At 39.8% G+C, this 72,089-nt stretch overlaps 1 protein-coding gene across 9 annotated transcripts; it reads left to right on the top strand.

Annotated features, from left to right (window-relative positions):
• Positions 1-12,356: 12,356 nt before the first annotated feature.
• On the top strand, positions 12,357-67,904 carry CEP78 (centrosomal protein 78). 9 transcript variants are annotated; one of them, XM_033237032.1, is made up of 17 exons: positions 12,357-12,920; positions 16,299-16,471; positions 16,568-16,640; positions 17,987-18,090; positions 20,012-20,186; positions 23,177-23,290; positions 25,128-25,192; positions 25,599-25,710; positions 28,750-28,888; positions 30,061-30,106; positions 31,732-31,860; positions 40,369-40,446; positions 41,618-41,784; positions 43,159-43,330; positions 43,637-43,684; positions 44,540-44,801; positions 67,761-67,904. In XM_033237032.1, exons 1-17 carry the CDS (start codon positions 12,668-12,670, stop codon positions 67,781-67,783), a joined length of 2,133 nt encoding a protein of 710 aa, XP_033092923.1. In that variant the 5' UTR covers positions 12,357-12,667; the 3' UTR covers positions 67,784-67,904. The 9 variants fall into 9 exon arrangements, with proteins under 9 accessions (XP_033092923.1, XP_033092924.1, XP_033092921.1 ...); XM_033237033.1 differs by lacking the exon at positions 67,761-67,904 and adding an exon at positions 50,240-51,084; XM_033237026.1 differs by lacking the exon at positions 67,761-67,904 and having other exon boundaries at positions 12,358-12,920; positions 28,753-28,888; positions 44,540-45,271.
• The last annotated feature ends 4,185 nt before the right edge of the window (positions 67,905-72,089 follow it).

Here is a 72,089-nt window from a genome sequence, read left to right as displayed (position 1 = left end):
TATCTGAAGACTAAGAGAACATCAGCATAAGGAAGCTAGCCATGGGTCACTGGATGGTGAGAGGTCGCAAGAGGAGTTGCCAGTGACCAGCTAGAAGAGACATCATTTGCCCACATCAAAGAAATGGAAAGAGAAGCATCCCCCAACAATGGCAGCTTTCATGAGAACCCAGAAAAAATGCACATAAGAGAAAAAAATAGCCTCACACTCCAACAAGTAGAAGCCATCCACTGACAACATCAATCAAATAAGAACTTTCTTGCCCTTTTCACTTCCTTTCCCACCCTCCCAGTTCCAGCCTGAGGAAGCCAAGACAGCCTTGATGGGCAGATGGAGGGAAAGTGTTGTGGGTAGGACAGAGCCAAGTCGACCATGTCCTGAAACAGTACCACAGTGGGAAAAGCAGGGTGATTTACCTTTGAATGAAGATTAAAGTTTTGATCATCGCCTGGGTCCATAGGAGTTTTCAGTCAGGAGAGAGGAAGAACGAAAGAGTTAAGGAGACACTGGGAAATAAGAAATTGTTTTACAATTACATCACATCAGTTGTCTTTATTCCACATAGTGGTTACACAAAAGAGGGCTTTTCAAATGCCCGTATCCTTTGACTCAGTCATTTCACCGCAGAGAAAGTGTCCTGCTATAGCTTTGTAGTCAAAAGCAGCTTTTTGTTTGTTTGTTTATTTGTTTTCAGGATAGATGTTCATCTTTGCTCTTGGAATGTTACTCTGAGGTTTTCTTGGTTAGACAAATCTAAAGAAGGAATGAAGACTCCATTGTCTGGTAATTAAGATATACTAAGACTTTTATCTCCAAAGGAAAATGGAGCAATACTCTCCCCATGCCAGCCTACCTTTACGAATTAAAGAGGTCCATGAGGCTGGGTTGAGAGCCAGTAGGAGGCTAGCCAATAGAGTCATTGAAATAAATTAACCTTGGTACATCTGGAGAAGTGGTTATCCCTATAAACCCAAAGCACTGAAGCCTGGGACTCAGGCCTATTCCAGCCCATGAGAGTATAATACAGTGGGGTTGCCTTCTCTTGCAAGAGTGCCGAGGTTACAGAAGGGCTCTGGTTCAGCCCAACGGGAGCTGCAGCAGCTTCAGAGACAACTGTGTAGCAGTTTTTACCCTCACGAGGCCCGGACTTTCAGGTGGGAGAAACTTAATGGAGGGCCTTGGGACTTCCACCTTAGTGACTCAACCAAGTCCCAGTGCCATCTTACCCAGCACTTATTTCAGTTCCAAGGGACAGTAGTACCACAGCCTTACTGTGGTTCCATCCCCCGACCTGGGGCCAGGGTGCCTTAGATGCTTTACAGGTGGCCAGATGAGCAGCTTAAAGGGCCTTCAGAAGGGTATCGTGGGTGCCTTATCTCTGAACACAACCTTCTAAGACACTTTCTCAGCACCACAGCTGCTCCATGAGTGTGGGCCTTCACTGCAACTTCTACACTTTCCACCCAAAGCTAGTGTGTAGCGGGCAATGGCTCTGCTGCAGGGTCAGCACACCAAGGCCCTCAGAGTCCCACGGTGAGACGACGCCTTCTCAAGGCATCTGCAAGACTAGTTCTCACAGAGCTAAGGTGAGAACCTCTGCTTAATAACCCTCTTCAAGTGTATGAGCCTGCTATTTTACTTTAAATACAGAATTACTTCCCTGTCTTACACAAGTGTAACATTTCAATCTCCTGGCTACCCTTTTATGGCTTGATGGGCATTTAAGATGACCTCTCTGTGGTTCAGCTTGGCCCAGAATTGTTTACTTGCATCATTGATGAAGATGAATTTTGTTTACAGCTTCTAGGCTTCATTCAGGCAGACCCTGTTTCCAAACGATCCTTTTACAGAGCTAACCGGAAGGCACCGCGGCAAAAGTTTGTCCCTCATAACAGTATGAGGGAACTCATAGTGTTGCAGGGGATTATTTCTTGTGGAAAGTTAAAAAAAAAAAAAAAAAAGCTCCTTGTGCTGAGAAGTGTTGGGAAGGACAAGGAGTAGGCCAATTGGGAGGGCTCAAAATGAGCCTGTTCTCCTCTCACTTTTGTGGAAGACCTAGGCTTTTCAGTAAACCACTTGAGATTACTAAGGCTAGTGCTTAACCTGGGGTTCATGAGGTTTGTAGGCTCTAGGCAATTCTGAATTTCAGTTCTTTCACTGAAGGGTGAGAGTACTGAGTTTATATGAGTGCCTTCTGGGAAAAGACTTGATTCTCAAGGAGATTCATGATCCCACAGCTTCAGACTCTTGCTATTTGAAAGTGTGATCTGAGAATTATCTGTACTGAAAACACCATAAGTATTTGTTAAAATGTAGGTACCAGGCCCACTGATTCAGAACTTTTTGTGATAATTAACAAATACTTTTTTTAGTAGCAGTAGGTTGCAAATTATTGCATGGATCATACTTATACTAAAAAATGTATTCATTGTTTATCTGCAATTCAAATTTAACTAGCTGTCCTGTATTTTGATTTACTAAATCTGGTAACCCTAACTGATAATGGGATGGAAGAAACTCCTTTTTTAAAAAAGAATCTCAATGCAAGGGCTGTTTTTTCATAAATAAAATTAATACTATACCACTGATCATTGGACATTGAGATTATATCACTTGTTCACTAAGGCCTGGAATAGACTTCTAGTCCCAGCCTAGAGAGGATTTTTGCAGTCATTGGAAGCAATCATGTGCTTTATATCATAGAGTTTTGCAATGTACAGTGACCAGGGGAATAAGTTTTCGTTTGTGTACTCCAGGCTTGGAATTTCTGACGTTACTGATGTCTCTTTGTGGTCTTAAACTAAGAAGTCTGGTTAAAAAGTTGCTAAGGAGAGGTCAAGAAGGCAGCATTTTCCTTTCTGTTTTAGAGCAGACGCTGATAACCACCCTTTTGGTAAAGGAACATTGCCACCTAGCAACAGAATCGAGTATTTTCCTCCCGGCTCCAGACAAGGATTGACTCCAACGGCACATTTACAAGTGCACAGATTTGTGAATTTGGGTTTTGGTTGCCTTCCACTTAGCATTCAGCATCCGTAAGCTTTCCACAGAATGCAGGGAGAAAAAGCCATTTGTCAGTAGAGCCTCAGTTTGTAAGAGGCAAGTGGGAAGGGTCTTTGAAAAAGGCCAGCAATATCAGTAAGAATGGCTTCTCCTCAGTATATACTTGCAAATAGGAAAATGAAATAAGCAAAACTGAGTGGACTTTGCTGAAAGAAACTTCTTTCTTTCAAAAACTGTGTGGATGGCATTGCTATTTATGTTGCAATTTGTAAAATGACTGAATTTTTGATGCATGCACAAAGCTGAAAAAAATTACTAGTAAATAGTACATAGAATCTCATATATAAAAATAACATTATTCAGAAGCATTAAATTTGGCCCCCACTTGAGATCCAAGGATCAACTAAGTGCTCCCTAAGTCCAGTTAATTCTGTAATCTTCAAACCCATTCCGTGGATTCACAGTCTCCTGGTCTCACGTGTGTTTCTAGTATAAGGGATAAATCTTGCCATCACAAAAAAGAAACTATTTAGTTAGAAATTCCCAAGTGTTTGGTGTAGGCCTTTTTTTTTTCTTTGTCTTCTTTTGCTTAGTAAGGGGACTATCGCTATTCAAAGAAAATTCTTTTCAACTTACAAATTTAATAGTCACTCTTGGCTTAGTGCCACCTGTTTTAATAAATAGGCCCTTGTGAGCTGTGGCAACAAGGATTATGTTGCTGTTATAAATATTTACTGTCCCTTACTTGATGCTGAAAAGTCCAGATTCCAGAGTGGCGTAGTCTTACAGTTGGTTACTAAGTATGGATATGTTTTACAAGTTTATACAACCTCCATCAATGAGGTTATTTTACATATTAAGAGGAAAATTTTTTGAACATTTTAACTTTCAATTAGAACAGTCACCTATTACTTCTTGAACACTTAAAATAAGCCAGACATTGAGCTACAAGCTTACATAAATGAGATGGTTATCATTATGCCAATTTTACGGATGGAAAATAAAGTTTGGAGAATTTAAGGAATTTGGCTCAGATCACACAACTAGTAAGTGTCAGAGTTACGCTTCTGTGCCACTGGTTGGTCCTCCAGAGGCTGGGAGAGCTACCTCACCAGCAAAAGAAGTAGTTAAATTTTATCAGTACTTAGCTACATCTTTACTTAAGCCAGGCTGAAGCTGGTAACACCTACGTATCTAGCCAAACTGCTTCATACTATGTCCAGAGAGAAGGACGGTTGAACTCAAAAGAAACCCACAGCAAGATCCCCAGGTCGTGATCGCATGACAAAAGGTGACCCTACCACAGGGGATTCCAAAGGTCTCATGTAGGGCGGTGGACATTGGGTAATGTTCCAGTAATTGAATGTTACATAACAAACCACTCTAAAATTTAGTGGATTAAAAGAGCAACTACATATATTTTGCTCACGAATCCGCATTTTTGGGCAGGGGTGAGTGGGGGTGGTTCTTCTCTGCTCTACTCAGCTTCAGCTGGCACAGCTCAAAGGCTGGGGTTGGAATCATCTGAAGGCCCGTTCCCTTAAATGTCTAGCTGTGGGCTGGGGCCTCCGCTGGGGCTGTCAGTTGGATCTTTTACATGTGGCCTCTTCATATGTTCTAGGCTTCCCCATAAAATAGTAGCTGGGTTCCAATGGTGATCATCTATTGGGAGAGAGATTCAGGCAGAAGAGGGATTTTCTTTTATGACCTAACCTTGGAAATCTCACCCCTGGCGGTGACCTTATTTGGAAATCACATTTTTGCAGATACAATCAAGTTAAAATGAAGTCATACTGCATTAGAATGGGCCTTAATCCAATGACTGGTGTCCTTATAAGAAGAGGAAAATTGGACACAGGATATAGGTGGGGGATAGTTCATCATGTGGCAGTAGAGGCAGAGATTGGAATGATGATCTACAAGCCAAGGAATGCCAAGGATTACTGGCAACCAGCAGAAGAGAGGAGAGAGGCATGGAAAAGATTCTCCCTCAGAGGCTCCAGGGAAAGCTGGGAACCAGCTCCGCCGACACCTTGATTTCTGACTGCTGGCCTCTTGAACTCTGAGAAAATAAATTTCTGTTGTTCTAAGCAGCTTCAGAAGGAACCAACCCTGCTGACATCTGGATTTCAGATGTCTAACCTCAGAAACTGTAAGAGAATCCATTTCTGTTTTTTTTTTTTTTTTTTCTAAGCTATCCAATCTATGGCACTTTGTTGCAGGAGCTCTAGGAAATGAATGCACTCATGTCTGCTGCATTCTAGTCACTGAGACAGCGATGGATTCCACCCAACTCTAAAGGAAAGGTAATACGTCTTCAACATTTGGTGGAGGGTAGCAAAGTTCTGGAAGACAATGAGGGACTAGAAATAGTGCTATGGTTATTTTTAGAAAATACAAACTGTATCCTGGGACATAAAACATGGTTGTGTACATGTATACATGCTTAACAATGGGGATAGGATCTAAGAAATGCATCATTAAGCGAGTTCATCATTGTTTGAACATCACAGAGTGCACTTACATGAACTAGATGGTAAAACCTACTATACACCTAGGCTATCTGGTACAGCCTATTGCTCCTAGACCAAAAACCTGTACAGCATGTTACTGTACTGAATCCTATAGGCAGTTGTAACACAGTGGTATTTGTGTATCTAACATAGAAGAGTGACAGTAAAAAGATGGCATAAAAGATTAAAAATGGTACATCTACATAGGGCACTGACCGTAAATGGAGCTTACAGGACTAGAAGTTGCTCTGGGTGAGTCAGTGAGTGAGTGCTGAGTGAATGAGGAGGCCTAGGACATTACTGTACACTATTGTAGACTTTATAAACACTGTACACATAGGCTATGCTAAATTTGTTAATTTTTAAAATGCCTTCAATAATAAATTAACCTTAGCTTACTTTAACTTTTTTACTTTATAAACTTTTAATTTTTTTTTTAACTTTTTGGATTTTTTGCTTAAAACACTAAGCTTAAAACATAAAGGGCCGGCCAGGCGCGGTGGCTCACGCCTATAATCCCAGCACTTTGGGAGGCCGAGGTGGGTGGATCATGAGGTCAGGAGATTGAGACCATTCTGGCTAACATGGTGAAACCCTGCCTCTACTAAAAATACAAAAATGAATTGGCTGGATGTGGTGGCGGGTGCCTGCAGTCCCAGCTACTGGGGAGGCTGAGGCAGGAGAAAGGCGTGAACCTGGAAGGCGGAGCTTGCAGTGAGCTGAGATCACACCACTGCACTCTAGCCTGGGCGACAGAGCGAGACTGTCTCAAAAAAAAAAAAAAAAAAAACCACAAAGGGCTGGGCATGGTGGCTCACACCTGTAATCCCAGCACTTTGGGAAGCCAAGGCAGGCAGGCCACCTGAGGTCTTTGAGACCAGCCTGGCCAACACGGCAAAACCCCATCTCTACTAAAAATACAAAAATTAGCGGGGAGTGGTGGCACATGCCTTTAATCCCAGCTACTTGGGAGGCTGAGGCAGGGAGGATTGCTTGAACCCGGGAGATGGAGGTTGCAGTGAGCCAAAATTAAGCCACTGTTCTCTAGCCTGGGTGACAGAGTGAGACTTTGTCTCAAAACCAAACAAACAAAAAAACACCACAAATACTTTGAATATTTTCTTCTTTTTATCTTTATTCTACAAACTTCTTCTATTACATTTTTTAAATTAAAAAAATTTTTTGTTAAAAACAAATACATGAACACACACGTTAGTCTAGGCCTACACAGGGTCAGGATCATCAATATCACTGTCTTCTACCTCTACATCTTGTCCCAACGGAAGGTCTTCAGGGTCAATAACATGCATGGAGCTGTCATCTCCTATGATAACAATGCTTTCTTCTGGATACTTTCTGAAGGACCTGCCTGAGGCTGTTTTACAGTTAACTTAAAAAAATAGGAGTATACTATAAAATAACAATAAAAACCATAGTATAGTTAATACATGAACTAGTAACATGTCATTTACTATCATTATCAAGTATTATATACTATATGGAATTGTATGTGTCATACATTCATAGGTAGGAGAGTAGGGTTTTTTTTAATATCAGCATCACCACAGACACGTGAGGTGTACAGTGTTTATAAAGTCTACAGTAGTGTACAGTAATGTCATAGACACAATCATAACACATGATTGTACACTTTTTCAATTCCATTATAATCATCATATTTGCCATTCATTGTTGGCTGAAAAGTCATAATGCAGCATGTGACTGTCTAAGTTTTAGCATATTCTTAACCACATGTTGAAAGGTACTGGAGTTAGAATTCCTTTCTGCCCAGACTAAGTGCTAGGGTTAGTTTCATAGGAAGGAGTTTATTCTGGGAATGCATATATCCAAAGGCAACAAGAGCTGCAAATGTTTTTCATGCGTGTTTGTTGCTAGAAAGAGAGCTTTCAATGGACTTCAGTGATATGGTTTGACATAAAACTAGTGACAATCTAGAACAATCATCCACTTGCTTATGCCATGTTAAAGAAATCTGTGGTCCATGAAGCTGGGCTGTGAGGAAGCTGGGCTATGAGGATGCTGAGGGCTCTTCTTCCCTCCGAAGGTGCCCGCCGACTCACGCACTAGTTGCCCTGACATTAGTGTGAGATGTGAGGTTTGGTGGTATAGAACTGCAGGGAGTCCCATTCCCGTGTGTTCAATGTCAGTGACACCTGCTGAGGTGCAGCTTTTGTGCTCTCTGTACAACCCTGGCAAACTGAATGATAGCGCCTGGTTGAATACCTCCGTGAGCCCTGGGTTTGTGCACAAAGCATTTACAAGTTTCCCTAGTAAAAAGGTCGTCTCCTCACCATTATTCAGCTGGTTAGCTTTTCTGCCTTTACGTTTTCCCATGTGGACAGGCACTGGGGAAGGCGAGAGAGCACAGTGCTGAAGCCCCTCTCTGGACACATGCTCATCTCCACTGAGGACAGGTCTCATATTAGCTCTCTGAGCATAAAAATCCTGTCTGATTGCTTCATCTGCTATGTGTCTATGGGGACCCACAGAGATGCGGGATCCGGTTAGTCTCTTGCGAATCAATCGTTGCCTTGGCCGGACGGGGACGTGTTGCCTTCTGCGCCCCCTCTTCGTGCGCTCTTTCATTTCCCCTCTTAGTGCTTGCCTTTCATTTCCTGCAGCGCGCCAGCAGGATGGCCCACAGCAGATCTATCACCCGGAAAAGTACTTCGAGGAGCACTACAAGTACCAGCATGTTATGTTACCCAGAGAACTTTCCAAACAAGTACCTAAAACTCATCTGATGTCTGAAGAGGGGTGGAGGAGACTTGTGTCCAACAGCGTCTAGGCTGGGTTCATTACATGATTCATGAGCCAGAACCACATATTCTTCTCTTCAGAGGAGGTGGTGGCGGCTGCAGTGTGGAGCATGGATTGGAAGGCAGCTAAAGTCAGGAGAAAGAAGACAAGAAAGTTTACATTTGGAACTTGTTTCCCTGGTGAAGTAAGAGGTGTCCTGTTCAGGTGACAGAGCAGGGATGTAGATGAAGTGTCATGGTGTGTTAATCTGTTCTCAAGCTGCTAATAAAGACATAACTGAGACTGGATAATTTATGAAGGAAAGAGATTTAATGGACTCACAGCTCCACATGGCTGGGGAGGCCTCACAATCATGGCAGAAGGCAAAGGAGAAGCAAAGGCATATCTCACATGGCGCCAGGCAAGAGAGCTTGTGCAGGGGAACTCCAGTTTATAAAACCATCAGGTCTCGTGAGACTTATTCACTATCACAAGGACAATATGGGGGAAACCACCCCCATACTTCAATTATTTCCACCTGGCTTTGCCTTTGACATGTGGGGATTATTACAATTCAAGGTGAAATTTGTGTGGGGACACAGCCAAACCATATCAAGTGGCAACACGAAAAGAATGAAGGAGAAGGAATTGGAACAGCCATTGTGAGTAGCCATAAGGAAGGTAATGGGAAAAAGAAATGGGGACCACATGTCCGCTAAAATAAGACAGCTTATGTTTCTGACCAGGTTGACATTGCTCTGTGCCTGGATCCATCAAACCTCACTGCTCTGGAGGCAAGCACAAAGAGGATGAATGTTAGAGATGAGCAGACGAACTTGCAGTTTTATGGAAAGGTAAGTGAGCTAGGAAGTCTGGGTATAACGTTGTCTGGATTGACTGGGAGTAGAGCACAGCGAATAAGAGCTTAAATGATACCATTTAGCTATATTCTACTCAAACACTCACCAGATCCCCTGAAGGAGGAGAGCTCATCTCTTATACCAGTAGAATGTCCCTCCCAAGTCATGCACCTGCAAGGAAACCAAGGCATTTTGTCTTGGGCCAGGTGTGAGCCTGGTTTGTCAGAGAATCCCAGAGGTGCTGCAGAGAGGCAGTTTTCATTTGGTGTCCAAGGAAGCGTGTGGGTGAACCCACCAGATGCTGAAAGGAGAACTGAAGCCACTTTTTTTTTTGAAGCAACTATGAAGTGGCAATTTAACTGAGGCAGAGAACTCTGAGATTATCAGGCAAGTCCTTGAAGGAAATCTTGCCATCCTAAAAATAAGTAAGCACAGGAAACATAAATTTTAAATGAATATGTTAAATGATTACTACTGTGAGGAAGTCTTCTCTGAGCTGCATTCATAGGCAGTGGCCACAGGGTGCTGACAACAGCTTGTGGGGATAATAGGGAAAAATGTTCCTACAGTTAGTCATTATTCAGCACTTCCCCTGTGCCAACACTGTGCTAGGCATAGGGAATGTAAGCACGAATGAGACATGCTTCTTGCCTTTAAAGGGCTTACAGACTATGGAAGGAAAACCATATAAAAAGATGCTTATCATTGGGTGTTCTAAGTGTTATGCTACGGGGTGTCAGGGAGCACAGTAGTGAGGTACTGAACAAGCATGGGAGGAGAGATGAGGGTTAGAGAGAAACAGGTTTTTAGGGAAGCCCCAAACCAAGGCTGGGAAAAGAATGGAAGTTAGCCCACTAAATAAAGGAGCAGCCTATGAAAAGGCCCAGACAGCAACAATAGGACATCAGAAACTTCAAGTAGTTCTGTGTATCTAGAGAAGACATGCCAGGAAGAATGTAGCAAGGAGAGAGACAACAGAGGTAGTCAAATTATGAAGGAGCCTATATGTCAAGCTTTGTGATAAAGATCTGATCCTGAGGGCAATGAGAAATCTTGGCTTTCTAGGGGGCAATCTGATGGAGGAAGAGAACTATCTGTGTTAGAAGTCATCTGTCTAGAGTGGGGAAGTTACAGCGGAGCAGAAGACAAGAACACCCAGAGAAACTGTAAAATGTCAGAAGGGTGAAAGCTGAGGGTAGAAACCTGACGAACGGGGCCGGGTGCGGTAGCTCAAACCTGTAATCCCAGCACTTTGGGAGGCCGAAACGGGTGGATCACGAGGTCAGGAGATCGAGACCATCCTGGCTAACACAGTGAAACCCCGTCTCTACTAAAAAATACAAAAAACTAGCCAGGCGAGGTGGCGGTCGCCTGTAGTCCCAGCTACTCGGGAGACTGAGGCAGGAGAATGATGTGAACCCGGGAGGCGGAGGTTGCAGTGAGCTGAGATCCGGCCACTGCACTCCAGCCTGGGCCACAGAGTGACACTCCGTCTCAAAAAAAAAAAAGAAAAAAAAAAAAGAAACCTGACGAACAGCAACATTTAGCATGGGTAAGCAAGATAAGCCCAAGAATGCGACTGAGAAGAAGAAATTCGAGAGGTAAAGAAAAAAAAAATCAGGTGGCTTCACGGGAAACAGGGAAGAGGGAGCTTTAAGAAGGTAGGGACACTACATTAATTGGTGCTGGAGACTAGCAAGAAACTGAATAGAGCAACAAAGAAATCGTAAAGTTGGACACAATTTAAATTTCCATCAACAGAAAAACAGACACATTACTGTATGTTTCTACATGTAACTCCTATACACAACAGGGAAAATAAATGATTATCTCTATATGTCAACACGGATGGACCTAGTAAAGGTAACGATAAATAAAGTAGGAAAAGAAAATATAGAATGTTATATACTGCTTACTTACATATGTAGCAGAAATATAAAGACATACATTGCAATGATGAATACTAAGTTCAGAAGAGCAGTTATCTCAGGGTCAGTTAGAGAGTAGTAGTGATTGGGAGGGTGGTTACAACAAGGCTCCTCAACAAGAATGGTAATGTTTCATTTCTTAAGCTGGTTTATGAATATACAAGTACTTACTATGATTTGAGCACGAAGCACATAGAAATCATTGGTGACCACATCTCCGGAATTTTAGAGGCGCGTGCATGTGTGTGTGTTGGTAGTAAGTTGGAGTATCCGGAATGCAGTGGGTGGAAGAGGAATGCAATAAACACCATGTCTAAGGCTCTACCAGAGGAATATCATTGCTCTAGCGATGGGATAAAATTATCTGGATTCTTCCACTTTGCTTCCACTTAACTTTCCCGTCTCTCAGTTTCCCCTTTTGTAAAGTAGAATATAATAGTATATTCCTTGAGGAGATGTTAGGAGAATGACATGATTTCATACTTAAACAGTGCTTAAAATAATCCCGAGAACATTATTTCAAATAAGTACTAGTTATCAGGGAGTTAGCCAACATCATCGTCAGTACAAAACAAACTGATTCACAGCAAATACAATAAAGTCCTGAATTCATGAAACACTCTTCAATTTGCCAGGAGCCGTGTGAGATATGCAGAAACTACAGAAATTAAGGCTTATTTGTAGACATTAACATAGACGTAAAAGATTTAATGACCGCAGTTCACGTTCAATCAGTCGTTCCTACATCCCTTGAGAGCAATCTCTGTGCTGGCTGGACGCTGCAAACACAGACACATTCCTCAGATGTTTAGACTATTTTTTAAAAGTGCGTTGTTACATCCACATTTCACTTTTTCTTCTCTTTTTTTGAGACGGAGTTTCGCTCTTGTCGCCTGGGCTGGAGTGCAATGGCGCGATCTCGTCTCACTGCAGCCTCCGCCTCCCGGGTTCCAGCGATTTTCCTTCCTCAGCCTCCCGAGTAGCTGGGATTACAGGCGTCTGCCACCATGCCCGGCTTATGTTTGTATTTTTAATTGAGACGGGGTTTCGCCATGTTGGCCAGGCTGGTCTCGAACTCCTGATCTCAGGTAATCCGCCCGCCTCGGCCTCCCAAAGTGCTGGGATTACAGAGGTGGGCCACCGCACACGACCACACATTTCACTTTTATTCGGATCGATCAGTAAACACTTTCGTAAACCCTCACATTCTCCTGACCACTATTTAGGGTCGCTGCCAGCTCGCCCGTTCTCAGGAGGCGGGGCCTGCGTGCCTACGCACAGCGAGGACGTTGACGTCTTCGCGCACCGTTCCGCGGCACCGCCCACCGGCTTGAATCCCGGCGCCTCAGAGGAGAAAGAGGCGGGCGCCAACTGCTTGGGCCGCGGGGCTGGAGGCAGCGCGGGAGCGGGGCGTTGAGGGACCGGCCTAGCGTGGGGCTCCGGCCTTGCGTCTTCCGACCAAATAGCCGCTCCTGAGCCCGGTGCGCGGCTGCCGCCACCGCCTGGCAGTGGGTGCCGGAGCGGCCGGGCGGCGACCCAGGGTTCCTGGGTGGGCGCGGGCGGCGTCTTCGCGGCGGGCATCCCCCGAGGCCGCCCTCGGGCCATGATCGACTCGGTGAAGCTGCGCCGCGACAGTGCGGCGGACTTCTTCTCGCACTACGAGTACCTGTGCGCGCTGCAGGACTCGGTGCCGCTGCCCGCTGTGCGCGCCTGTCTCCGGGAGGGCGTGCTGGACTTCAACGCCGACCGCCTCCGCGGGGTGGACTGGGCGCCTCTGCTGAGCACTCTCAAGATCAATAAAGACCTACCCTTGATCTCCATCAAGAGCTTCTTCCAGCCTTGGCTGGGGGACACAGGTTTGTAGTTCCTGCCTCCAGGGCCCCTCTGTCGGTGCGGTGAAGTGGGTTTTTAGGTGGGTGGTGTCCATTGCTGGGGTGTGTGTGCAATAGACGGGGTGTGCGGCCTGGAAACTCACCAACTAGGTGAGTGGCTTAAGGTCTCTAGGGCTTCAGTGTGCTCATCCGTAACATGGGCTTAATAACGAGACCCAGGTTATGTGCGCCTTTGCAAGGATTCCCTGCCCTGCTGATGCCTGCAGAGCTCTTAGCACAGTTTGGGACGTCATTAAACATTTGACAGATGTTACCTATTTTATTGAATGACTTTAATTTGCCTGATAGAGAACTAAGCAGGTAGGAAATTAATATATGTCAGCCTTTGTCTTCATTCGCTTTTTTTTTTTTTTTTTTTTTGAGACACAGTTTCACTCTGTCGCCCAGGCTGGATCCAGTGCAGTGGCGGTATGTCAACTCACTACCACCTCCGCCTCTTGGGTTCAAGTGATTCTCCTGCCTCAGCCTCCCGAGTAGCGGGGATTACAGGCCCGCACCATCACACCCGGCTAATTTTTGTATTTTTAGTAGAGACGGGGTTTCAGCATGTTAGCCAGGCTGGTCTCGAACTCCTGACCTCAGGCGATCCGCCCGCCTCGGCCTCCCAAAGTGCTGGGATTACAGGCGTGAGCCACCTCTCTCGGCCTGTCTTCATTTTTTTAAGGTGTATATAAGAAGTTTGTAAAGTGCTTTACAAATAGAAGCCATTTGTAAATGTATGGTGGTATAATTAGGGATCCAGACTCTCTGATTATTCGGAAAATATGTTAGGTCAACCAGGATATATGACAAAATGCTGTTATTCCTTTGAGCACTTAGCATTTTGTGCATAATGGAGGCAGCTTCCTATAGAGGCTAGCTAGGTAACAGGAGGGAACAGTTTGTGCGAAAGTTTTGAAATTAGGAGAGAGTATGGCGAGCTGAGGTACAGGACTAGAATTTAGGGTTTGAAAAAGAGCAGAGAGAGTTGAGGCTGGAAAGCTTGTGGCGGCGAAACAGGGAGGGTCCTTGTTTGTCCTGTCATGGGTTATCCTGAAGGTTTTGGGAAACCGCTGTACGATGATGAGATGGAATTTCTAGAGGAGCTCACTCTAACCTCCATGTGGAAGGCAAATTAAAATTGGAAGGATGGTGAATTGTTGTAATCTAATGGCCCAAATTAAGGTATAGAGAAGAAGGGCTGGGGCTGGGCACTGTGGCTCATGCCTGTAATCCCAGCACTTTGGGAGGCCAAGGCAGGTGGATCACCTGAGGTCAGGAGTTTGAGACCACCCTGACCAACACGATGAAATCCCATCTGTACTTTAAAAAAAAAAAAAAAAAAAAAATTAGCCGGGCTTGGTGGCTGGCGCCTGTAATCCCAGCTACTTGGGAGGCTGAGGCAGGAGAATCGCTTGAACCCAGAAGGTGGAGGTTGCAGTGAGCTGAGATTGCACCATTGCCCTCCAGCCTGGGCAACAAGAGCAAAACTCTGTATCCGAAAAAAAAAAAAGAGAAGGGTTGGATTTCAGACATCTAAGAGAATGGATGGGGCCTGGTGACCAGTTAGAAGAGGAGGGCAGTAAGTGTGGGTGACAGTTTACAGCAGCATCTTTCCATGACACACAGCTTAGTTGAATGAGATTGGGAATGGGAAGAGGATCTCAATTTGTCTTAATGTTTTAAGAGGGGTCTGTGGGGCATCCAAATGTGTCTGCTAGGCAGATCTGGACCCAAGATTTAGGCTTTGTGGGAGGACAGGTATTTGAAGGCATGGGAGGGACCTAGATTATCCACAAAGAAGATCCAGCTAATTGTAGGTTTGAAAGGTGTTTTTAAGTGGATATGGACGTGAATATGTTTATAAGCTGAGAGAAAGAGGGAGGGTGTGTGATCTGGGAGAGGAAATGGTTGTTGATTTATTTAAAAACAACCTGACCACTTGTGTGCTCGGCCCTTTTCTAGGCTCTGGAGTTAGCACCATCTCTTCTGCAAGGACAGTTCAACACATCTGCTTCTGAAAATAAGTCACATTATTCTCTATATCTCATTCAGCTGCAGGAACTGTTCTGTACCTCTGAATGGACTTTACTTAACCAAAATAATAACAGGAACCAAGTCAGGTGCAGTGGCTCACACTGTTAATCCTAACACTTTGGGAGGCCAGGAGTTTGTCACTGGCCTGGGCAACATAGTGAGACCCCTGTCTCTACAAAAAGTAAAAGATATTAGCTGGGCTTGGTGGATCTCTTGAGCCTGGGAGGTTGAGGCTGCAGTGAGCCATGATTTTGCCACTGTACTCCAGTGTGGGTAACAGAGTGCAACCCTGTCCATGACCCTCCCCCCACAAAAAATAAACAAAACAGGAGCCAAAAGAAATTAAAGATGGGAGGGACCTCATAGTCAACGCTAGCCTACTAGATCTTGCCTAATACTTTGCACTGAATGTAAGGAAAAGGTATTACAGATCATTCTTGTCAAGATAGTCTTCACTGAACCTTCTTTATCTCTTGCATCCAGTGGGTCTAGGTTGTAGATTTTAACCTCCTACATATTGCTTGTCCATCCTTAATTACATTTTGCTTGGACTATTGCAGAAGCTCCTAGCTAGTTTTGCTGCCCCTGAGCTTGGTTTTTCTCAGTTCATCTGCCTACTTTGGTTCAAGTGATCTTTCTAAAAGGAAAAGACATGCTTAAAGTGGCATGCCCACACAGGACTAGTGTGTATTGGTTGCTTGTGTTCTGCACAGAGGCATTGAAATCCCAACTGTGTTCTGTTAAGCCTCCTGGGGTTGGTCTTGAGGAAAGGGAGCTTTTTCCCATGTCCTTTATCTCTTTGGTCCTCCAGCAGTGAGGTACATTTTTCTGACCTGCTAGGGGTATCCTTAATGTGTCAGTGGTAGCCCTGGTCCTCATCACCTGTGAGGTAAAAGTCAACTCTCGCAGGCTTGCTTCTCCCTGCCTCTCTGTAAATTTCTGACTCTACCTGCTACAGCTCTGGGCTTTAGTCAGATCCACCTGCAGTTTTCCAGTGCCCGGCAGGTGTCAGGGTTAGATGACTTTGCTCTTGCTGTTTCCTCTGGTTAATGCATCACCCACTCTGACCACATGTTGTTGCTCTCATCTTTCTAGATTCAGCTTCAGGATTATCTTGAAGCCATCCTTTCAGTGCAACTTCTTTGCTTCCATGAGAACCTCTATGTACGTAGTTTGATATATCTCATGTGGCTTGAGTTTACATGTGTCTGTCCTTAAGAAGACTTTAAGGACATGGCTCATTTCTATGTCTTAGCACAGAGCAAATGTTTTTGAATGATACATTGTATGATTGAAGTCACTAACTTTCCTTTATCTTTGTTTTAGGTTCTGACATAAATAAATTTTGCAGAAGTCGTGTTCCTGCGATAAGATACAAAGATGTGACCTTCCAGTTGTGTAAAGCTCTTAAAGGCTGTTTAAGTATATCAAGTGTGCTAAAGAACCTGGAGCTAAATGGACTAATTCTGAGAGAGAGGGATTTAACTATTTTAGCAAAGGTAAGCTTTGTCTCATTTGGCCTGTAGACATTTGATAGTTGCTTTTGGAGGAAAAAAAACCTCAATAACATTTTTAACTTTTCCCCCTCATTAAAGGGATTGAATAAATCGACTTCTTTGGTGCACCTGTCTCTTGCAAATTGTCCAATTGGAGATGGAGGTTTAGAAAGTGAGTTTAAATTTCATTTAACTCTTGTCCGGTCAGGTCGGTTTCATGTTTCCCTACATGCCATGTTAATTCTCGTCTGTACCTTTCTCTTACTACTGCCTCGTGTGCTTGTTCAAACCTTGGTCCAGTCTCAAGTCTACCATGAAAGCTTGGCATGCTGAATATAATCTAAACTAACTTTACTTAAGTTTGTGTTAAACCACAGACCACACAGATATATACCATCTGGTATTCTCTGTTTTTTTGTGTTTGTTCATATTTTAGAGTTTTTCTTCAAGAAATATTTATGGGAAGGAAATAGCAAGATGTAAAGAGGCCGGGCACAGTGGCTCACGCCTGTAATCCCAGCACTTTGGGAGGCCGAGGCAGGTGGATCACGAGGTCAGGAGATCGAGACCATCCTGGCTAACATGGTGAAACCCCGTCTCTACTAACAAAATACAAAAAATATTAGCCGGGCGTGGTGGCAGGCGCCTGTAGTCCCAGCCACTCGGGAGGCTGAGGCAGGAGAATGGCATGAACCCAGGAGGCAGAGGTTGCAGTGAGCCGAGATCGCACCACTGCACTGCAGCCTGGGCGATAGAGCAAGACTCCGTCTAAAAAGAAAAAAAAAGTAAAGAGAAAAATCATCATTATTTTAAATAATTAAAACGTGTACAATCAATTTTAATGTGCTGTGGTATGTTCCAAAATAGGAAATATAGGCAAAGTGCTGTATGGGAGCATATAAAAGGCTGGCAGACTCGGGGAAGGGGATGGGGTGTTGGAAATAATCACAGAAGGTGACTGTTGGTTGGGATCTTGAAGTCTTGACCTGTGTTCATTGTATGGAATAGTGGTCTGGAGGGGTAAGGAAGCCTGCATTTCAATTTGAGGGAGCAGAGGGTTTAAAGGCCTCTGTCTTCTATTGTTCTAGTACATTAGGTGCTCTAGTGTAGCACCTAATGAAATTCTGGGTTTATAGTTGACACTGAATTGTTGGTTGATAACAGATTGAGGTTTGCTGTTGGAAATGAAAATAGGAAGAGTTTTATGTTTTTTATGTTTTTCTTTCAGATGTCTCAAAAAGTATGTAGAACTGTACTGTGGTCGGGAGTAAGGTTGCAATATTCAGTCTATTCAGTTTTGGCATCTAAATAGAATTGAGCTATTGCAATAAACTGGAGTAACACTTTGTTACTGACATATTTTAGAATGGACCAATCAGTTGCCTAGGTAGATTGTAGATTGTGATTTTAAGAATACAACTATAAAATAGAAAAGATAGAAGAAGAACAAATAAATCAAGATTGACTAGGTTGTATAGACTCTTCGTCTTATTGTATATGGTTTTTTTTCCATTTTAGTTATTTGTCAAGGTATAAAGAGCTCTATCACTCTTAAGACAGTCAACTTCACAGGATGTAATCTGACATGGCAAGGAGCAGATCACATGGCCAAGATCTTAAAGGTAACTTTATGTTCCAACTTTCATGAAAATGTGTTATATGGTTGCCACACATTAATATTTTGATACAAGGCAGCAGTTATTTTTGTCTTTTGATACAGGGATTGCAGTTTTAGTTTTGTTTAAAGAATATGACCAATTTTCAGCCTGGAGTTCTACCATTTAGTAAAAGTAGTATGCTTAATCTTAGAAATAGGATATCTAAAACATAATAATTATGTTTTTCTGTAAATATGGTTTGTAAAACAATAATTTTAAAGGTGCCTTAACTTTATAGTGGTTATTACTACTGTATTTAGGAAAAAATTACATAATAATGTAACATGAAGCCTTTTTAGTAATTTGATAGTATAGACCAGGGGTAGTCAAACTATGACCTGTGGACCAAATCTAGCCTATCATCTGTTTTTGTAAATAAAGTTTTGAAACCTAGTCATGCACATTTGTTTACATATTAACTATTGCTACACCCTACACTAGGAGAGTTGAGTCCCTGCAAAAGAAACTATATGACCCACAGAGCTGAAAATGTTTACTTTGGGGCCTCTACAGCATAAGCCCACTCTCCCTGGGATAGATAATGGTTACACATGTGGATTCTGAAGCCAGATGGCCTAGGTTAAAACCCGAGCTCTCTCCCATTTAATAACTTGTGACCATGGGCAAATTGCTTAACCTCTCTGTGCCCCACTTTTCTTATCCGTAAAATGTGTATAGTAAGAAAACCTGTGTCTATCATTCTTAGGATTTAATGACCTAATGTGTATAAAATAGTGCCTGGCTATCTAAGTGTTTGCTGTTATTTCCCCTTATTGCTTTTATACAGTTATTATGAATAGCAAATGACACAGTTTTCATTTGACAGAGTCATAGGAGCTTTGAATCTTCTGTTGTTTTAGAATGTAATAAGATTTTTTTTCTCTTAAAATCAGTGTTCCTGTTACCAAAATTTACTTTATGGATATAGAGAAGTGATTATGTCTTTAAGATAATACCTGTGGTTAAAACTCAAACCACCAATTTCCTAAGGCATATCAACCTTGCTTTGTATATTCTAGGCCTCTAAATTTGGTGTGCATAAGAAATATGTGAGATCCCTTGGGTTAGGAGAAGAAAATATTAACCTCTATATTTTTATATCATTAAAAAAAAATCTGTTGTTTCTGTTTGGTTTGTAATATACATAAAATATGTATGTAGAACTTCCTGTATATAGTTTATTAATAAATAACATATATGTGTAATATTTACTTGTGGGATGTCCAGTCAAGTGTTTAGAGACCACTACAGGACAGAATGATATAGTTTAGAGGCTCAGCAATGATAGAATTTAGAACCAATACCTTCACTTGGCGTGTAAAGAAAATAAAATTCTTAGAAGTTAACTAAGTTTTGGGAGGCCGAGACGAGCGGATCACGAGGTCAGGAGATCGAGACCATCCTGGCTAACCCGGTGAAACCCCGTCTCTACTAAAAAATACAAAAAACTAGCCGGGCGAGGTGGCGGATGCCTGTAGTCCCAGCTACTCGGGAGGCTGAGGCAGGAGAATGGCGTAAACCTGGGAGGTGGAGCTTGCAGTGAGCTGAGATCCGGTCACTGCACTCTAGCCCGGGCGACAAAGCGAGACCCCGTCTCAAAAAAAAAAAAAAAAAAAGAAGTTAACTAAGTTGTCAGTTTACATAAAGTAATCAGTAACAGGTCATTAGTGGTTAGGGTCACACAGCTAGTCAGTGGCAGACTAGGATCTGGGTCACTGCTCCTTACTCAAAATCTACTATTTAATCAGTCTCTCAGATTAACCTACCTGGCATATGTACCTGGTGTGTGTGTAAAGCTCTGATGTAATCAGCTGTACTTGGTTCCTTTTAGTGTTCCTATCTCTTTATTCAAGTGTATTAATTTCATCTTATTAAATCTTTAAAGTATCAGACCATGAGAAGGCATGAAGAAACCTGGGCTGAGAGTCTTCGCTATAGGAGACCTGATCTTGACTGTATGGCTGGCTTAAGACGTATCACATTGAATTGCAACACACTCATTGGTGACCTAGGTGCTAGTGCTTTTGCAGACTCTCTCAGTGAGGATTTATGGCTGAGAGGTAAGTTAAATGAACTTGTAAGATGGAAAATATTGAATTTTTGATATTAAATATGCTTCACTCTTGGCACAGTAATGTTGTCCTAAGGTTTTTTAAAAAGCCTCTTTTTTTCTCATAGGTTTTATTTTGCTTTTAAGCCTTTATGAAAGTTACATATATTCTTTATAGAAGATACCAAGTAACAAAAAAAAATACTACGTATAATCTTAATGCTTAGAGATAAACTGTTCATTTTGAAGTATACACTTTCAGTATTGTTTTTTCCTGCACATATATTTGTGTGCTTAGAGTTACAAGAACAGAACTATAGTGCACTTAACATTTTGTAACCCTGCTTTTTTTATTTAATGATGTATCATGTAGTAGTCTATTACATTGAGGCACAATAGTTTAATTTCCTGTTATTTGATATTTGGACAGTTTATGCTTTTCCCCTATTATAAACAACTCTGTAGTAAACTCCTTATGTATACATCTCTGTGTCCATTGAAGTTACTTTTGTTTTTTGGAGACAGGGTCTTTCTCTGTTGCCCAGGCTGGAGTATAGTGGCGTAATCATACCACACTGTAGCCTTAAACTCCTGGCTCAAGTATCCTCCCACTTTACCCTCCTGAGTAACTGGGACTACAGGTGCACACCACCATGCCAGGCTAATTTTTGTATTTTTGTGGAGACATAGTCTTGCTGTGTTGCCCAGGCTGGTCTCAAACTCCTGGGCTTAAGCAGTTCTCTCGCCTTGGCCTCCCAAAAGTACTGGATTTCAGGCACAAGCCACTGTGCCCAGCCTGAAGTTACTTCTGTAGGATAAATTACTAAAGTTGAGTAACTCAGTGTAATGTATTTCTTAAAGACTTTTGATACATGTCACCAAATTGCCTTCCAGAAATGCTGTGCCATATTATAGTCTCATAAATGCTGGATTGTGTCTATTTTAAAACCTTAAACTTTACAGAAATGAGAACTCCCTGCTTTTTCTTTTTTAATGCAAATGGGATTGCTCTGTGAATTTTTATCACTTTTTCACTCAGTATAGCATATCTTAAATCAATAAGTTTACATTTACCATATCATTTTTAGTGCCTCTTCAGAGTTCCATTATGTTAATATGCCATAGTACACTTAGCTTATTCATTCCTATTAGATATATAAGCTATTTCCAATTTATCATTGTTATAAACAGTACTTTAATACGTGTCCTTGTCCGTGTCTCTTATTATTTCCTTCTGGTAAATTCTTAGAAGGAGAGTTGCTGTGTTAACAGAGTCTGCACATTTTAAGGGTTTTTTAAAAATGTGACCTTCACCAATCTGATAGAAGCATGATCACATTTAATTGTTTTAGTTTATATTCATTTGATTTACTAGTGAGATTTACTGGCTATTTTTATTAATTTGGCTAGTTGGATAATTGCATCCTATGCTCATTCTTCTGCAGCAAGAGTTTGTAAAGGTTGTACCATATTCTATCAGATCCATATATCTGACTTATTTCTGTGTGTCTTGTGGTGTCTTAATTAGGGCTTCATAGAATATTCTATGATACTCTGTTATAGAAGCATATAACAATTATATTCTGGGTGACTTAAAGAGAAGGCATTCATTTCTCACAGTTCTGGAGGCTGGGAAGCCCAAGATCCAGATGCCAGTAGATAGGTGTCAGGTGAGGGCATTCTCCCTAGCTTATGGAAGGCTTTTGTATCCTCAAATGGTGGTGAGAGAGAGCTCTAGTCTCTTTTTTTTTTCTTGTAAGGACATTAATCCCATGATGAGGACTCCACTCTCAAGACCTCAACTAAACCTAAGTACCTCTCAAAGGCCCCACTTCCTAATACTACTACCCTGTTGGGGGTTAGGGTTTCAATATGCATTTTTGGGGAATACAGACATGTAGTCCATAACATGAGGTTTTGAAAGACTTCAGTTATTTTAATGTAGTGGTACACACGGTGCTTTTGCTCTGATGTAATTTTTTTTATACCTGTACTTTTGTGATAATCCTTTTGGGTTTAAATGAGGAGATTGTTCAGCCTCAGTGTTACTAGTATTCTTGAGCATTTGTTTAGTTCTTTGACCTTTTACGTGAGGGAGAGTTTGTGACCATCATTTTTTCCTGATAGGTTTTTAGTATATAATCTCTATTCACACATTCTTTGCATTCATTATTTCTATCCCCTTAGAGTTCTTTCTTTGTCATTTTTATTCTAAAACTAACAGTTCCTACATTTTTCTGTTTTCTTTTCCCTTTTTTAATGTCATTTTTTGAGAGTCACTTGGAGTTTGAATTTGAATTTGATGATGAATCTAGTGCAATTTCTGAGCTCCACCCAGTTTTTGCCTATGAGGTTTACACTGTCACTAGCATTCTTATTAATTATGAACAGATATTCATCCTGTGATGTTTTATATAGAGTTATTTTTCAACTCTAATCGTAAAATATGTTGGGTAATTTATTGGTACTAAAGGGAAGGTAATCATGGCACATCTAAGAAGAGGGTTTCTTTTTTGTATTGTGTGTGTGCATGTGGTTTTCTATTTTTTATTTTTTCAATACCCGAGATTGAAAACTGGCCATGAGTAGTCTTGGGCAGGAGTCTTCCAGGCATGATTAAGTGGGAGTTGTCTGTATGTTAAATCTGTATAGAATTGGCTGGGAGAGGTGGCTCATGCCTGTAATCTCAGCACTTTGGGAGGCTGAGGTGGGCGGATCACGAGATCAGGAGATTGAGACCGTCCTGGCTAACATGGTGAAACCCTGTTTCTACTAAAAATACAAAAAAATCAGCTGTGCGTGGTGGTGGGCACCTATAGTCCCAGCTACTCGAGAGGCTGAGGCAGGAGAATGGCGTGAATGCGGGAGGCGGAGCTTGCAGTGAGCTGAGATAGCACCACTGCACTCCAGCCTGGGCAACAGAGCGAGACTCCATCTCAAAAAAAAAAAAAAAAAAATCTGTATAGAATTAGCAAGTGACCCTTTGTCTTTTATTGAAAGCTCTTGACCTGCAACAGTGCGGCCTCACCAATGAAGGAGCAAAGGCTTTGCTAGAGGCCCTTGAAACCAATACAACTCTGGTCGTTCTGGATATAAGAAAAAATCCACTCATTGGTATGTCACTACAATATTTTTTACTGACTAACAAATAGCAAAACAAAAATAATTTCTCATGTATTGACAGTTTCAAAAACATAATGTGTTTGCTTTCCTAATCTTACTCTTTTCTAATCTTGCACTTATGTTTTTAGTAGATAATTTACTGATGAAAAGAGTTATACTTACATTGCTCTTGGCTGCTACTCTGAATAGAAGTGAACCTAGATAATAAATCTGCTTCCACCAAGTGCATTGTTTTCTTCCTGTAGAACTTCTGAATTCTTGGAAATAGTATTTCATTCATTTGTTGATTTGACAAGTAATTTTTGAATACTTCTATCTGCTAGATACTGGTTTAGGCACTAAACATGTAGCAGTAAACCAGCCAAAGTCTTGGTCTCCTAGAGCTTACATTCTAGTGGGCGAGTTATATCAGAACTCAGATAGGTAATGTAATTTAGACAGTAGGAAGTGCAAAAATACCTTAAGGTAAGAAGACAAATGGGGACAGGTGGGACTATATTAGATAGGTTTGTTAGGAGACAGCTTCACTAAAACGTGACATTTGAGCAGAGACCTGATTAGGAGAGGAACAAGCCATGAAAGATGCAGATAAAGTACATTCCAGTGATGAGGAAGCAGTGAATATGTAGGTACATAGGTGGCAGGGTGGATGGAGTATTTAAGGAAAAGCAAGAAGGCCAACATGGTGGGAGCACTGAGTGAGGAAGAGCCTGGTATGCTGCGAAATCAGACAACCAGCCAGGGGCCTGAACTTGTAAGGTTTGAAGGTCACGGTAAGAACTTAGATAATTCTAAATGAGCTGAAAACCATGGGAGGATTTTTGAGCTGCTAAGGGTTATATTCCAAGTAGTAATTCAATCAGATGACTTAGTGTGGAGAGTATACTTGTAGGGGGCTATAAAAGGGAAAGAGGGAGACCAGTTAGGAGACTCACACTGATCCAAGTTAGAGATGGCTGTGGCTTTGCTTAGGGTGGAAGATTGGAGGTGGTAAAAAGTGGTTGAAGCGGCCCGGCGCGGTGGCTCAAGCCTGTAATCCCAGCACTTTGGGAGGCCGAGACGGGCGGATCACGAGGTCAGGAGATCGAGACCATCCTGGCTAACACGGTGAAACCCCGTCTCTACTAAAAAATACAAAAACTAGCCAGGCGAGGTAGCGGGCGCCTGTAGTCCCAGCTACTCCGGGAGGCTGAGGCAGGAGAATGGCGTAAACCCGGGAGGCGGAGCTTGCAGTGAGCTGAGATCCGGCCACTGCACTCCAGCCTGGGCGGCAGAGCAAGACTCCGTCTCAAAAAAAAAAAAAAAAAAAAAAAAAAGTGGTTGAAGCAGGGTGTAGCTAACAAGACTTGTGGGGTATAAAGGAAATAATAATTTTGTTTTCAAGTCCTAGATGATTTTGCATACAACTGGGTGGTACTGTTTATAGAGAAAAGGAGGCTGTGGAGAAGAGCAGCTTTGGGAGTGCATCATGACTTTGATTTGTGTATATTTGGTGCCTTTTAGGCATCTAAGTATCTGGACAGTGTCTAGGCTTTTGATTTCCTATTCAGAGGTATCTAAAGCTATTTTAGTTCCAAAGTGTTTACATTTGATCTTTGCTGCTGCCAGAATACTAGCCATAGGGACAATATGCCTGTTGGCATACTTCATTTTGTTTTTGAGGAAGAAGTTAGAATAATCAAAGGGGGAAAAGATATATAATTACATTATATGGAATTCATATTTAATTTCATGGGAAAAGCAATAATTAGTTGGCTTTTGTTTTTAAATGGGAATAGCCACTCATTGGGAAACAATTACTATAATTTCAATTGTTATTTTACTTTAGATCATTCTATGATGAAAGCAGTTATCAAAAAAGTTCTTCAGAATGGAAGCAGTGCTAAATCAGAGGTATATCATGTTTTATTTCTCTAGAAATAATTCTTATTTAATTGCTTTTCTTCTGGGATCTCACTATATTGCCCAATCTGGCCTCAAACTCCTGAGCTCAAGCGATCTTCCCCCTTCCCAGCTTCCTAGGTAGCTAGGATTCTAGGTATATACCACTGTACCCAGCTTTTTGTCTGTTTTTAATAAAATGAAACTATTAAGGCACTTTTCTGCCATCTTAAATTTACAGTCAAATCAAATGTCTTTTCTGTTTTTGTAAATACCATACGATTCTTTAATTTTGGGTCCCAGAACTGCTGATTGCAAACCTTTTATTAACTTAGAATATCTTAACAATTTCCATTCAAGATCTAACCCTCATAAATGATCTGTAACTGAAATGTAGTGTTTATTCTCTCTCTTTTAGTACCAGTGGATAACTTCTCCATCAGTGAAGGAACCATCCAAAACTGCTAAACAGAAAAAGAGAACTATAATTCTAGGAAGTGGTCACAAAGGAAAAGCTACTATTAGAATTGGTAACCTTTTCGGTCTTGGCTTTTTAATGCTACTAGTGTTCTAGTGTGTTAAAATTAAAATCTCATTTATGATATTGACGGTAACAACCAATTTTGACTCTGTGCATATTATGAGGACTATAATTATTCTGATTATGAGAATTTATGGAATGTAGAAATAGTAAATGAATCATTAGGAAAGGGATGCTAGTGCTTCCATTTAAAAAATTACCCTTATTTGTTTTTCATACAATATTCATGATTTTGGGTATGTTTTCTGATTGATGATTACTTCTGATACTTTGCAGTTGAAATTTGGGATGCACTTTGATGACAGTTTTAGCAGCGTGCTTTTGTATGATTTTGTTGTTGTTAATGAAGAATTATCCTTTCATACTATAGAAAACAAAATCTCTTCCCAGTTCCCTTTTTTCCCCTTGTTTCCTCCTCCTTCCTTGCAAATTCTTACCCAAAGTTGTTGAATCAGGTAGCACCTTGCTGCTTTCAATGATGAAAAAACCTTAAAATGTATGTAATCCTTATAAAACAATACTGCAGGTAAGTTTATTACCCAGAGATGGAACATTTTAGACAAACATTCCGTAAATGTTTGCTAATTATAGTTTATTTAATCTACCAAATAACAGTCTAGAATTTTGAAATTGTCTATAATTTTGTGACCAAGAGTAATGAAAAAAACTTTATAAACTCTTTATCAACTAATGGCATAAATTCACATTCTTCTGAATATATAAATTTGGTATAATCTAGTTCTACTGATATTTTCATATTGTTTTTAAAGAGTCTTTAACTTTTATTTTCTAGAACACATTATCTTTAGTCATAAGTAGCCTTTTTTTACTGATAAGAATGAGTGACAGTGGAATAAGTTAATTAAGCCAAATCTAATATGAAAGTGACCTTTTCTTGTAAGTAACTTTGAATTTTGAAACAGTAAAACCATGAAGACTAATACAGAGGAAACAAAATAATTTTTTTATGTTTATAATCTGCCAGTTTCCCAGAAAAAGGTTTGTGGTAACTTTAGTTACATACCGTGTACATTAAGATCACCAAACAATTAATACCAGATAATCTTTTATTTGGATGCTACTTGAAATTTTTAAAAGATATCACTTGACAGTATCACTGAACTGGATGCTTAAAAATGGCTAAGATATAAAACAATTTAACATAAAATATAAAACATTGGAAATGCTGTAATTTTAGTAGCTAGTGGTATATAATTGGACATCATTGAATGAGAACTAAAAAATATTTTTTCTTAGCGTGATTAAAGAAATTGGAAATGTGACTGAAGTTTACAAGCTCACTGAGCTATTTTAAGAGTAACTTTATTTCTTGGGCTTTTTTTGTATTTGCCTCAGTTATTTGGAGACACAGAGGTAAGCCAAATCAGTGTCTGGCTATATATTTAATAGGTGTCAGTGAGTATAGGGGTTATATAATTTATGTAAATTATGTTACATTCATATTGCAATTACATGTGCAGACAGAAGATAGGAAACTTCCACTATAATTTTTTTCATCATCTAACAAGATAAGTAAATTAGTTTGGTTTTAACTAAAATTTCTGTTTATGGCCAGGCACGGTGGCTCACGCCTGTAATCCCAGCACTTTAGGAGGCCGAGGCGGGTGGATTGCCTAAACTCAGGAGTTGGAGACCAGCCCGGGCAACTTTACTAAAATACAAAAAATTAGCCGAGTGTGGCGGTGTGCATCTGTAATCCCAGCTTCTCGGGAGACTGAGGCAGAAGAATTGCTTGAACCTGGGAGGTGGAGGTTGCAGTGAGCCAAGATTGTGCCACTGCACTCCAACCTGGGCGACAGAGTGAGACTCCTCCAAAAAAAAAAAAATTATATTTGCATTACTTTCTACACACACCACAAACAATACACAGGAACTTTTTTTGGGATAATTACATTAATAACAGCACACAATGAACTGAGCTCCTATATATTTTAAGAGGTATATAAATTTGTCCAGAGAAATGGCACGTGATGTGGTGATTATCAATAAGCTACACTATGGGAAATATTTGTCCTGTATTACCACATGCACGTTCTTGTAGATGCTGTCCTAAAGCTGCTAAAGTAGATCTTACATAGTAAAATAGATTGGAAGGATAAATATAACCATTTTAATAAACTTGTATTATTTGTTCTCAGCGATATCAGAAACATATATTTAAATAGGAATTTTAATATATAATTTGTTTTAAATAAAATATTAATAGGTCTAGCTTTTGCTACCAAATGTTTCATAAAAAGATACTTGACTCTTTAATACTGAAATGTAGGATAAGACTTTATGCTTCATTCTTTTATCCAATAGGTTTCATGTGTTTATTTTGTATTCTATAAAAGCAAATGAACACTGAAGGTGGACAGACATACAGGCGGCAACATTGACTCACCTACTACCCAGCTACCTTCAGTCTTACAACTTGGATGGTTTTTACGTTATAAAATTAGTTCAGCTACCTTCACTCTTACAACTTGGATAATTTTTCCATGATAAAATTAATCTCAAATTGAAATTTTGGTCCAATTCAGAAGGTTCTGTTTGGTAGGAGTCATGGGTATATCTATGTTCTGTCCTTGAGATTCAGGAATGCCAAAAATATTCTGAGATTTAATAACTTAATATTTCTGCATAATGCATAATGAAATGTATCACATATAATCTTTCATTCTTTGGGTTACATGTTTTATTTACTTTTTCATGCTCTGCATGTCTCATATATTGAAGTTATATTTTAGTTAACGTGATAACTTGTTACTCTAGACAACTTACATTTTTATATTTTTATATATTTATTATATTTTTTACTTATATTTAAATATATTAAAAATGTATTTGTTCTTATATTTATTAGTGGCCTATGTAAAAAGATATTTACAAATTGATCCTGATTTAATGGCCTTGGTGTCATTGTCAGGTGCCCATTGGTATTCTTTTAAGAGTATACACATGTGCTAATTAATCTGTAGACCTTTAGTGCATCTTGATTCTTTCTTTTTAACACTTTCTCAAGTAGGATTGGCTACAAAGAAACCTGTAAGTAGTGGCAGAAAACACTCCTTTGGTAAAGAATATTATGCGCCTGCACCTCTACCACCTGGTGTGTCTGGTTTCTTGCCATGGCGTACTGCAGAACGTGCAAAAAGGCACAGGTAGGGTATTTTTATTTCCTATCTTTTAGGATAAAAATGGGATTCAAAATTCTTTATTTTGGAGCTTCTATTATGTGAGAGTTCTCTGTTTATGTCTATAGGGTAAAAATGACTCATGTGGCTTCTGCCTCATGAATCCTTTAAGGAAGAAAAACAAAAAATAATCTTAAGTAGGGTTTCAAGTTATTAAGTGTCACAGCAAGCTGTATCCTTGTGGGAGTCCAGAGGAAACTGAAATTATCTCCAGTTGTGCAGGTGAGGAAGGGTTTCATTTAAAGCATATGCAGTTAAAACAAGTCCTATAGGACAGAAATGGGAATTTGGATATTTAAGATTGGGGAAAGGGCATTATAAAGCATAGGAGAGTGTTGATTAGACTTAATCTAACTCAGCCAACTGGCCTAACTCATTTTAGTGAATCATATTTAGTGAATCAAACCAGATATAACTAGTTTTAGCCAGTTACCTAGGGGGTAGCTATTCATAGTAATTTTTGTCAGAAGAATGTTTTTAAAATGTTGTACTATAATTTTATGCTTAATAAATGAATTAGATTACTATAAATTATTTTCAAATGACTTTTAGTATTCAAGAAATTGGAGATTAACAATTGCTTAAGAAGACAAAGAGAATTGATTTTAAATAGGACTGGAAATGGGTGCTATGTGAAATATCTGTTCAGTTGCTCAGGTTAAATTGAATATGTATAATCTTTATTAGGCAACTGATGACTATACTTATTTCACAACTGGTAATGTGAATTATTATTGCATAAACTGTAGTGCTGAGGCCCTGGTCTTTACACTTGCATTTAATAACTGCAGTTTCATGTCTTCTTGAGATACTTACTAATTTCAAGTCCCATCTTGGTCACAAGGAGTTGTGAATTAGAGAACAATTAATATCACCAGTTAAAGAAGTTAAATTGGAAATCTGAACCATCCTAAACATAAGAACTACATGCATCTTCAGAGACTTATCCCAAAGCCATTCTGCTAAATTGTTCAATTTTCTCCATAGCAGAGTTTTCCAGGCCCTTATCTGGAGGTGATTTATTTCTATGCACAGTTATGTATGGATAGTCTACATAATACTAGCAAGTGTTATTACCTAGTGTTAACTGGTGGTGTATTTACATCAAGATATAACTTAATTTATCAATATCTCTTTAGGGGTTTCCCATTAATCAAAACACGTGATATATATAATCAGTTGCAGGTACGTAGTTACCGTGTTTATAATATATAGGGGGTTGGAATGGGAAGGGTGAAAGATCATTCTCTGTGCTCTTTAAACTAAATAGAGTTTTACAAAAACATTTCCCTCCCTGAAGTAAATTCATTTAAAATTTTCTGGGTTCTCCCAGTGCCACAGTATAATCTTGTGGATATGTCACACAATGGAGGCCTTGTGGTTTCATCTGTATAGACAGGAAGTCATTTCTCTGGGTCTGCAAATTAGCTGTTGTCCCCAGTGAAACAAATTTGACCACCATTTCTCACCCGGCACATGGAGTTATCATAGTCAAGAATGTCCTCAAGTTTAAAAGAAATGTTTTTTGGGGACACATATTTTATATATATATTAAAAAAATAAATTATATGTATATATAAACATATATGAATTATATATATAATATATATATAAATTATATATAAATGTATATAAAAATTCCAGATTCTAAAGCCAAAACAAAGCAACCAGTGCTAAAGCCTCTGCTTACTCAGAGTTTTTCTTCCTCCCTTGTCAGGATCAAACACATTCCCTGTCATTCTGCATCATGGTATTAGAGCAAGCCAATCTTACAGAGTATCAGATTTTCCTTTTCCGTTGTTTTTAGAGACTGTAATTTCTCTGCAAAAGGTAGCACTACTGAGATGAAGGAGCACCTGTGTGTCGGTACTGCTCCTTGCATAGCCAAAAGTGTGGGCGTGCATCTCATTCTACCGTCTGGGATTTTCAGGATTTATGCTTGTGGTAGATACTGCATTCTCATGACTTCTCTTCTGTACAGTTATGTATCCCAGCACTCTTCTTTTTGATCTGTGGACTTTTTATGGGATTGTGACACAGTCAATTTTGAAATATTTGGAAACATCATATTGAACAACATTCCAGTGGCATTGAAACTTGACAGGAGAATTGCATTGTTATTACAGTAGTTTTGGCTTAAGAATGAGGAAAAGATGAGGTTTTTGATGTCTCAGTTTTAGTTGCGTGCATGTATTTGGTTAATTTTTTTTTTAATTCTAGTTTTTATTTTATTTTGTAGAGACAGGGTCTTGCTATGTTGCCCAGTCTGGTCTTGAACTCCTGACTTCAAGCAGTCCTCCTGCTTTGGCCTCCCATAGTGCTGGGATTACAGACCATTCTAGTGTTTATTATTCACAGTTTAAATTATTCTTCCAATTCTTTGTGAGGCCTCCACTGATGGATTTTTTCTCCTAAAAATCTTATTTTCTTTAAGACTCTGTGTGTGATGGTAGAGAATAAATTTCTCATCTGCAGTTGATCTGAGAAAAAATGTTTATGCTGCCTCCTCGCTGGTTTATGTGAAAAAAGTGTAATAAAATAATACAGGTTCTTTTCAGAAAGATTTTATTTAAGAAAAAAAAAATGGGCGATTCCAGTATTAATTATAAACCTTGTATGAGAGAATTATTTCAGTGACATAGCAAGAATAGTGTCTTTTTACTTTGTTATTGATTGTGTTAGGCTAAGGAGTAGTGATAGACATTTATAGAGAATGACTTAACACTTCAGAAAGATCACTTTGATTAGATGTCCTTTAGTATTTGGTATTTGGTTTATATTATTATACAATCTTGTCCTCTTTCTTTAAGCAACCAGGTTTTCCTGTGACTGTGACAGTAGAGAGTCCTTCATCCTCTGAAATTGAAGAGGTTGATGATTCTTCAGAGAGTGTTCATGAAGTGCCTGAGAAAACTAGCATAAAACAAGAAGTATTACAGGTACAAAGCTATCACTTTAAAGATATAGAGAAGATTATTTCAAACTCTAGTTAGTTTCTGGTGAAAGGTTGATTATGCACTGGACAGCTTGCATGGGAATCCTTCTATCTCATATCCCTTGAATGGTTCTTTATCATAGAACAAGGTAAAAAGGAGGACATCTGTACTCTAAGAAATAAAAATTGAAACATGTCATCAGTAATCTATTTTCCTTTCCTTAGAATCATAGAATATTAGATTTAGGGAAGGCGTTAATGATCATAAGATAAACTCAAAGAAATTAAGCCCTGAATGAATGTAACCAGCTGATTTAGGGCTCTTTGGGAGGCCTTAACTTTTTTGTGTGTGCTGGGAAGTCCACAATTAATTTTTTAGAATTAATATAATTTTCTTTTATATGAAACTTAGAAATATAGAAGTAATTATCCCTTTTTATATACTTACATTTAGCTTATAAACAACAGATATTTATGTCGCACAGTTCTGGAGGCAGGAGAGTCTTAAGATCAAGGCTCAGGCAGATTTGATGTCTGGCAAGGGCCTGCTTTCTGGTTCATAGATGGCTTTTCACCATGTCATCACATGGTGGAAGGGCAGTTATCTTATTTTTATGTGACTATGGAGATCGCTTTTTGATTTTCAAAAAAATGAAGCCTGATTTTCGTTTTTAAAATTAAAATTAATAGTATTTATATAGAGAAATTTTAAGATAATTATAAAAATGATAGAACATTAGAGGGAAAAATTTATAGATAATGTAGAATTGTCCCTATTATAAATGAGCACCTATAGTTTGTAGCACCTAAGTGGTTTACTGCTAAGTTCCAGAGGAAAAACAAAATCCTAGAATGTCTCATTCATGTTCATTATTGTTTTAAATGTGCTGTATGTATTTTCTTCACCAGGGGATTAGGAAATTGTATTCTAAAAGTGATTATAGCCACTGAGGAGACCAAGAAGGTTACGAAATATAACGCGGGAATTTCTGATTCAAGAGGCACTGAGAATTTTCTCAGTTCTTTTCTATTTTAAGAACTCTTTAAAATGATGTTATCAAAATTTCTAACACATGTAAGCCTACAATAATCAAGAGAATTGAAGAGATTTCAACATATTTTTGAAATACAGACGACAGATGGAAATGAGTATGAAACCGAAGCAGTAGAACAGAGGAAAACCATTGCCTAGAATATGCACAGGGGAAGCCTACAGCTCAGAGGGAATCTAATCCCTACTCCAGAAACGGCTCCATACACAGATATGCGTATAGGAAAAAGGAAGGGAACTAGAAACGTGACTAACATAGAGGGAGCTCCTTCACAGTTTGTATGTGGAAGAGTTGACTCCCAGCCTTACCTGCACTCTCCTGAAATGAGATCATTTGACTTTGAAAAACAGTGAAGTAACTGAGGAGAACTAGGGTAGATAGTGTGGATTTTGCACCCTAGAAAAGGGTAGCTGAGGATATCCTGCTATACTGGCTACCCACTTCTTCATGCATAGGAAAAGCCAGTCATCAGCTCCCAGTGATCCTCTGCTCCCTTATTCTTAAATAGAAGATAACCATGGTTCACCTGATAGTTGAGTAAAACTCACAACATGACAAGGAAAATAAAAGATGAAAAATATGTCCTGGTAGGACCAGAGCTAATTAAGAGAACAAAACTACTTTAAGAAAAAACCCTACTTAACATCCTTAGGTTTGTTAAGTACAAGTATGAAAGATACAGCGCCTGTAAAAAAGAAATACGGTGTTGGGAGGCTGAGGCTGGTGGATCATGAGGCCAGGAGCTTGAGACCGTCTTGGCTAATACAGTGAAACTCTGTCTCTACTAAAAATCCAAAAAAAAAAAAAAAAAAAAAACCCAGGCGTGGTGGCGGGCGCCTGTAATCCCAGCTACTCGAGAAGCTGAGGCAGGAGAATGGCGTGAACCCAGGAGGCGGAGCTTGCAGTGAGCCCAGATAGTGCCACTGCACTCCAGCCTGGGCGACAGAGTGAGACTTCGTCTCAAAAAAAAAAAAGAAAAAAAGAAATAGGGTGTCGTTTAAAAAGGAATAGCAGAAAGCAAGGGTGGTCGCTTGGAAATTATGATGGTTGAAATAAATTCAGTAGGAATTAAGGAAATTTCTCAGTAGATAGAACAGAAGGGCAGGATTGGAAAATACGACAGAAATCGTGTGATAGTGGGTTGCATCTAGGAAGTCTAACATGTTACTGTAAGAAATAGCAGAGGACAGAAAAAAATGGATGGAAGGAATTACAAAAAAAAAAATTATAAGGAAGTTTGCCTTAGATAGACACAAATAAGTAGACAGTCTTCATTGTAAAATTTCAAGATACTGAGAAAAGAAAGAAATTCCTGAGAGAAAAATACCAATCACCTAAAAAACAATAAAAACCAGACTTTATTATACTTCTCATCAGCTACCACGCATCCTGGAATTAGAAAGATACCTCCAAAGTTTTAAAATAATTGTCAACCTGGAGTTTCCCATCCAGCCAAACTGTCAATCGTAAGTTGGGGCTGAATGGGATATTTTGGACCTCCTGCGCTGTACTTTTTCTTGTTATTTGAAAACATAGTCCATCAAAATGAGGATATAAACCAAGAAGGAAGATAATAGGATATCAGGGATCAGTGGTTTCAATGTGGAGAGCAGCGGGTCTTCCATTGGTTGTCTGACTCAGAGCTTAAAAAATCCTTGAAGCGTATTACTACGTATTAGGCACTGTTAGAAGGGAGGGGAAAAGAGAGAGAAGAAAAGAGGGAGGGAGGGAATCAAAGTCCAGAGGAGGAGAAAGTTCTGTTGGCATGAAGATAAAGCAAATTAAACTATGGCAGATTTTTGAGCTACCGCTGATATACAAAAGGGAAAAATTCCACTTGAGCTTGTCCGCCCTTTTCAGTGGCACAGCAGTCAGTGACCACCTATCCAATTTGTTGTACAAACTAGAACACTTTTTAATAGTGTAAGCAGGTGCTGTTAACACTGTCAAGACAAGGGTTGTAAACTGTAACAGTCCAGGGCAACTTAAAATACGCGGTCACGCTATACAAGGGCTGTGACACTGAAACTGCATAGAAGGCAGTGTAATCTGTATATACATGGAGATACAATATAACTCTGCAGTAGGCAGTATTAATTTAATCGTGATGGGAATACTGCCGTGGTCTGCGGCTTTGATTATCAATTTGCATGTAATAGCAATAATAACTAACTTGTGTCACGTTTAGCAGATAATGGACACTGTTCTAAGTGTTTTGCTTATATTAATTCATTTGATCCTCAGAATAACCTGTGGTAGGTGTTACTACTATTAGTCCTACTTTTCAGAAAAGAAGCTAAATTTAAGTAAGCCCAAGCTGTACTTAAATTTAGAGTTGGGTCAGGGATTTGAGCTTAAGCTTTCTGCCTATTCTCTTAAACACTGATCTATCTGTCTCTCAAAAAACAAACAACTCTGCATATAAAACAGAATATAAATATTATTAATTTTAACAGTGTAAAAGCTAAGTTTGGAAGGTGGACACAGGTGGAAAGAAGGACAGAAAAGTATGTTCTTATTTTACAAAGCAGGGCATTGAGAGAGTTTAGAGTTGATAAACAATTTAGATTTTTAAGTAATACATATCACTAGAAGTTGAAGAGATCATGACCAATGGAAAAACTAATGGTGATATAACTTTATTGAGAGGAGTGGCTATAAGTAAGTAAATAAGTAAGAATGAACCAAACTTTTATTTAGTAAAGCAGAAAGTTAGTAAATAATGTCTGAAATTTGGTCATATAGTAGTTAAGTAATATGTTATTTAGAACTAGAGAAGGATTAAAAAGAAGAATAGTTGACTTAAACCTCACACACACAAAAAGCTGAGTAGCCCATAAATATGGAAAAGTGTTCAACCATATAGGTAATCAGAGAAAAATGAACTGAAATCTGTATGAGATGCAACTACACTCCTATCAGATTGGCAAAAAGTAAAATTTTGTAGTGGCAGGTATTGTAGACCTGGAGTGTAATAAGAATCTTCCACCCTGCTTATATTGGAAGTATAAGTCAGCACACCTACTTTGGAAAGCATTTAGCATTGTCTGTCAATTGAAAGTATATAAATACCTTGTGACCTAACAAGTCATCCAAGGGTACATGCACCAGAAAAACAGGTGCAAAAGGGTCCACGTGCATTATTTGTAATAGTCCAACCTGAAAACAAACTAAATGTCCATTAAGAATTAAAAATTAGATTGTATTTGTACAGTGAGAAAACTATAAAAGTAATAAAATTGAATGAACAAGAGCTACAGGCAACAACAGATGAATTGTAAGAACAATGTTGAAAGAAAGAAGATACAGAAGTCTGCATTCACTATGATTTTCTTTGCATGAAGTTAGAAGTAGGCAAAACTAGATTGTTAGGGATGCATACATATAAAGGAAATGATCATTAGGAAAATGAAGTTGGTGTTTAATTCTGGGAGAAGGAGAGGGGCTTGTGATGAGTAGAAGATATGGGGGATTTCAGAGATGCTGGCTAGTTGTACTTGCAAACTTGGGTTTATGGCTACATGAGTATTCCCTGAGTGTGTTTTATGTATTTTTCAGTATGTTTAGCATATTTTGCAATAAAAAAACCTGCTTAAAGAAATGGTTGCCTCTGGGAAACTGTATGTGTGAGTGAAGAGGAGACGATTAACTTCCATTTTAAGCTCTTCTCTACTAATTCTATTTGTATGTTTATTCATTTTGCATTGATTGAACATACTCTATGTACACCAGGCACTCTTCTCGGTTTTATATGTGTGTTAATTAATTTACTCCTTTCAAGGGCCCTGTGATACATGAATTTGTCTTCGTTTTATAGATGAGGAAATTAAGACCTAGAGTTATTGAACTTGCCCAAGGTTATGCAGCTGATGGGTAAGGCCAGAACTTTGCCTCAGAGAATCTGAATTTCCAAAAAATAACCTAAAAGAGAAATTTAACTACTAATTAGTAAGCAAAGAAATGCATTGGGAGTTATACCTGATATAAATGACAAATTGATGGGTGCTGACGAGTTGATGGGTGCAGCACACCAACATGGCACAAGTATACATATGTAACAAACCTGCACGTTATGCACATGTACCCTAGAACTTAAAGTATAAAAAAAAAAAAAAAAAAAGCACATTTAAGGAAGACAGTGACCTTTTATCTATTAGAGAAAAACACACATTCTGTCTTTAACACACACATAAATCTTATATTGGCAGGGATTTTCTCTATTCAGCAATTATTTATTGGTTGTCTGCTTTGTGGTAGACACAGATGCTGGGGATAAACAATAAAATATACTACCTTCTCTTGAATATCTTGCACTTTAAGTGGGAAGGTAAGCCAACAGTTAGAGTAGAGGTGATATATCCAAGTGATAGACTGTTTCATTGCCAGTAGCAGTATAAAATCTTAGAAATCTTTTGAAAAGCAATTTGGATGTAAGTATTGCAAAGCCTTAAAAATGTTTATTTGCTTTGACCTAAAATTCCTTTTTTATTAATTTATTGCAAAAAAATTATTCTAAATATGGGAGAACAAAGCCTTCATGCTTAAAAGTGGTTATTTTATCTTATAATGTTGAAAAGTTGGAAACAGTCTTGTTAGCCATAAAGGAATGATTACATGAACTAATAAGCTGGCTCAGTGGAATATTTTGTAGCCCACTAAAAAAGTCAAAGTTGGCCAGGCGCAGTGGCTCACGCCTGTAATCCCAGCACTTTGGGAGGCTGAGGCAGGCGGATCACGAGGTCAGGAGATCGAGACCATCCTGGCTAACATGGTGAAACCCCGTCTTTACTAAAAATACAAAAAATTAACCAGGCGTGTTGGTGGGCACCTGTAGTCCCAGCTGCCCGGGAGGCTGAGGCAGGAGAATGGCGTGAACGCGGGAGGTGGAGCTTGCAGTGAGCCAAGATGGGGCCGCTGTACTCCAGTGTGGGTGACAGAGCGAGACTCCATCTCAAAAAAAAAAAAAAAAGTCAAAGTTATGAGTTCTCTGATTCAATGTTAAATGGAAGAATGTCTAACATAAAATTGGATATACAGTCTTCCCTCAGTTTACTCAGGTTATTATTCCATGATTCCATCCTCCAGCATATACCCAAATCCATGCATGCATGCTCAGGCCCCACAGTTGGCCTGTGGAACCAGGGTATGTAAAAAGTCAGTCCTCTGTATGAGGTTTTGCATAGGAGAATACTGTATTTTTTTATTTTTTTTTGAGACGGAGTCTTGCTCTGTCGCCAGGCTGGAGTGCAGTGGCCCAGTCTCGGCTCACTGCAACCTCTGCCTCCCGGGTTCAAGTGAATCTCCTGCCTCAGCCTCCCGAGTAGCTGGGATTACAGGTGCGCACCACCACACCCAGCTAATTTTTATATTTTTTGTAGAGATGGGGTTTCACCATGTTGGCCTCTATCTCCTGACCTCATGATCCATCCGCCTTGGCCTCCCAAAGTGCTGGGATTACAGGTGTGAGCCACCGTGCCCGGCCAGAATACTGTGTTTTTGATCTGCATTTGGTTGAAAAAAATCTGTGTATAATGATCCTGCATACTTCAAGCCCTTGATGTTCAAGGGTTGTTGTACGGTATAACATTTGATATTTCTGGGATTGTGTTCCAGAAAAAAAATCAACTCTTCCGTGTATAGAAAAGGGAGGAAGAGGAGCAGCTGTCAGGGAGGAAAATTATTACTACAACACTTTAGACGTTTTTAAGTAGTGGAATGTTAAGTGATTTTACTTTCTAATTGTTTCGTTTCATATTTCCTTATTTTCTTTAAGGAGTGTGAATTACTCTTCAAAGGAGTACTGAGGAGGGTGCTTTCATAAAAATGTAACATTATGTTCTCACTTCCTCCACTAGAGGGAGAAACAATTTCATGTAATTGTGCTTTGATGTGATTTTTAGAACTAGTTAGGAATGTAGGATTTTAGTCTTCTTTCTCCAGTTGTGATAAGTTTTTTGCTTATTTGCATGTTTGGTTAGAAGTTCTTTGATAACAGTTTTAAATATTAAAACCATTATGTAAATAGTAAGTAGAGGAATTTTACAATTTGTTTTTCCTTTTTCCCATAAAAACTTGGTTGTTTTTAACTGATAATGAAACATTAAAGAATTTGTGGCCCGGTGCGGTGGCTCAAGCCTGTAATCCCAGCACTTTGGGAGGCCGAAATGGGCAGATCACGAGGTCAGGAGATCGAGACCACCCTGGCTAACACGGTGAAACCCCGTCTCTACTAAAAAATACAAAAAAAGTAGCCGGGCGAGGTGGCGGGCGCCTGTAGTCCCAGCTACTCCGGAGGCTGAGGCAGGAGAATGGCGTAAACCCGGAAGGCGGAGCTTGCAGTGAGCTGAGGTCCGGCCACTGCACTCCAGCCTGGGCGACAGAGCGAGACTCCGTCTCAAAAAAAAAAAAGAATTTGTAGTTATTAGGGCATTTACTGATTTTTCAAACGTGTTCTGAGTGTAAAAATACATGCCCTTTGAGAAGATTTTTGAAAATCGTGAAAACCATTGAGGGAAATAAAAACCACCTCTGCATGGTACACACACCTGGATATTTTGTAATTTGCCCTTTTATCTTAAAAAGTTATCAAAATATTTTGTCACATCATTGAATGCTCTTCCACATCAGAGAATCTTACTTAGCTTATGGACCATCTCCCAAGAAAAACGACCTTCATTAACTCTGGTTAAGACCGGTATCATTGTTTTTAGTGGCTCCATAGAACATTTCATCATATGAATGTGCTATTTTTTTTTTTTTTTTTTTTAACAATCACAATTTGGAGGCTTTTAGTTACAAACAGTCCTGTGACATTATGTTGGTAGATAAATCTTTGTCTGCATGTTTGGTGATTTCCTTAGGGTAAATTCCCAGACATAGAATTGGTAGTATTTACTGAAGATTACTCCAGAAAGTGGTACCAATTTCCTTTCCTAATGTAGGTATATAGTAGAGTTCCTTCCCTCACTCTGGAGGGAATTGGAGAATCTCCATCATGTCTAATTCCTTTTGTATTTCAATCTTTACCAGAAAGAGCCCTGTCCCTTTTAATTGATTACTTGATTTTTAATTTGCTGTTACGTAATTCAGGTGTGTTAAGTGTGTTACTAGGGCTTCCTATTATAATGGATCCACAAATAAGAATAGAATTTCTTTTTCATAGCATTAATTTTTATTTCTGACTCAATAAACATATGTGTATGCCTTCTATGGTGAGCTATCACAAATTTATTTTGGAAAGAGTGGGATTTAAATAAATCTGTAATAGGAGAATTTGATATGTTTTTGGTAATTAATTTCCCTAGCATGGTATGATATTATACAGGCAGTAGGTTGTAATCCTGATATATGAGTTCACTTCTGGCTGTATCCCTAAACACTTGGTGAGCTCAACAGCTGGAAGAGTTTTGGGGATCGTATTGGGAATTAATTACAATATTTACTTTATTACTTAATACTAGGAAAAACTGGAGGAGTGCCTAAAGCAGTTAAAGGAGGAAAGAGTGATAAGGCTTAAGGCTGATAAGCGAGTCAGTGAGGTAAATAAAAGTTTTCTTACCTTTTGACAGTTTTTTTGTTTTTGTTTTGGTTTAATTTTAACTCATACATACATACATACATTTTATAAACTTTAAAGTGAGACAATACAGTATATTGCAAATTGGTCACACTATGTTAATATTTGTATTTACTTATATTTGGTGATTGTGTGGTCTTTATTCCAAAAAGCATGTTTTTTAAAAATGTAAAACTTGTAGTTTGTTTTCTTTTCCTGTGCTTTTATATGACTGGAGCTTATTTTCTGTTCATGATGCATCAATTCAAGAATGCATTTATTAGGCTTATACTGATATACAATTACATAAAAGATGGGGATGAGGCTATCTACTGATGGTGAATTAGGAAAATGAATTAAAAAGGTAAAAGATAAAGGAAAACTGGTAAGAATGCAATGAAAGATAAAAATCTATACCATGAGGACTAAATTAGGTGAATGTGCGTAAGAGCAGGGCATAAGCTAGAACGTTCTATATAACTATATTATTACAAAGCAAGTTTAAGGAGGAATTTTTGAAAGTATATGCATTGGTTTGGAAGACAGTTAATCATTCAGTAAAGGTTGAGCACCTGATTGTATAAGGCAAAAGGTGCATTGTGAACACAATGGCCTTTCTGAGAAATACCAGAGTTAGACTTATGTGTAGTATTAGATAAATAGATGATAAAGGGGGATGGTGTGCAGGAGAGTACATATTTTCAAGAAGCAAAGGGGGAATATTGATGATTGTACAGTTAGTAAATTGGGCCTGAATAGGACTTTTAAATTTATTAAGTATTTTACTGGCAAAAATTAGTTCTTAACAGCCAAATTGTAATATGCTTACTCTTTATTTCATTGTCTAATTTGAGGGAAACCTTACACAGCTAATTTTTAAATATAGAATGATCCAGGTATGTATTTAACCTGTTAGAAATGTGATCTTTTTGAAAGATCATTAATGAAATACTGTTTATATTGTTTATGTAGGAGGTTTTGCCAGTTATCTCCAGGTTTTGATTGTTATGTAATATGGTCTGTCTTTACTGGTGGAGAGTTAGATTAACTGCAAATTAATTACATTTTTAAAATGTTTTATTTTAGTTTCATAAAAACTATTTTGGTGATAATGAGAGAAAATCATGTCACACATTTTCAATCTTCTTTTATAGCTGGAACATGAAAATGCCCAGTTAAGAAATATAAATTTCTCTCTGTCTGAAGCCCTTCATGCACAGTCATTGACAAATATGATCCTGGATGATGAAGGTGTTTTGGGCAGCATTGAGAATTCTTTTCAGAAGTTTCATGCTTTTTTGGATCTCCTTAAAGATGCTGGGTTAGTTACTTTCTCCCTATCACATTCGTCCCTCCATGACTTTAATGGTGTTTTGCTGAGGAACTTGAGCAATTTTTATAGCTTCCTGAAGTCATATTTACTGTGTAATTATAAGTAATACACTTGATTTTTTTAAATGTGGAATTAATTTTAAAAGAAATGCGAAATGACAAACCTACCTTGGTTGAGGGCCCAATATGAAAGAGTAAACTTATCTGGCTTGGTGGTTTGCACCTGTAGTCCCAGCTACTTGGGAGGCTGAGGCAGGAGGATCACTTGAGCCCAGGAATTCAAGGTTAGCCTGAGCAACATAGCAAGACCCCATCTCTTAAAAAGAAAAAAAAGAGTAAGCTGTAGATAGAGTAATTGGTTAAGGGTAATTCTTGTTAAAGACTAAATTGAAGGTAGTTTTAATTGAAAGTATTCAGGAATGTATAGGAATTTTTCTTTTATTCACTTTGCTTGTTAAATAAATTTGAATTAAAATAAACTTTGTCTTAGACATTAAAATTGTTATTAATCTGCAGGGTAGATATAGATAGAGATATGGATCAGTGGTCCTCAACCAAGAATGATTTTGCTAAAAGAAGATACTGAAGGCCGGGCGCGGTGGCTCAAGCCTGTAATCCCAGCACTTTGGGAGGCCGAGACTGGTGGATCATGAGGTCAGGAGATCGAGACCATCCTGGCGAACACGGTGAAACCCCGTCTCTACTAAAAAATACAAAAAACTAGCCGGGCGAGGTGGCGGGCGCCTGTAGTCCCAGCTACTCGGGAGGCTGAGGTAGGAGAATGGCGTGAACCCAGGAGGCGGAGCTTGCAGTGAGCTGAGATCCGGCCACTGCACTCCAGCCTGGGCGACAGAGCGAGACTCCGTCTCAAAAAAAAAAAAAAAAAAGAAGAAGAAGAAGATACTGAAAGAGAGAGTTGGAGATAGATAATTGATAGAGTTATGTTTTGTAGGTGAACGGTTTGGTGAGGGAAGGAACAAACATATTCTTGAGGACTGGAGGAAAGGTGGTATAGATGTGTGGGGAAGAAGGTGAGAGGCAGTAGGTATACGGTAGAAAATGCAACTTCTACTGAGACTGTATGTAAAATAGGGAGTAAGTAAGGAAATGAAGTCAAGAGGTATCTAATACATTGATGGGGGAAGAAACAGTGCTTAAAGGATTGTACGATCTGATATGGTTCATCTCAGGATAAATGTGGGAAGTTCTGAGAAACTGGGAGGGATGGGGATGTGGTCTGGAGTAGGATAATGGGTTTTAAGATTTTAGAAGTATTTCATGGTCATAGGTTCTGGGAAATGTAAACTGTTCTTACGTGATTCTAGTAATCCTTGCCTTTTCCTCTTTTTCTTCTCTTGACCAGGCTTGGGCAGCTTGCCACAATGGCTGGGATAGATCAGTCAGATTTTCAATTACTAGGTCATCCCCAGATGACTTCTACTGTTAGTAATCCACCTAAAGAAGAAAAGAAGGCACTTGAAGATGAAAAACCAGAACCAAAGCAGAATGCCCTAGGGCAGATGCAAAATATCCAGGTAAGTGAATAGAATGGAACTTAGTGATTCTACAAGTGATTAGCAAAAAAGGGAATTACTAAGAGAGAAAAGAATCATGATCTGTTCACATGCTCGGGGACCAGAAGCATCTTTGGGGTCCTTTCCAAGACTGAGATTAGTAAGTTTGTGCCCATTTCATTATATTGTATTGTTGTAAATAAAAAATAAGAAAGTTCTTTTGAAAATTTATGATTTAAAGTAGACTATCCTCAGTGAAGAAAGATTAGAGAAAATATTTTAAATTTTAAATTTTATATATGTCTATTCTATTCATATTTCATCTAGGTTTCTATTTGTATGCAGTCAGCTTACAATGAAGGAACACTAATGAAGGTACAAGTACTGATATAGATAATTTTTCAGAATAAGTAATTCATATATAACAAACAGGCAGTATATTATACGCATCATCTAGTTATGGGAATGGGAGGGGCAAACTTGTCTGCCATAGGAATCCCCTGCTGCTTTTCCTCTGGCCTTACTTGGAGCCTCCATCTCCCATCTCAGCCAGTCTCAGACTGGTCTTGGCAGCTGACGACTTGAAAACTCAGTCTGCTTACAAATTGGATACTGCTTACATGTGCGTAGAGGATAGGAAAGAAATTAATTTTCTTATAGAATAAGGTTCTATTTTTTTTAATGAGGTAGCGATAAATTAGTAATAATTACGCAAAACACAAAAGTCTGAAAATGTGCTGGACCTACCTCTGGATATAGCTAAGTTGAGTTGGCAATCACTTGGCAAGATATAATTAGGGGAAAAATGACCTGGAAATCTTCTAAGATCACAGAATAACATTGATGTTTTGAACTTGACTTTTTTTTTTTTTTTTTTTTTTTTGAGACGGAGTCTCGCTCTGTCCCCCAGGCTGGAGTGCAGTGACACTATCTCGGCTCACTGCAAGCTCCGCCTCCTGGGTTCACGCCATTCTCCTACCTCAGCCTCCCGAGTAGCTGGGACTACAGGCGCCCGCCACCTCGCCCGGCTAGTTTTTTGTATTTTTTAGTAGAGACGGGGTTTCACCGTGTTCGCCAGGATGGTCTCGATCTCCTGACCTCGTGATCCACCCGTCTCGGCCTCCCAAAGTGCTGGGATTACAGGCTTGAGCCACCGCACCCGGCCTGAACTTGACTTTTTAATAGATGGCTTTGTTCATAACTAAATTTTTGTTTTGTTTTTCCTTCTAGTTTCAGAAAATTACAGGTGATGCTAGAATTCCTTTGCCTCTCGACTCCTTCCCTGTCCCAATGTCTACTCCAGAGACCTTAGGAACTTCCAACAACAACCTGGGAGTCCCAGCCACTGAGCAGCAGCAGGAGTCTTTTGAGGGATTCATTGCTAGAATGTGTTCTCCTTTACCACATGTGACTTCTGGAACTGGAAGTCAAAGAAAAGAAGAGGAGTTGTCCAGAAATAGCAGATCTTCTTCAGAGAAAAAGACCAAAACAGGTGAATATACCAAAAAACACTCTGGTAAGAAACACCCTGGAAAGGACCTGCATTCCTGCTCTGACTCTCCTGAAAACCGGAAAAGCAAAGGAACTGGGGAAACTAGTTCTTTGGTTAATGAACCAATTAAAAGTAAGTCTTTGAAAAAATCTGTTTCTGTCAAGAAAGAAAATAGAATAGTGACTGTTTCATCCAAGACAAATAAAAGTAAATCCAGTCCACTAGAACATTCTGAAAGTGATACTCTTGGATCTGATTTTGAATTTCAAGAAAGCATCCATTCTCTATCACGCCTTTCATCCGACTAAATCTTTTGAAATTATGTTTTTGCCTTAACTTTAAATTTTAATAAATTTTCTTATGTTTTTATTACGGCATATGATGTCTTAAAATATAGGATTGGAAGCCACTAAAGGAAGATTTCTCTGTACTTTTTATTATAATGAAATTTTTGGTCTATTTTTCCCTTTGATAGTTTACACCGTTCATTCAGCAATTGTTTACTGAGGGGCTAGTATGTATAATATCATTCTGGGTGCTATGACTTTCAGCAGTGGACAAAACAAAGCCTTTACTCTCAAGGAACTAATATTCTGGGGAGGGAGAAAACAGAACAACAAAGGAGAGTATGACGAATAGAAAGGGATGGGAGTGAATAAATGGAATAATTTTACCATTTGGTTAAATGTGGAAATAAATATATATCACATGGCCAGAAGCCATTGACATATTCTAATATATAACCAGAGCAGCAAACATGTCTAGATGCTTAAGCATGTTCATGGATTATAGCAACCCTATAAGATAGGGAACTATTAATATTATTATGCCCATCTTATAGATGGGGAGTCTGGGGAGACAGATTATGTGAATTGCCCAAAGTTGCACAGCTGTAAATAGGTGGTAGGGCTGGGATCTGAACCAGAACCCATACTTTAAGCAGCTATCGTGTTTCACTGTTAAGAGAGGAACCACTTAAGGAAGATTCCAAGAAAAAAGCCAATGAACACTGTAAGTAGAAAAGAGTGGCGCTATCAGAAAGCACACCTGGGTTGAATTTTTTAAAGGCAGAGTTAGAGTATGGACATAAATCTTTGGAGTAAATATCCCTCCCTGGTAAAATATGCATAGGTAAGTCCTTTCCTACAACCAGACTATGACTTGAGAGATGAGATGAGAGAAAAGCTGGAGTGTTGGATTTCTTCAGGATAGTCTTGCCTGATTGTTATCAAAAGGGCTACTACAATACTACTGAGTTCATTAATCATGGATTGACTGTTATGGGAATGAAACAATGAACAAGATGTAATCTTGGCCTTTTAACAGTCGGGTGAAGGGGAGACACACAAGCAGATGGTGTAATACTGTGTATTACATTCTATGGTGGGAATGCTGAGGGAGTTTAGTCAATGTTTGGGGAAAAAGGAGGAGAGCAGTGGGGTCAAGAAAGGTCAACTAAAGAGACCAAAGGTCATGTTAATTTCTTTTCTTTTTTTTTTTGAGACGGGGTCTGGCTCTGTTGCCCAGGCTGGAGTGCAGTGGCCGGATCTCAGCTCACTGCAAGCTCCGCCTCCCAGGTTCACGCCATTCTCCTGCCTCAGCCTCCCAAGTATTTGGGACTACAGGCGCCCACCTCGTCGCCCGGCTAGTTTTTTGTATTCTTTAGTAGAGACGGGGTTTCACCGTATTAGCCAGGATGGTCTCGATCTCCTGACCTTGTGATCTGCCCGTCTTGGCCTCCCAAAGTGCTGGAATTACAGGCTTGAGCCACCGCGCCCAGCCGGTCATGTTAATTTCTAAGCTAAGTCTTAAAGGACGAGTTAGAGGTTGGTGAATAAGGAGATGAAGGGGAAGGATACTCAGGGCAGAGGGAATAGCATGAGCTTAAGTACAGAGCTGTAAGTGTGAGTATGTGTGTTTGAGGAACCACAAACACAAGTAGTTGAGAGTTACCGAAATGTCATCAGGCACTGGGAGATGTCGCTCAAGGAGGCAGCTAGGGGAACGAGATTGGGTTTTATAATCCACATTGCATGGAGCTGGTTCTTTTTCTTCAGTAAATAATGAGCTAGTAAAGAATGGAAATGATATGCTCAGGTTTGCATTTAAGATCATTAGCTTTAGGCTGATACATTAAAGAAGTATGGAGATCAGTTTTCCACACTCTTCTGAAGAGGGTTTGTCTTTGATTTGTAAATGGGACTTATCTTTCCACTTCTTCTGCTACTGAAATAATTTTTAGACAAACATAAAGGAGACCCTCGCATAAATAGAATTAGGCAGGTTTCTTTTTTTGTTGTTGTTGTTGTCTTTTGAGACGGAGTTTTGCTCTGTCGCCCAGGCTGGAGTGCAGTGGCGCAATGTTGGCTCACTGCAACCTCCGCCTCAGCCTCCTGAGTAGCTGGGACTACAGGCACCCGCCACTATGCCCGGCTAATTTTTTGTATTTTTGGTGGAGACAGGGTTTCACCATGTTAGCCAGAATGGTATCGATCTCCTGACCTCGTGATCCGCCCGCCTTGGCCTCCCAAAATGCTAGGATTACAGGCATGAGCCACCGCGCCTGGCCGCAGGTTTCTTTACAGTAGTACTTCCTCTCAGGGGTGCTAGAGGCTAATGTTCATTCTGACTCTTCAAGACAGGCATATGGTGTGCAGCCCTTCTCAAATATACTTGTTTATAGAATCCTTTTTAAATAGGAGTGTCGGCCGGGCGCGGTGGCTCAAGCCTGTAATCCCAGCACTTTGGGAGGCCGAGACGGGCGGATCACGAGGTCAGGAGATCGAGACCATCCTGGCGAACACTGTGAAACCCCGTCTCTACTAAAAAATACAAAAAACTAGCCGGGCGAGGTGGCGGGCGTCTGTAGTCCCAGCTACTCGGGAGGCTGAGGCAGGAGAATGGCGTGAACCCGGGAGGCGGAGCTTGCAGTGAGCTGAGATCCGGCCACTGCACTCCAGCCCCGGCGACAGAGCAAGACTCCGTCTCAAAAAAAAAAAAAAAAAAAAATAGGAGTGTCTAACAATTGGTGCCACAAAATGCCAGTTTGGTAACTTATGACTTAGGAAGAAGAGAAGGAGATCTAAAACAAGGTATAGATGAAGGGAGGGAATACGTTTTAATCTTATTTTGGCAATTAAATTAGATTTGGTTATGGGAAATAAGGAGAAAGGCAGTGGGTGGACTTGTGTTTCTGTGACTAAGATTGGGTGGTGGTGTCATTGAGGCTGGGAATATGAGATGAAGAACTGCTTTGGAAAGAAGAGTTTAGTTTGGGACAGGTTGAATACATCACCTGTAAATTTCAGGAGGAAATGACTGGTAGATGATTGGATGTGCATGTGAAGACATGGAAATAAAGAATTTGAAAGTCATCAGCACATATAAGCAGTAGTTAAAATCGTAAAGTTGATGAGAACACAGAATTGTGGGGACTGTCAAAGTTTAAATGATAAGCAAAGAAAGGATTCTGAGAGAGACAAGTGATAAAAGTGTCAAGAAGGAAGAAGTAGAATACAGTGTCACCTAGGATGTGGAGAAATAGGAACACTTTTACACTGTTGGTGGGATTGTAAACTAGTTCAACCATTATGGAAAACAGTATGGCAATTCCTCAAGGATCTAGAACTAGATGTACCATATGACCCAGCCATCCCACTACTGGGTATATACCCAAAGGATTATAAATCATGCTGCTATAAAGACACATGCACATGTATGTTTATTGCAGCACTATTCACAATAGCAAAGACTTGGAATCAACCCAAATGTCCATCAGTGACAGACTGGATTAAGAAAATGTGGCACATATACACCATGGAATACTATGCAGCCATAAAAAAGGATGAGTTTGCATCCTTTGTAGGGACATGGATGCAGCTGGAAACCATCATTCTTAGCAAAGTATCACAAGAACAGAAAACCAAACACCGCATGTTCTCCCTCACAGGTGGGAACTGAACAGTGAGATCACTTGGACTCGGGAAGGGGCCTATCATGGGGAGGGGGGAGGGGGGAGGGATTGCTTTGGGAGTTATACCTGATATAAATGACGAATTGATGGGTGCTGACGAGTTGATGGGTGCAGCACACCAACACGGCACAAGTATACATATGTAACAAATCTGCACATTATGCACATGTACCCTAGAACTTAAAGCATAATAATAAAAAAAAAATAAAAAAATAAAAGAATACAGTGTCACCTGGCAGAGAATAGGTGTCCACCGGATTTTGGCAGTTAGGTCCCAGGTGACCTTAATGAGAGCAATTCACTGAATTGGTTGATGAAGATACCAGATTGCAGTAAATTGAGGGGCAGGAATACCCTGAGGGGACAATGAAGTTTGGGTGTAGGGCTACTCTTTGAAGGAGTTTGGATGGTAAGAGGAAATGGAGTTAGGTGAAGAGGAAATTTTTAGAGTAAGAAAGACTTAAATGTTTGTAAGGTGAAAGGAAGGAACCAAGTAAAGAAGGAGAGGCTCATTTATGCAGCAGAATCTCAGACAAGGAGGGAGCATGAGATACTTTAATGTTCTTTAGACTAAAAGAAACAGATCTGAACAGATGGGGATTGTACATATTTGAATTCTTGATGAACTTGAGATGAGTGCAAAATGGTTAGATAAGTAACCTAGAGAATCTGGGAAAGAAATACAGATAAGAAAATAAAAACAGGTATGGGGTCACATTGTAAAATATGTAAAAGTTATTGTAGAGTTGGGGGATCCTGGGAAGTGTGAACAGAGACAAAAATGGGAAGAGTTGGAAGTTAAATGAGTTTATACTTGATATCCCCAATTTTCTTTAACCATGGATTTTTAAAAGACCTACACACATACATATAATTATAGTTTTAAAATTCTTCCATATTTTACATATATTTTATCAAACATTTAAAACCATAACATTAAGAATTTAAAATGTGGATATTTTGCTGCTTAATATATATAATTTTAGCCCTACAAATAATTGTTAAACTTTCAATATACCTGAAATAATATCATTTAATTTTGAAATATGGTATTTTCATTTGGTTTAGAGAAAGGTACAAGTATGTTCCTTTACTGAGAAATTACTATGCACCTTTACTGAGTACTTACCGTAACATATACAATCCATATGCAAACAGGACTTTTTTCAGAAAACAGTCAGATGTGATACTGTAGGAAAGAGCTTGTCATCCTGCCTTAAATTCACACATAGTTACTAGTGGTCAAAAATCATCACTCTTACTTGCCCATCCAGTTCTATATCCAATAATGAGTTCGTCCAATTTCAAATGGGTATTTAGAGAATCTCTAATCTCAAGACAGTAACACTTGATTTTCAGAGGATCGGCATGATAGGAGATGATTGGTTTTTTGAAAAATTCTGATTATAAACTACATGCTGGAACGTTAACATGGATGACTGAACACATTCTTTTACTCTTCTAGAATCCCATTGAAATGATTGGAGAAATATTAACATAAAAATAATAGCAGAGTTGGAAAACCAGAAATTGAACAGTGTGGAATTTCTGAAAGATAAGAAGCAGATTATCTAAGTACCAGTTAATTAAAGGGTGGAACAGCTAAGCCATTCCACTCATCTTTGGACCATCTAATTCTGGAGTTTGCCACCAGGCTAAGAAAGCAGCCATCTGAAGTGGGAGCTCTTACCCAAGAAATGCTGGGAGCAGAGAATAAGGGAATTATCCATAATGGCTGTGAAGAGGAACTGAAGTTAAGCTGCCCACATGATCGATCTCTGACTATGATGATCTGCCACTTCCATTTATAATCGCCATATAAGTGCCTGTAATCATTTGTGTTCATTGAAAGTGAACCAGAATTCCCATTTGGATGAAAAAACAATACTTCAAACTTTAATCTTAGGCCCTCATTTGTAAATATGGACAGCCAAGAATCATCAAATTTGAAGAAAACCAGTAACATAAAAGGAGGCATGAAATTAAAATTAACCTGTTCAAGAAGATAGTTACTAGGAGAAACATGAAATTTTTAAATTAATGAATCAAAATCTGCAGCAATTCATAAAGATAATTATGTTCATAAAGAATAGGATGCCATGAAAAAAATATTCAGCGTTTCTGGAAATTAAAAATTTGATTATAAAACTGAAACACTCAGAAGATGGACTACAGAGCAGAATGGATTCAGTTGAAGCTTAAATTCATGAAATGGAAGATATTAATGGGTATTAGACGTTTCATCAGCAACTAAATTACTTACAAAAAAATCTTCCTCAGAGTAACTAACCAAAATGAACAATGAATCCATTAAAGGGTGTGGTTTTTTTTTTTTGAATCAAGGTCTCACTCATGTCACCCAGGCTGCGGTGTAGTGATGGGATCACAGCTCATTGTAACCATGAACCATTGGGCTTCAGTGATCCTCCCACCTCAGCCTCCCAAGTAGCTGAAAGGTACCACCATGCCTAAGTTTTAAAACCTTATTGTAGAGATGAGTTCTTTCTTTTCCTTTTTCTTTTTCTTTTTTTTGTTTCTTTTTTGAGACGGAGTCTCGTTCTGTTGCCCAGGCTGGAGTGCAGTGGTGCCATCTCATCTCATTGCAACCTCCTCAATCTCAGCTCATTGCAACCATCAAGTGATCCTCCTGCCTCAGCCCCTCTAGTAACTGGGATTACAGGCACGCACCACTATGCCTGGCTAATTTTTGTATTTTTAGTAGAGATGGAGTTTCACCATGTTGGCCAGGCTGGTCTCAAACTCCTGCCCTCAGGTGATTCACCTGTCTCAGCCTCCCAAAGTGCTGGAATTACAGGTGTGAGCCACTGTGCCTGGCTGAAATGGGTTCTTTCTTAGGCTGGTCTTGAACTTCTGGCCTCAAATGATCCTCCCACCTTGGCCTCCCAAAGTGCTGGGACTACAGACCTGAGCCACTGGGCCCAGCCCCATGAAAGATGTTAGATCAAATAAACTGATAAAGATATGAGACAAACTACTTGGCTTTGTGACCTGCAAATCCACTATAATCACCAGAGGTGCCTGTAGTCAGAAAAAGTCTAAAAAAATACTAATGACATGTGAAAACAAAGTCCAACTAAAGTTCTAGGTTTGAACATGAATGGAGGCAGGACAGGACATAGAAAGTGAAAGCTTGTCCTAGATCTTGTCTTATTCACGGGAAGGATATAGGTAGTGTTTGATTCTAGGTGTTGATTGAAAAAATATATTAAAATATATATAAAGTTAAGGGTATGTTAGTAAGGATAGGTTAGATGATGTTGCATTAACAGCTCCCAAATTTTAATTACTTTCAACAACATAGGTTTATTTGTGCCCATGCAATTTGCCTTTGGCAGATTGGCTAGAGGCCCTTATTCAATATCACCCTCAGTCTGGGAGCAAGGCTGGTGGAATGTCAATATTTGGAACATTGCTGGTTGCGGTGTCCAATGAAAGAGAGTATGATGCAGCATATATTATGACTTAAAGCTTCTGTCTAGAAATGTCACTTCTGTTCACATTTCTTTGGCCAAAGAAAGTCCCATGGCTGTGCCTAAGTTCAGCAGACCAGGGAAGTGCAGAATTGCCATTTGCCATGAGAAGAGAGGGAAGCAAATATATGTCAACAACTTTAATAGCTGCAAAACTACCTGGAAAGAGGGAATGGAATTTTTAGATCCAGCATGACGAGAAAGAAAAAGAAGCTACATAGAAATAAAAAATCCACAATACAGCAAGATCAAGTTTTTTACTCATAATAAACATGAACAGGTTAAATTCTGGAATCTTTAGGCTTAAGTAAAAACACGGAATCCCACTGTGTGCTATTTGCACAATCTAAAACACTGCCGTAGATTATAAAGAGATGAACAAAAATATACTAGGCAGATGCTAAAGAGTAAATGTGGCTGTGCTAACTTCAGACTAAATAGAACCCAACGTGAAAATTGGTAAGGAGGGCAAAAGACTCTTGGCTGTTAAGTACAGTGTTGCAGAAGGTTTTTTAAAAACTATATCTGCAATTTAAAAACATCATGTTAGGCTGGGCATGGTGACTCATGCCTGTAATCCCAGCGCTTTGGGAGGCCGAAGTGGGTGGATCACCTGAGGTCAGGAGTTGAAGACCAGCCTGGCCAACATGGCAAAACCCCGTCTCTACTAAAAATACTAAAAAAAAAAAAAAAAATTAAATAGCTCGGTGTCATGGCACATGCCTGTAATCCCAGCTAGCTACTCAGGAGGCTGAGGCAGGAGAATCGCTTGAACCTGGGAGGCGGAGGTTGGTGTGAGCTGAGATGGCACCACTGCACTCCAGCCTGGGCGATAGAGCAAGACTCCGTCTCAAAACAAACAAAAACCTTCATCTTAAAATTATAGGGTGAGAATTTAGAAATACAAGGAAAAATGGACAAACCAGTTAAATGAGAAGCTTTAACACATCTCTTTTCAGAATCAGTGGATCTACTGCTGCACACACACTTACTAGAATGGCTAACATTTTGAAATGCTCATAAATATGCAGAGCAACTGGAGTTCCTCACAGCTGGTAGGAATGCAAAATGACTCATTAACTCAAAACAGTTTGGCAATTTCTTTAAATGCTAACATACACATACCATATGACCCAGCAGTCCCACTCCTGGGTATTTAGAGAGATGAAAACTTAACGTTCACACAAAACTTGTGCATGGATATTTATAGCAGCGCCATTTGTAATCACCGAGATGTCTTCCAACAGGTGAATGGATAGAGATGCATCCATATGATGGCAAATGTCACAATTTGGATGAATCTCAACATCATATGCTGAGTGAAAAAGCCAGTCTCAGAAGGCTACATTCTGTATGATTCCATTTATATGATATTCTTGAAAAGACGAAACTGTTGTGACAGAACAGATCGGAGGTTGCCAGGTGTTGGGGCTGGGGGAAGTTGATTACAAAGAGGCTGTACAAGGGAGTTTGTTTTTTTTTTGTTTTGGTGATGAACAGTTCTGTATCCTGATTGCGGTGGTGGTAACATGAGTCTATACATATGTTAAAATTTATAGAACTGCACACTCTCAAGAAAAAAGTTTTACTGTATAGTATTATTAGAACTTGAAAAACTCATCCCTCTTGCCATCAAGATATGAAAGATACCATTGAACATAAATATTTTGTATCTATCATGAATACAAAGCATATTCTCCTGGAAAACCAATGGAACATTCATATAAATGATTTGTATGAAGGAAAAATACTTACAAAATTCAAAGATCATATAGATCATGTGTTCTTTGTATAATGTAATAACAAAAGGCCTGTCCACTTGGAAATTTTTTTTTTATACTTTAAGTTCTAGGGTACATGTGCACAATGTGCAGGTTTACATATGTATACACGTGCCACATTGGTGTGCTGCACCCATTTACATTAGGTATATCTCCTAATGCTATCCCTCCGCCACTCCCCCTCCCCACAATAGGCCCAGGTGTGTGATGTTTCCCTTCCCGAGTCCAAGTGACCTCATTGTTCAGTTCCCACCTATGAGTGAGAACATGTGTTTGGTTTTCTGTTCTTGCGATAGTTTGCTGAGAATGATGATTTCCAGCTGCATCCATGTCCCTGCAAAGGACACAAACTCATCCATTTTATGGCTGCATAGTATTCCGTGTTGTATATTTGCCACATTTTCTTAATCCAGTCTGTCACTGATGGACATTTGGGTTGATTCCAAGTCTTTGCTATTGTGAATGGTGCTGCAATAAACATACATGTGCATGTGTCTTTATAGCAGCATGATTTATAATCCTTTGGGTATATGCCCCGTAATGAGATGGCTGGGTCAAATGGTATTTCGAGTTCGAGATCCTTGAGGAACCGCCACACTGTTTTCCACAAGGGCTGAACTAGTTTACAATCCCACCAACAGTGTAAAAGTGTTCCTATTTCTCCACATCCTCTCCAGCGTCTGTTGTTTCCTGACTTTTTAATGATTGCCATTCTAACTGGTGTGAGATGGTATCTCATTGTGGTTTTGATTGGCATTTCTCTGATGGGGAGTGATGAAGAGCATTTTTTCATGTGTCTGTTGGCTGTATAAATCTCTTCTTGAGGTGGTAACATGAGTCTATACATATGTTAAAATTTATAGAACTGCACACTCTCAAGAAAAAAGTTCATATCCTTTGCCCACTTTTTGATGGGGTTGTTTTTTTCTTGTAAATTTGAGTTCTTTGTAGGTTCTGGATATTAACCCTTTCTCAGATGAGTAGATTGCAAAAATTTTCTCCCATTCTGTAGGTTGCCTGTTCACTCTGACGGTAGTTTCTTTTGCTGTGCAGAAGCTCCTTAGTTTAATTAGATCCCATTTGTCAATTTTGGCTTTAGTTGCCGTTGCTTTTGGTGTTTAGACATGAAGTCCTTGCCCATGCCTATGTCCTGAATGGTATTACCTAGGTTTTATTCTAGGGTTTTTATGGTTTTAGGTCTGACATTCAAGTCTCTAATCCATTTTGAATTAATTTTCGTATAAGGAATAAGGAAAGGATCCAGTTTCAGCTTTCTACTTATGGCTAGCCAATTTTCCCAGCACCATTTATTAAATAGGGAATGCTTTTCCTATTTCCTGTTTTTGTCAGGTCTGTCAAAGATCAGATGTCTGTAGATGTGTGGTATTATTTCTGAGGGCTCTGTTCTGTTCCATTGGTCTATATCTCTGTTTTGGTACCAGTACCATGTTTTCGTTACTGTAGCCTTGTAGTATAGTTTGAAGTCAGGTAGCATGATGCCTCCAGCTTTGTTCTTTTGGCTTACGATTGTCTTGGCAATGTGGGCTCCTTTTTGGTTCCATATGAACTTTAAAGCAGTTTTTTCCAATTCTGTGAAGAAAGTCATCAGTAGCCTAATGGGGATGGCATTGAATCTATAAATTACCTTGGGCAGTATGGCCATTTTCATGATATTGATTCTTCCTATTCATGAGCATGGTATGTTCTTCCATTTGCTTGTGTCCTCTTTGATTTCACTGAGCAGTGGTTTGTAGTTCTCCTTGAAGAGGTCCTTCACATCCCTTGTAAGTTGTATTCCTAGGTATTTTATTCTCTTTGAAACTATTGTGAATGGGAATTCATTCATGATTTCACTCTCTGTTTGTCTGTTACTGGTGTATAAGAATGCTTGTGATTTTTGCACATTGATTTTGTATCCTGAGACTTTGCTGAAGTTGCTTATCAGCTTAAGGAGATTTTGGGCTGAGACGATGGGGTTTTCTAAATATACAATCATGTCATCTGCAAACAAGGACAATTTGACTTCTTTTCCTAATTGAATACCCTTGATTTCTTTCTCTTGCCTGATTGCCCTAGCCAGAACTTCCAACACTATGTTGAATAGGAGTGGCGAGAGAGGGCATCCCTGTCTTGTGCCAGTTTTCAAAGGGAATTTTTCCAGTTTTTGCCCATTCAGTATGATATTAGCTGTGGGTTTGTCATAAATAGCTCTTATTATTTTGAGGTACGTTCCATCAATACCGAATTTATTGAGAGTTTTTAGCATGACGGGCTGTTGAATTTTGTCAAAGGCCTTTTCTGCATTTATTGAGATAATCATGTGGTTTTTGTCTTTGGTTCTGTTTATATGCTGGATTACATTTATTGATTTGCATATATTGAACCAGCCTTGCATCCCAGGGATGAAGCCCACTTGATCATGGTGGATAAGCTTTTTGATGTGCTGCTGGATTCGTTTTGCCAGTATTTTATTGAGGATTTTTGCATCGATGTTCATCAGGGATATTGGTCTAAAATTCTCTTTTTGTTGTGTCTCTGCCAGGCTTTGGTATCAGGATGATGTTGGCCTCATAAAATGAGTTAGGGAGGATTCCCTCTTTTTCTGTTGATTGGAATAGTTTCAGAAGGGATGGTACCAGCTCCTCCTTGTACCTCTGGTAGAATTCAGCTGTGAATCCGTCTGGTCCTGTACTGTTTTTGGTTGGTAGGCTATTAGTTATTGCCTCAATTTCAGAGCCTGCTATTGGTCTATTCAGGGATTCAACTTCTTCCTAGTTTAGTCTTGGGAGAGTGTATGTGTCCAGGAATTTATCCATTTCTTCTAGGTTTTCTAGTTTATTTGCTTAGAAGTGTTTATAGTATTTTCTGATGGTAGTTTGTATTTCTGTGGAGTCAGTGGTGATATCCCCTTTATCATTTTTTATTGCATCTGTTTGATTTTTCTCTCTTTTCTTCTTTATTAGTCTTGCTAGCGGTCTATCAATTTTGTTGATCTTTTCAAAAAACCAGCTCCTGATTTCATTGATTTTTGAAGGGTTTTTTGTGTCTCTATCTCCTTCAGTTCTGCTCTGATCTTAGTTCTTGCCTTCTGCTGGCTTTTGAATGTGTTTGCTCTTGCTTCTCTAGTTGTTTTAATTGTGATGTTAGGGTGTCAATTTTAGATCTTTCCTGCTTTCGCTTGTGGGCATTTAGTGCTATAAATTTCCCTCTACACACTGCTTTAAATGTGTTCCAGAGATTCTGGTATGTTGTATCTTTGTTCTCATTGGTTTCAAAGAACATCTTTATTTCTGCCTTCATTTAATTATGTACCCAGTAGTCATTCAAGAGCAGGTTGTTCAGTTTCCATGTAGTTGAGCGGTTTTGATTGAGTTTCTTAGTCATGAGTTCTAGTTTGATTGCACTGTGGTCTGAGAGACATTTTGTTATAATTTCTGTTCTTGTACATTTGCTGAGGACTCCTTTACTTCCAACTATGTGGTCAATTTTGGAATAAGTGTGATGTGGTGCTGAGAAGAATATATATTCTGTTCTTTTGGGGTGGAGAGTTCTATAGATGCCTGTTAGGTCCACTTGGTGCAGAGTTGAGTTCAATTCCTGGATATCCATATTAACTTTCTGTCTTGTTGATCTGTTTAGTGTTGACAGTGGGGTGTTAAAGTCTGCCATTATTATTGTATGGGAGTCTAAGTCTCTTTGTAAGTCTCTAAGGACTTGCTTAGTGAATCTGGGTGCTCCTGTATTGGGTGCATATATATTTAGGATAGTTAGCTCTTTTTGTTGAATTGATCCCTTTGTCATTATGTAATAGCCTTCTTTGTCTCCTTTGATCTTTGTTGATTTAAAGTCTGTTTTATCAGAGACTAGGATTGCAACCCCTGCCTTTTTTTGTTTTTTATTTGCTTGGTAGATCTTCCTCCTTCCCTTTATTTTGAGCCTGTGTGTGTCTCTGCATGTGAGATGGGTCTCCTGAATACAGCAAAGTGATGTGTGTTGACTCTTTATCCAATTTGCCAGTCTGTGTCTTTTAACTGGACCATTTAATTCATTTACATTTAAGGTTAATATTGTTATGTGTGAACTTGATCCTGTCATTATGATATTAGCTGGTTATTTTGCTCGTTAGTTGATACAGTTTCTTCCTAGCATCGATGGTCTTTACATTCTGGCATGTTTTTGCAATGGCTGGTACCAGTTGTTCCTTTCCATGTTTAGTGCTTCCTTCAGGACTCTTGTAGGGCAGGCCTGGTGGTGACAAAATCTCTAAGCATTTGCTTGTCTGTAAAGGATTTTATTTCTCCTTCATTTATGAAACTTAGTTTGGCTGGATATGAAATTCTGGGTTTAAAATTCTTTTCTTTAAGAATGTTGAATACTGGCCCCCACTCTATTCTGGCTTGTAGAGTTTCTGCCGAGAGATCTGCTGTTAGTCTGATGGGCTTCCCTTTGTGGGTAACCCGACCTTTCTCTCTGACTGCCCTTAACATTTTTTCCTTCCATTTCAACTTTGGCGAATCTGACAATTATGTGTCTTGGAGTTGCTCTTCTCGAGGTGTATCTTTGTGGCGTTCTCTGTATTTCCTGAATTTGAATGTTGGCCAACCTTGCTAGGTTGGGGAAGTTCTCCTGGATAATATCCTGCAGAGTGTTTTCCAACTTGGTTCCATTCTCCCGGTCACTTTCAGGCACACCAATCAGACATAGATTTTGTCTTTTCACATAATCCCATATTTCTTGGAGGCTTTGTTCATCTCTTTTTACTCTTTTTTGTCTAAACTTCTCTTCTCGCTTCATTTCATTCATTTGATCTTCCGTCACTGATACTCTTTATTCCAGTTGGTCGAGTTAGTTACTGAAGCTTGTGCATTTGTCACGTAGTTCTTGTGTCATGGTTTTCATCTCTATCAGTTTGTTTATGGACTTCTCTGCATCGGTAATTCTAGTTATCCACTCTTTCTTTCTTTTTTCAAGGTTTTTAGTTTGTTTGTGCTGGGTGTGTAATTCCTCCTTTAGCTCTGAGAAGTTTGATCAACTGAAGGCTTCTTCTCTCAACTCGTCAAAATCATTCTCCGTTCAGCTTTGTTCCATTGCTGGCGATGAGCTGTGTTCCTTTGGAGGGGGAGATGCGCTCTGATTTTTTGAATTTCCAGCTTTTCTGCACTGCTGTTTCCCCATCTTTGTGGTTTTATCTTCCTTTGGTCTTTGATGATGGTGATGTACTGATGGGGTTTTGGTGTGGGTGTCCTTTCTGTTTGTTAGTTTTCCTTCTAACAGTCAAGACCCTCAGCTGTGGGTCTGTTGGAGTTTGCTTGAGGTCCACTCCAGACCCCATTTGCCTGGGTATCAGCAGCAGAGGCTGCAGAAGGTAGAATATTGCTGAACAGCAAGTGTTGCTGTCTGATTCTTGCTCTGGGAGCTTCATCTCAGAGGTGTACCCAGCCATGTGAGGTGTGAAGTGTCGGTCTGCACCTAGTGGGGGATGTCTCCCAGTTAGACTACTCATGGTCAGGGACCCAGTTGAGCAGGCAGTCTGTCCGTTCTCAGATCTCAACCTCCGTGCTGGGAGAAGCACTCTTCTCCTCAAAACTGTCAGACAGGGACATTTACATCTGCAGAGGTTTCTGCTGCTTTTTGTTTAGCTATGCCCTGTCCCCAGAGGTGGAGTCTACAGAGGCAGGCAGGCCTCCTTGAGCTGCGGTAGGCTCCACCCAGTTCAAGCTTCCTGGCGTCTTTGTTTACCTACTTAAGCCTCAGCAATGGCAGGTGCCCCTCCCCCAGCCTCGCTGCTGCCTTGCAGTTAGATCTCAGACTGCTGTGCTAGCAATGAGGGAGGCTCCGTGGGCGTGGGACTCTGCAGGCCAGGCGTAGGATATAATCTCCTGGAGTACCGTTTGCTAAGACCTAATACTAAGACCTAATACTGTAAAGCGCAGTATTAGGGTGGGAGTTATCCAATTTTCCAGGTGTTGTGTGTCTCAGTTTCCCTTGGCTAGGAAAAGGAATTCCCTTCCCCCTTGCGCTTCCCAGGTGAGGCGATGCCTTGCCTTGCTTCTGCTCTCGCTGGTTGGGCTTCACCCACTGACCAGCACTGACTGTCCGACAAGCCCCAGTGAAATGAACCTGGTACCTCAGTTGAAAATGCAGAAATCACCCATCTTCTGTGTCACTCACGCTGGGAGCTGGAGCTGGAGCTGTTCCTGTTCGGCCATGTTGGGCACCCCCTGTCCACTTGGAAATTTTAAAATGATCTTCTAAATAACTCATGTAAAGGAGAAATCAAAACAAATTGCAAATTATTTAGAATTAAAAACTACTTATCTAAAGCTGAGGAATTCTACCAAATAGGTGTTAGAGGAAATTGCATAGATTTTGATTTACTTTCCAGGAAGTAAGAAGACAAAAGAGATGAATTAAAAATATAAAGCTAAGAAAGAGATAAACCAAAAGAAAGGTGAGGAATTGGCAAAAGCAGAAATGAATAAAACAGCAATTTTGATCAGTGAAACACAGGGTTTTAAAAATGAAAGATAAACCTTTGTAAAATATGATAAAGAAAAGCAAGAAGTAATTAACAAAAATTGCCAGTATTAGGAATAATTTTAGGATACCTACAAATTGAAGAGATATTTTTAATTATGAGAGTACTATTTATAATTTACTATAAATGATAGTATAGTGTTAAACCAAAAGATTTGAAAGACTAGATGAAATATGATGACTTTGTAAAAATATGGATTGTAAAAATTGATAAAAAGTAGAAAATGTATATAAATGAAACATCTTAGGAGAAACTGGAAAATAGGACAAGAACTTTTTTTTTTTTTTGAGACGGAGTCTCACTCTGTCGCCCAGGCTGGAGTGCAGTGGTGCAATCTCGGCTCACTGCAAGCTCCGCCTCCCGGGTTCACGCCATTCTCCTGCCTCAGCCTCCCCAGTAGCTGGGACTACAGGCACCCGCCACCGCACCCGGCTAATTTTTTGTATTTTTAGTAGAGACGGGGTTTCACCGTGTTAGCCAGAATGGTCTCAATCTCCCGACCTCGTGATCCGCCCGTCTCAGCCTCCCAAAGTGCTGGGATTACAGGCGTGAGCCACCGCGCCCAGCCAATAACTTATTTTTAAAAAGAGGCTGAGCACGGTGGCCCATGCCTGTAATCCAAGCACTTTGGGAGGCCGAGGTGGGCAGCTCACCTGAGGTGAGGAATTCAAGACCAGCCTGGCCAACATGGTGAAACCCCATCTCTACTAAAAATACAAAAATTAGCGGGCGTGGTGGTGGGCACCTGTAATCCCAATTACTCAGGAGGCTGAGGCATGGGAATTGCTTGAACCTGGGAGGCAGTGGTTACAGTGAGCTGAGGTGGTGCCATTGCACTCTAGCCTGGGAGATAAGAGGGAAACTCTCTCCAAAAATAAAAAATAAAAAGACAAATATAATTAGAAAAACTTTCAAGGGGCCAGGTGTGGTGGCTCATACCTGAAATCCCAGTACTTTGGGAGGCCAAAGGGGGAAGATTACTGAGACCAGCAATTTGAGACCAGCCTGGGCAAGACCTCATTTCTACAAAAATTTAAAAACAAAAAAAAACCCCAAAAACTTAGCCAGGCATGGTGGTGTGTGCATGTAGTCCCAGCCACTCAGGAGGCTGAGGTGGGAGGATCGCTTGAGGCCGGGATTGAAGGCTGCAGTGTGCTGTGATCATGCCACCACTGCTCTCTAGCCTGGGCAAGAGTGAGACTCCGACTCAAGAAAAGAAAAAGAAAAACCTTCCAGGGGCACATTTATTTGTAAACCATTCCAGAGGATAGAAAAGAGATGTAAAGCTCTCTAATTCATTCCATATGGTTAGCATAATCCTTATAGCAAACTGCACAAATAAAACATGAGGAAAACTAAACCATATTCAATTAATGTAGGTGCAAAAATCCAAAATAAAACTAGCAGCTTGAATTCAGCAGTGTAGTAAAAGATATATCATTTTCAAGTAAGATTTATACCAAAACATGCAAGACTGAGTCACGAGTAACTCACTGTAGCTCACTAAGTTAACAGATTAAAGGATTGTAGTCATCTTCACAAGCTGAAAGAGCATGTGATAAATTCAACATCCTCTGATACTCTTAACAATCTCGAAATAGAAGGAAACTTCCTTAACTTAGCTTCTTGGCTTGATTAAATACACCTAACAGAAATCTACAGGAAACAAACTTGATGAAAAGTTTTTACGAAGACAGAAACGGTACTAAAAAGTACACAGTTTGGAAAATGAGATAAAGGCTCTCGTTGTTTGTAAATACGGGGTCTTTTTTTTTTTTTTTTTTGGACCAAAAACCCCCGTGATGATCTACTGGCATGCTATTACAACTAAGAAAGCTTAGTAAGGAGGCTGTGCACAACACCAACACACCAGTATGAAAAGTGTGTACACCAGCAATAACCGATTAGAAAATATATGAGGAAATAGACTCGCATCCACAATAGCTGCAAGAAGTAAATATTATCTAGAAATAAGATTAACAAGAGACATGTAAGGCCTATATAAATAAAATGATCAGTCTGTGCTAGAGGGTATAAAAGAAACACAAAAATAGAGGTATACCATGTATAAGACCCAACATAATAAGTATATCAGTTCTACCAAGCTAATTTATAAATTCAAAGCAGTTTCATAGAACCACAGTAAAGCTTTTTAAACGGAAGTAATAACCTGATGATCACATTAATCTGAAAGACATCAGGCATAAAGCAATTTTGATTACATCTCAAAACAATCCATGGAGCTAGGGTATATGTGCTGTTCGTTTACCCTAGTGTAAGGAATAATCACTTACAGATGTAGAACTGAGAACCTAGGAACAGGGCAATGTATATATATGGGAACTTGGTATTTAAATAATGGCATCACAAGTCATTTGAGAAGGGTTTGAACTATTCAGTAAATGATGTTGAAGTTATTTACTACTAGTTCTTATTTCACATCATGGATAAAAAAGGATGAATTAAACATGGAAATCTAAAAATAACTAGAAGAAAATATTGGAAAAAAATTGTAATAAATGTGGTGTAAGAAATGCATTCCCAACCAAGACACAAAACCCGGTAGCCATTAAAAAAAAAATGATAGATTTGACCATATTTTTAAAAAGTAAAACCTTTCACTTTTTACAAAACTTTGATAAAATTAGATTTCATAAATAAAAGAGTGGGAAAATATACATAATAGAACAGAAAATTTAAGGTAATATAAAGAGCACTTACAAACAAAAATGAAAATATTTTATAAATAAGAAATACCACAGACATAAAAAACATTCAACTTCATAAGCAATCAGGAAAATTGAAGTTAACAGGAGATACTATTTTTCAATACGCTGAAATGGCAGATATTAAAGATTGGTGATAGTGCTGGAGATAATGTGAGGAAAGGAGTACTCTCAGTAGGTGTAGAAATTGATACAACTTTTGGATGGACAGTTTGACAATGTGTATCAACATGTCAAAGGTCTCCAGCCTTTGATCTAATGACTAATTGTAGGCATCCAGCCTAAAGAAATACTGACACAAGTGCCCAAAGGCAAGACTGTGTGAAGTGTTTTCTGAGATAATAAAAAATTAGAAACAGCATAAATGTACAGAAATGCAGAAATTGTTGAATTAATACATACCAATTTCTGACATATAACACTGCAGCAGCTAAAGACAATAGCTCTCTAGTGTGGACATGAAAATACTTCTAAGACATTGGCAGGAAAAGGAAGTTGCATAGTAGCCACACACTCCTGTTTACATTTGTATAGTTAAAACCTGTTTACCTATACGTAGCATATATACGTGTGTGCACCCTAGAAAAGAGCCTGTGATAATACATATCAGGTTGTTGACAGTGGTTTTGTTGCTTGAAGGAGGAATAAAGGGGGCTTCTCACATTTTATTCCATTTGATTCTAGGTTATTTGATTTTTTTAAAAAAACATGTTTTTATGTAGAACAAATTTTAAAATTATTTTTCATCATAGAAAATGAAAATGTGTACTCTGTTATCCTTTATGCTCTGTCCATTTTTTTCTTCAAAAATGTGTCTGACCTATTTCCTTATCAATGCGAATGAAAATGAGCTTTGCTACACAACCTCTTTTCAGAGCTTTGTATTCCTGAAGTGTTGGAGTCGCCTACATGGCATAGTCAAATGTTTTTAACTTAACCACAACCCACAGTAAAAATGAAGTTTTCTGCAAAGTAAAAAGTAGTAGTCCTGGCCCCACCTTCCTTGTGTGCATATATAATTAATGGAAAAATGAAATCAAACAACTCTGATTGTACTTCTAGTGACTAATTCATGTTCTGTTCTATTCCATGCCTTTAAAGAAAATTATGTTGGCAACCCACGAAGTATGTTTCACAATCCACTAATGGGTCATGTCCTACTGTTTGGAAACACTGGCTAGAGTGTTTCAAACATCTGCTCTGTTTACCCCTGACAAAACTGCTACTCGTGGCACGATGCAAGTCTTTCCCACATTTGTTATATTTTATGGCTAAAAGTCATTTCTGCATTTGCAAATTACTTCCTTGAGCTCTTTAACTCTCCATAGTCTTACGGTAATTCTCTTTAGATTTCCCTTTTCAGAACCCTTTTGTGACACTAAAAACCTGAGTTTTCAAACTGATACATCTACCTGAGAGTTTTCACATATAATTTGGTCAAAAAGTTAAAAAACAAGAAGACTTTGCCCTGTTACTGAGGCGCTCGGAAGGTACGCCTGGCTGCTCACAAAGGCACATAGTGAGCGACGGGCTGAAAGGGCTCAGAGAATGCCCGAGTTCTCTTAGTACAGTTTGTACATTTTAAACCACTGTGAATTAAAAAAAAAAAGGCAAACTTGGTAGTTTAGAAATACATAAGGACCCACTTATAGATTAAATAATAATTAGTTTGTTCCAGAGAGACCAGAGAAGATTAGTTGGTTTCTTTAATGTGTTAGAAAGATGGTCCTCAAAGCCTTTGAAATGTGAAGGCATTTTATCTCTTTAAGAAAACAAGAAAACTCCACAAAATCTTGAAAGCTAGATAATCCTAGCTTAAATGATAAAATTTGAGTAAGGTTTGAAAACACTAAATCAGTTTGCCAAATAACCAGCTCTAATTTCTTTATACCAAAGCCAAACTTTATCTAAATCTTACCTAAGAATTGAGTTCCTTATTGTAACCAGATAGGAGACACTTTTGTATATTATTCCAAATCTTGAAAACCTATAAGGAGTAAAAAGTGTTATTATTTTAAAGAAGAAGAAATGAGGCCCAAGGGGTATTGATTCACTTGGTTGAGGGCTTCAAGTAGCACGAGGCAGAAGCAGGATCTGTTGACTTTCAAATCTGTTTTCTTCACCGTGTGACCTTTGCATCTTTCCCGCACAAATATTATTCCACAAATATTTATTGTCACCGACTATAACAACAGAACAGAGCTATGTATCAGAGAGACTGCAGCAGTGAGTTCTACCCAGGTCCACACTTCTGCTCACACTCAAGTAAACTGCAGGCTGTTTTTGTGATGCGTGGCTGGAATGGCAAGTGAGGCTAAGAAACATGGTATTCATTTTCTGTTCTTTAGGGACACCTAGGCTTATATCACTTTCTACAGTTGCCCTCTTTTCCAATTCCAATTTAGTTGGTATAACAACTACAAGTTTAAATTGGCTAATGCCTCAAAATGTTTTGTTACGACTTTCCATTCCATTCATTTTTGTTTTTTAAAATTAAATATTTAAAATATTAAATAACTTTTTGCGAAATCAGTCTTTTTTTTTTTTTTTGAGACAGTCTTGCTCTGTGGCCAGCTGGGGTGCAGGGGCACGATCCCGGCTCACTGCAGCCTTGGCCTCCTGGATTCAAGTGATTCTCCTGCCTCAGCCTCCCGAGTAGCTGGGACTACAGGTGCACATCACCACGCCCAGCTAATTTTTGTATTTTTAGTAGAGATGGGGTTTCACCATGTTGGCCAGACTGGTCTCGATCTCTTGACCTTGTGATCTGCCTGCCTCAGCCTCCCAAAGTGCTGGGATTACAGGCACGAGCCACTATGCCCAGCCCAAAATCAGTCATCTTACATGTGAAGTCCATAGCATTTAAGGCCTAGATGCTGAATATAATAGACAAGCTACAGTGCGGTGTTTTCTCTCACTACTAAGAGTAGATTTGGGCCAGGCGCGGTGGCTCACGCCTGTAATCCCAGCACTTTGGGAGGCTGAGGCGGGCGGATCATGAGATCAGGAGATCGAGTCCATCCTGGCTAACATGGTGAAACCCCGTCTCTACTAAAAATACAAAAAATTAGCCAGGTGTGGTGACAGGTGCCTGTAGTCCCAGCTACCTGGGAGGCTGAGGCAGGAGAATGGTGTGAACCCGGGAGGCGGAGCTTGCAGTGAGCCAAGATCGCGCCACTGCACTCCAGCCTGGGCGACAGAGCGAGACTCCGTCTCAAACAACAACAAAAAAAAACAGTAGATTTGCCCTGAATCTTTTACTGGGGTTAACATTTTAGACCTTTCACTTTAAAATAGAGCTTCAGGTCTAAAACTGTCAATTGCCTGTGATTTTGCCATGCTTTTCAAGTAATTGCTTTCTTAAAGAGGACCATGATGAAACTTTCCACAAATCTGAGTTAAATCATCTTCACAGTTTACAAAAATTGTAATCATTTAGGATTTCTCCATGTTTGTCATCAGGAAACTGTGATTTTTCTCTACAATAACACGATTCTTACCCTTCTGGCTGTTCTATCTCACCTGTTCTTTCTAGAAGGAAAGCCTCATGCCTTTGGCCTTAGTTGGAAAGCATTGGCCTTGCTGGTCCTTGGCCTCCTGTATCTGTCATAGCCCTGCAGGCTGAAGCACCAGTGAGCCTCCTATCAGGAGAAACTCCCAGGGAAATGAGAAATAACTTCATTTCTCCAAGGACTTCACAGTCTCATGTGGATGAGGCAGGTACTTGCTACAGCTGGGAAACGCTTACCTCAAAAGAGGCAGAGATGCCTCTTAAAAGGGGGTTTACTTTGAATGGATTTGAGAAGCACAGCTTCAGAGGAGAGCTATCCCAGCAGGAACACAGGCCTCAGCCAGCCCTGGACTTCTGCCAGGGTTGGGGAGGGCCCCAGAGCCGCAGGAGTGACTTCACAAGACTGGATTTCTCCCAGTTAGTTCACAAGTCATGGACTCAGGACAGCTGCCCAAGATCTTGAGTGGCATTTTGGAGAGCCTGAAGCTAAGGTTCTTCTGCAGGGGACTGCAGCTGTGCAGAAGGAGTCAGAGTCTACCACCATGGCTAAATGAGCCCTCTGGCTGACCCCAAACCAAAAAAAAAAAAAAAAAAAAAAAAAAATTGGAGAGGGAAACATTTTTAGACTTTTAATTTCTTTAGACCTCAATTTTCAAGAAAAACGACATTTGTTTTAAGACCTTAATACCTCCCTGAGAATTTAATAATGTGAAGTATTTCATATAGTTCAAATCAGGGCATTTTAATATTGCTGGCATTTATTATTTGGAGAAGTTTTATGCCTTCATTTGAGTTTACTGCATAATCTCCAGTGAGCTCCATTGAATGTCCTGCCTGAGAAAATGTAAGACGAAGAACAGATTGGGGAGTGAATTTCCAGTCTAGGGCATTTATGACCTTCCATAAATGCAACCAATGTTCTGTTCTTACCCATTTCAGAACCTTCAGCGTCCCACCACTGACCTCAGGAAGACTCCTGCAGGAGTCATGATGACAGTCCGGAGCAGGCTTCCAGGTGAGGGGGAAGGCTTAGGGACACTCAGCACCCTTACCCAGGGGCAACAGCTGCATCTGGCCGTGCTGCGCCACAGGGGTTAAGAAAGCCAAACGGGCCGGGCGCGGTGGCTCAAGCCTGTAATCCCAGCACTTTGGGAGGCCGAGACGGGCGGATCACGAGGTCAGGAGATCGAGACCATCCTGGCTAACACGGTGAAACCCCGTCTCTACTAAAAACACAAAAAAAACTAGCCGGGCGAGATGGCGGGCGCCTGTAGTCCCAGCTACTCGGGAGGCTGAGGCAGGAGAATGGCGTAAACCCGGGAGGCGGAGCTTGCAGTGAGCTGAGATCCGGCCACTGCACTCCAGTCCGGGCAACAGAGCGAGACTCCGCCTCAAAAAAAAAAAAAAAAAAAAAAAAAAAAGAAAGCCAAACGAAGCCAGCACGCCAGCACTCTGTAGCTCACGCTTGGAATCCCAGTACTTCAGGAGGTTTAGGCATGTGGATTGCTTGCATCTAGGAGTTTGGGACCAGCCTAGGCAACATGGCAAGATCTTATCTCTACAAAAAGTTTTAAAATGTACATGTGTACCTATGTAACAAACTTGCACATTCTGCACATGTAGCCCAGAACTTAAAGTAAATAAAAATTAAAAAAATAATAATAAACAAATAAAAATTAGCCAGGCCTGGTGATCCATGCCTGTAATTCCAGCTACTTGGGAGGCTGAGGTAGGAGAATCGCTTGAGCCCCGGAGGTGGGCGTTGCAGTGAACAGTGATAGTACCATTGCACTCTAGCCTGGGCAACAGACCGAGACCCTATCTCCAAAACAAAAACAAAAACTAAGAAAGCCAAACATAAGCAACACTGGGGAGGCAAGGGAGAGGGACATTTCCCTCTCTCTTCAGGTGTCAGCCTAAGTCCATAAAGATGAGTGTTGGCTTCCTCAGATGTTTTGGGGACGAAGCCTTCTTCTTATCAGACTCCCTATATCTTCCCAGGCTGAAGGAATGACTCATTCAGGCTGCTGAGATTGGCAAAGGCTTATTATGCAGACTGGCCTCCTTCCTCTGGTTCTCTTTTGGATCTTGCCTGTCCCCAAGTAGCATGCAGTTTTCCCTTTGGTTTTGTTCATTTTCTGTAGCTGATTCATGGGGGCCTTCTCCGCCTCTGTTGCAAGGTGGGACATAGCGGGCCTGCCACTACCTTGTAAGTAAATTCCATTTGCTGGGGGAAGAGGAATGGGAAGACCAACCTGGATTTGGCTTCCAGTCATAGTCTCCAATCCACCTTAAAAACGACTGAAGCTGCTATTACCATCTTTATTGGAGTCTATTAATAGTGCTTCTGTGAACAGGTTTCAGTGGGATTCAGAACTTTGGAGGGGAGAATATTAATTAGTACCCTAAACACTCAACATGGATCCTCTTCATTCACATGTCAGGAAACATGATAGTGGCTGGGCATGGTGGCTCACTCTGGTAATCCCAGCACTTTGGGAAGCAGAGGCAGGTGGATCACTTGAGCCCAGGAGTTTGAGACCAGCCTGAGCAACATGGCAAAACCCTGTCTCTACAAAAAATACAAAAATTAGGAAGGTGTGGTGGCACACACCTTCCAGAATTGGTTCCTTCTGGCGGGTTCATGGTTTCACTGACTTCAAGAATGAAGCCGCGGACCCTCGCGGTGAGTGTTACAGTTCTAAAATATGGTGTGTCCAGAGTTTGTTCCTTCAGATGTTCAGATGTGTCCAGAGTTTCTTCCTTCCGGTGGGTTCATGGTCTTGCTGACTTCAGGAATGAAGCTGCAGACCCTTGTGGTGAGTTTTACAGTTCTTAAAGATGGTGTGTCCGGAGTGTGTTCCTTCAGCTGTTCAGATGTGTCCGGAGTTTCTTCCTTCTGGTGGGTTCGTGGTCTCGCTGACTTCAGGAGTGAAGCCACAGACCTTCGCAGTGAGTGTTACAGCTCTTAAAGGTGGCTCATCCAGAGTTGTTTGTTCCTCCCGATGGGTTCATGGTCTCGGTGACTTCAGGAATGAAGCCCCTGACCCTGGCAGTGAGTATTATAGCTCATAAAGGTAGTGCAGACCCAAAGAGTGAGCAGCAGCAAGATTTATTATGAAGAGCGAAAGAACAAAGCTTCCATAGCATCGAAGGAAACCCGGGTTGCCACTGCTGGCTCCAGTGGCCAGCTTTTATTCCCTTATTTGGCCCCACCCACATCCTGCTGATTGGTCCATTTTACAGAGCGCTGACTGGTTCATTTTACAGAGTGCTTATTGGTGTGTTTACAAACCTTTAGCTAGACACAGAGCACTGATTGGTGTATTTTTACAGAATGCTGATTGGTATGTTTACAAACCTTTAGCTAGACACAGAGCGCTGATTGGTGTGTTTACAATCCTTTAGCTAGACAGAAAAGTTCTCCAAGTCCCCACACGACCCAGAAGCCCAGCTGGCTTCACCTCTCACCAGCTACTTGGGAGGTTGAGGTGGGAGGATCACCTGAGCCTGGGGAGGTCAAGACTTCAGTGAGCTGTGTGTGATCGCACCACTTTGGGCGACAGAGTGAGATGCTGACTTAAAAAAAAGAAAAAAAGAAAAAGAAAAAGAAATATAACAGTTAACTCTAGAGTCCCACCTCCACAGCATACCTTCTGTCATAGGAAAAACTGATTTTCTCAGTTCCAGCTAAAAATCCTGGGAAAGTATCTTACTTCTATTAGGATAGCTACTATTAACAAAACAAAACAGAAAATAAGTGTTGACAAGGATATGAAGAAATTGGAATGCTTGTGCACTGTTGGTGAGAGTGTAAAATGATGTAGCCACTATGGAAAGAAGCATGAAGATTCCTAAAAAAATAAAATAAAATAAAATAGAACAGGGTGTGGTGGCTCATTCCTATAATTGTAGCACTTTGAGAGGATTACTTGAGGCCAAGAGTTTGAGAACAGCCTGAGTAACAAAGTGAGAACTTATGTCTATTTAAACTTTTTAAAATGCAAAAACAAACAAAAAACCAAAATTAAAATAGAGCTACCATGTAATTCAGTAACACCACTTTTGTGTATATATCCAAAAGAACCGGAAGCAAGGTCTGGAAGAGATATTTGTACACCCATGTCGGTAGCAGCATTATTCACAAGAGCCCAAAGGTGTCCACTGATGGATGAGCGGGTTTTTAAAATGTGGTATATACAATACATACAATGTAATATTTTTCAGCCTTTAATAGGAAGGATGTTCTGACACATGCTACATACAACATAGGTGAACCTTGAAGACCTTATGTTAAGTGAAAGAAGCCAGTCACAAAAAGACACATACTATATGATACCACTTATGGGAGGTACCTACAGTAGTCAGTTTTGTAGAGACAGAAAGTAGAATGGTGGTTGTCAGGGGCTGGAGAAAGGAGAAATGGAGAGGTGTTTAATGGGTTTCAGTGTTAATGTTTAATGAGTTTCAGCTTTGCAAGATGAAAAAGTTCTAGAGACTGATTGCACAACAGTGTAAATGTGCCTAACACAACTATACACTTGAAAAATGTTTAAGGTTGTAAATTTAATGTTAAGTGTTTATTACCACAATTTTAAAAAAATCTTGGGAAACATTTTTGATTAACACCCTCAGGATCAGGAGATCCATCCTGAAGCAACCAATTGTGGCCAACAAGCAGTAAGCTCGGAACACAGGAGCCCCCATTAGTGTGGAGGGAAGAGCATTGATTGTTCACTACTGCTGGCCTTCATATAATTTGAAACTAGTGAGATGTGAGGAAGCTCGAATCCTGTGGCTGAAAAATATCTGTAACAATGCAATTCATAAATGGAAGTGAAGATTCATTGAGATTTCTGCAGAAGTAACAATTCTGTAGTTTTCTAATGAAAGAAAGGTGAAATATTTATTATTTTTGAATTGTCCTAGTCAGAGATATAAAACTAATAAATCTCAGTAGTTCAATCTGAGATGACAGGACAGGGAGTGCAGCAAAGACGGGCTTTTTCCTGAAGCTCTAGGATAGATAAAGAATTCTTGCATGGTAAATATTTCTCAATGAGGTATGGTCTTCTGAGTTCAGTCATTTGAGGTCATGTGCAATTCAGAGCAATAAGGATTCGGTGATTTTAAAATAAAAACATCTTGCTTTTGTAATATTACCTAGCACTTTGGTTTGGGATAAAATGTTAACCATTGATTTTTCTGTTGAAACTCAGATTTCTGCTGGGCTAGTAACTCATTCTAAGTAGTCTACCTGTGTGGATG

This window comes from Trachypithecus francoisi, unplaced genomic scaffold (genome assembly GCF_009764315.1).
Source record: "Trachypithecus francoisi isolate TF-2019V2 unplaced genomic scaffold, Tfra_2.0 Lachesis_group16, whole genome shotgun sequence".
In the NCBI taxonomy this organism is placed as follows: Eukaryota; Metazoa; Chordata; class Mammalia; order Primates; family Cercopithecidae; genus Trachypithecus; species Trachypithecus francoisi.
The sequence above is the reverse complement of the archived record's forward strand: the minus strand, read 5'-3'. Positions and strand labels throughout refer to the sequence as shown.

Excerpts from the sequence above, each read along its gene's own strand:
- CEP78 (XM_033237025.1), top strand. The coding sequence starts at position 12,668 with ATGATCGACTCGGTGAAGCTGCGCCGCGACAGTGCGGCGGACTTCTTC. Across the intron at positions 18,091-20,011 it reads ACATGGCCAAGATCTTAAAG|TATCAGACCATGAGAAGGCA; the intron begins GTAACTTTATGT and ends AAATCTTTAAAG. Across the intron at positions 43,685-44,539 it reads ATGAAGGAACACTAATGAAG|TTTCAGAAAATTACAGGTGA; the intron begins GTACAAGTACTG and ends TTTTCCTTCTAG.